We start from the raw sequence: 60,948 nt of genomic DNA, 5'->3' as shown, positions 1-60,948 counted from the left end.
GGGAGGGCGAGGCAGGTGCACAGCCGGAGGCAGGGAATGAGCGGAGCACGCCCAGCCCTTGGCTCGGCTCTCTTTTCCCTTCTCCTGTTTGGGAAAGCGATGAGAAACCCAAACATTACCATAAATGCTGAAAGCATCCTGACTCCGTCACTGGCGTGCGCTCCCTGGGGATGCAGCAGCGCTGCCTCGGAGCCACAGCGCCAGACAGCACGACAGAGCCCGGGCACGGACAGACAGACACCGGACCCCGCCCTGCTCAGGGAGCCACCTGCAGGAAGGTGGCCCCGGCTCCCTCGGGGCTGGTGCCTCGCTGCCCGGGCTGTGGTGCTTCCCCCCTCGGCCCCGCGCTGGCCGGAGCCTCCTGGGCTGCACATGGCTTTCCCGTGGGTCATCAGGCACTGCACTCGCCCTCTCCTTCCTTAAAAAGCCTTGGGCTTCAGGGCTGCATTTTCCTGAACTTGTCATCGCCTTCAGGGCAGCAGGGCTGGACCGTCCCCTGGGGCACGGCAGAGCCAAGGCTTTGACAGCCCCACGCCCTGGCTGGGGTCCAGCAGGGAGGGCAGGACCTGCTCCAGGGCTGTAACCTTGGTGTGAGCCATGGCCATGGCTTTATGTTCAAACCTCCTGCAGGAAACTGCTTGGCCGGGTGACCCTGGGCTGACTCTGTCCCAAACAGGCCCAGGGGATCCTGCTGGCAAGTGCAGAGCTTCCCTGTGCCAGGGCTCAGGCTGGCACAAACCCCACTCATGCATGGCCACTGCGGGTGGTGGGATCCCCCTGTGCTGTTTGGAACCAGCTTTGGGGGCTGATATCAAGCCCTGCCCATCCCTGCACTGTGCCTGCTCTGTCCTGGCTCCTGAACCCCATCCCATCACTCCATCCCTTGTGCAAACTCCTTCTCCAGGTCTCCTGGAGCTCCTTTAGGCACTGGAAGGGGCTCCAAGGTCTCCTGCTCCTTCTCTTCCCCAAGCTGGACACCCCCAGCTCTCCCAGCCTGTCTCCAGAGCAGAGCTGCTGCATCTCCTGAGCATCCCTGTGCCCTCCTCTGGGAGTGGTGGGACAAGGGGGAACGGCTTCCCACTAACAGGGGGCAGGGTTATGTGGGATATTGGGAAGAAATTCCTCCCTGCGAGGGTGGGAGGTCCTGGCAGAGTTTGCCCAGGGAAGCTGCGGCTGCCCCATCCCTAGGAGTGCCCAAGGCCAGGCTGGACTGAGCTTGGATCAGACTGGGGTATTGGAAAGTATCCGTGTGCTATGAGCTTTTCCTCTTTATGTACTGGCACAGCTTGCTCAGGGAAGCTGTGGTTGCCCCATCCCTGGGAGTGTCCAAGGCCAGGTTGGATTGGGCTTGGATCAATCCTGAATATTGGAAAGCGTCCCTGTGCCATGAGCTTTTCCTCTTTATGAAGTAGTCGGGCAGATTCACAAAGAGATCAGGAATTGCATGAACAGTGTTCATTCCGCAGTTAAAACACTGCAAAAACCGATGTGGCTCGCGGTGAACGCTCCGGGCTAACGGGCGCTGCTGGCCCTTTAAATCACCGTAGTGGGCGTGGCCTCTGCTGGAAGCCGCGCCCCCGCCGCGCCCCCGCCGCATCCTGCGAATCGACCAATGAGCAGCGAGTCCGGGCGGAGCCCCCGCCGCTGATTGGCCGCGGGGCGCACGGCGGCGGGTGCCAAGATGGCTGCGCCCATGGCGGAGGGGCCCCGCGGCTGAGCTGCCGTACGGCCCCGCGGGGACCATGGACGTGCTGTTCGCGCTGCTCCGCGGGCTGCGCCTGCTGCTCGACCTGCTGCTGCTGGTGCTCGACCTCAACTTCTTCCTGGTGTCCTCGCTGGTGTCCGCGCTGCTGTGGCTGCTGGCCGCGGCCTCCAGCCTGCCCGCGGCCGCGGCCGCCGCGGCGGTGGCGTGCTGGGATGCGCTGGTGCTGGTGCGCGGCTGCTACGGGGCCATGGAGGGCATGCGGGCGGCCGGGCACCTGGTGTCTCACCTGGCGTCTCACCTGGCGCTGCGGGGCCGGGAGCTGGCGCAGCGCGGGCTGGGCGCCGTGCTGGGCTGCGGGCAGGCGCTGGGCCGGCAGCTGTGCGAGGCGCTGGCCATCGGCTCCAGCCTGCTGATGTACCTGGCCAACAGCCTGGTGAACGTGTGTCTCATCGGCACGCAGAACCTCTTCACGCTGCTCGCCGCCCTCTGGGACTCGCTGGCCGGGCCCGTGGTTAGGCTGGCCGAGCTGCTGGCCGCCTTCCTGGCGCACGTGTCCAGCGGAGCCATCGCCGTGTCCATCCTGCTGTGGTCGCCCTGCCAGATGGCCTTCGAGCTGCTCTGCTCTGCCACCGAGCTCTTCATCAGCGTCTTCTTCGTCAACGTCTACGGCCTGGGCTTGCTGCTGCTCATCGTGCTGGTCAGCGCCTTCGCCTTCAACCCCGGGCTGCTGTGGACGCTGACGGGATACCTGCTGGGCTACCTGCACACGCTGCCCTCCCTGCGCCGCCTGCACAGGGACGTCTGGCGGCTCTACCAGGTGGCCGTGCTCACCCTGGGAGTGGCCGTCACCTCCCAGCCCTGGCGCAGGCTGGTGGACTGGATCCAGCAGGTGACCAACTGGAGCCAGGGAGGGAGGATGGTGAACCAGGGCAGCGACCAGCGACGCGCCGTGGGTGCCCCCAGAGCCCCGGCCGCCGACAGGGTGACCCTGGGCCAGCTGCTGGCCGGGCTGGAGGAGCAGCTGGATGCAGAGCAGGGGCCGCAGCCAAGGCCTGCTCTGAGCCGTGCTGGGGCAGGGCAGCGTCCCCAGACATCCAGGGAGGAGCCAAGCACGTCCTGGTGGAAATCCCCGAGGAAGCAGCGGCTGAACGCCGAAGGAGCCCCGGACGACGACCCCTGGGTGCTGCTGAAAGAACAAGAGGAGCGTAAGAAATGTGTCATCTGCCAGGACCAGACCAAGACGGTCCTGCTGCTGCCCTGCAGGCACCTGTGCCTGTGCCAGGAGTGCACAGAGGTGCTCCTGCAGCAGGACATCTACCAGCGCAACTGCCCCCTGTGCCGCCAGGTCATCCTGCAGACCCTCAACGTCTACCTGTGAGCCCAGGGGGGGCTTGGGCTGTTTTTCCCAGGAGGTCAAGGACACCCCTGTGTGCACTTCCCAGGGCTGCCTTGAGCAGCTTCCAAAGAACTGTGGATGGTGCTGGAAGGGCAGAACGCTGTGGGGTGTCTGCTGGTCACATTTGCTGCCTAACTAGGTTGTAGCTCTTGCTAGCAAGCACAATACTGATCTCTGCAGCGGGCTGGAAGAGTTACCTGTTTTTTTGTTGACAACTTTTGCTGTTTCAGGGCTGTTGCCTCGAGCCTGCAGCCTGAGATCCAAAGCAGAGCGCAGGAAAATGCTCTGGTCCCTCCTAGCCAAAGCTGATGGAAGGTTACAGGCTGTGCCCTCCTGGCAATCACAGGGGCTGGTGCAAGGCAAGGGAGATTTTTTTCCCAAGGTCTCACTAGAAAATTACCTGGCAGGCTGCATCCAGGCCTGGAGGAGCTCCATGGGAAAAGGGAGGAGTGCCCTGTTTGCAAGGCCCAGGGAGAGCCAGGAGCACACTCGAGTTTTTTAGTGTTTGCTGAGCCTGGCTCTCAGCTGGAGAACAGGGATTTTGGGGTACTTCATCACCCCAGGGCTTTGCTTTTTGAGGGATCTCTCTTGCCAGGACAGCGTGGAGCTGTGATGGACCCGGGCTCCCTGCAGAGCTCAGTGCTGCTGCTGCTGCTTCCACGCATCACCTATGCAAGACTAGCAAGCACACATCAGGTTACCTGCACGGGGAGGCTGCAGGGATCACTCCTCCTGCAGGGCTGCTGCTGCTGCTTGGGGAACTGAGGAGTGGCCCCCCAGGCAGCCCTGGCAGCAGCAGCAGCAGCCCAGACTTGAGCCAAGGCTGGAGAATCCTCTCCAAAACCCACACATTTTCAGGCTAAGAGTGCCATGGAGCAGGGAGGGTCACTCCAGAGCTTGCTGGCTCCTTCCCAGGCCGGGCTGGTTAGAGGGAGGAATTCTTTAGGAGAAGAGGGAGCACCCCAAAACTCTTGGGAGCTCACAGACATTCCAGCTCCAGGCACAGTTTCTGCACATCCATGCTGTGGATCTGCAGTTGTGTGCGTGGAGCAGTACCAGGACCATGGATATCTGGGATTAGGGCAGGGCTGTACCTTTGTTTTGTCTTGTTTGTCACCAATGTCGTTACTTCCATTCAGAAGTGTCCCCTGGAGCCCAAGGTGTCCATCCCATCCTGGCTGGGGCAGGCCTGAGATGGCTCATCCCAGCTTGGGCAACCAGCACCATTCCAAGAAATTGCTGGGCTGCAAGAGGGCCTTGCACTAAAAAGCTTTTCCTTTTCCAGCTGCTTGCCTGAGGTCAGCCACACGCCACAGCCAATTTTGGCTGGAGCCAGACCGGAGAGAGTCTTGACTCTGGACTGCAAGCCAAGAGCCTGAGGGCAGCTGGCATGCTTCTCCTTCTATTTTCCTTCTTGATTAGCAATTTAAGCCAAAACAGAGGCAGCAGAGAGGCCAGGCTGTGCTGGGAGATGCCTCTGAGCTGCAAAGCTGAGCTCTAGCAAGGAACTATCCTCTTGTTGAGTGGCTTTGCTCAGAAAGGCACTGCCAGGGCTGCTTGCTCCCACATTTCCTGGGAGCTGGAAGGATTCCTGGCCCAGCCAGGCTCCTGAGCACTAAAGGGTGTTAGAAGGGCTCTCAGCTGCTTCCACTCCACTCCAACGAGATGCAAAGCTCCCCATTGCTCAAGCTCTTGTCCCTGTGCCTCCCCACACACCTCCCTCGTTCAGCTGCCTCTCTCCAGCCACCAACACTTGGGAGCAGCCAAACCCTCACCAGAGGAGTGTGAACCCAGGCTTTGCCTTGTCCCAGGCACTTGCAGGGGAGTCAGGGAGCTGCAGCTGGAGTCACTCAGGGGTGGGATTGTGGCCCTGCTCCACAGGCAGCAGCATTCCCTTGGGACCAGCTCATGGATCAGGGGGTGCAAGGTTCCCTACATGAGTTACAGGCTGGGGGGAAAGGACACCTCCCCAGAAGTGCAGTTTGTTCCCTTAACCCCTTTTTTTTATATTATTATTATTATTATAGCAGTCACGCTTGTTTGTTTAGGGCCTGTTTGCTGTTTATAAGAGAAGGCTTTGCCTTAAGTTTAACTCTTTGCACTATGGACTAGATACTGAGCAGATTAAAATCTCCTTTACCAAAAGCTGGGCTCTGCCTCGTTCTTGGGAAGGGTTTTTTGGGGGAATGTGTGTTTGTGTCTCCTACATTCACCCCTGGGCTCCATGCAAAGCCCATCATTCCCCTCAAAGGGTCAACATCACCTGCAGGCTCGGGGGTGTTTGCCCCCAGAAAAGCAGTGCTGTGGGATACCCTGGAGCCGGGGAAAATCCAGCACCCAGGAGATGAATTCACGCCCAAACCCACTCTGGGTGGGCTTCTCAGAGCTGGCAGCCCCCAGCTCCTGCTCTGCCAGCCCAGGTGAGAGGAGATGGTTGTGGATACACCACACCAGGGGACAGGGAGGAGGGGCTGGGGCTCCCAGTGTGTTCCAGGCTGGCAGGAACGTGCTGGGGCCTGTTCCTTCCTGTTCCTGCACATTTGTGGGGCCTCAGACTGTCCCAGGGATGGAGGCAGCAGGGGGCTGGGTCTTGCCTTGCAGAAAGGCTGTGGCAGGCTCAGGGTTACCCTGAGCAGATGCATTTGCTGCACAAGGAGCTGCTCCCTGGCTCGGATCTGAGCTCCTGGCAGGTTGCTTTGTGCTTTTAAGCACTCTCTGCTTCCCCAGCATCCTCATAAATTGTTTGGAAAAATGGCTCAGGACCCTGATGGGCAGAGACTCCAGGAGTCCTGGCTTGCCCTGCCCTGGCAGGGCATTTCAATCAGGATGGCTCATTTCAATCAGTGGCTCATTTCAATCAGGATGGAAACCAAGAGAGGGGAGGCCAGAAAGAGGCAGATACCTGCTCAGGCACAGGGAGGAGGGCAGTGCTGGCAGATACCTGATAAGTGGGGAACTGAGGCACTTCTCGTGCTCCTAGGGTGTGACCCGAGGCTGGCTGGGCCCCTGGGGAGGCTGCAGAGGGGGCAGGAAGGTGGGATCAGCCGGGGAATGTCTGCCCTACCCTGCCCAGGCAGGCTCTCCCAGCCCGGCAGCCCCGGCAGGGGATGGGGAGGGTGCTCGGCCACCTCGGGCCACTGCAGCCCAGCTTTCCCAGCGAGGACAGGATGTGCAGGACACAGCCCTCCCCCGGGAGCCATCCTGCACACGCTTGGCTCAATCTCTGCTCGAACAGCCAGCAATTGCAGGAGGAAAATGCAACCGGCTCCGTGCTAATGGACCAGCTCCGTGAGCCCTGCCTGCCCTGGCACTTCGGGTCTGGGCCACTCCGGACAGAAGATTTGGAGTCCTCGGGCAATTCCCTGCTCCTGAACATGCTTGGGAGGTCCCACACAGCCCAGCAGGCTGCTCTCAGCTCATCAAAGCGCCCAGACCCTTCCCCAAGGAGGGAGGAGCGTGCTGCTGCCGGGTGAGCCCGGTTTAGGAGCGCTGGGGTGGTGGGTTCTGGCAGCCCGCTGAAAGCAGGAGCCCCCAGGCGCTGGGAAATCCCTTTGTCAGCCCAGCTGCGGCTCCCCGTCCCTAATGAGCGGCTCGGCACAGCCTGGGGACAGGAGGCACGGTCCCCTGCCAGCAGGGAGGGGACGCACAGCCGGGAGCGCAGATGGGCACAGCGGGAGCGGGGATGATACCCGGGCGGCAGGGAGGGAGCAGGTGAGGATCAGCGGCAGAACCACGGGGAGCCTTTGGGATGCTGTGGGAACCAGCCTGGGCTCTCATTATTGATCCAGCACAGGGAGCCCCAGCAGCTGCCCGGGCTCAGCAGCGACCCCGGTGCCTCGCAGGCGACACGGAGGGGCTGAGGCTGCTGGGGACACCAGCCCAGAGCAGCGTGCTCGGGTCTGGGGACAGCAGGGTTCCCAATGTCTCCATGGGGGGAGGCTCTCCTGCCTCTCTGAGCAGCCCATGGCGGGGTTTGATCAGCACCTCGCACCCCTGCTCGTAGGGATGGGCCTGAGTTTGGGGGAGCTGACCCTTCATCCTCCTGGACACCTCTCCAGGACATGGGACTAACCCAAGGACATCCCTGAAGGAGCCGTGTCTGCTCTCCTGAGCCTTTTTTTGGTCCTTTTCTTGCCCAGCCCACCCCCACGTGAGCAAGGATTGTCCCTCCCCTGCCATTCCCAGGTTAAGGGGCTCCTTACCAGCTCAGCAGTCCTGAAGATGCCTGAGAGTGTTCCCTGCACCTCGGCAGCGATTAGGCCTCTGAACCTGGGCCATAACCAAACTTTTGGGGGGAGCAGGAGCCATCCTGCTGCTGCCAGGAGCCACCAGGCCACCCTTCACCACTGGGGCGTTCCCATGTGCAGCTGTAGGGTCTCAGACACGATCCTATGGATCTCTTTAATCTCTGGTGCCTGCTGACCTCCTCAGGTGACCTTGGACTGCCAAGGACACGAGTGCTGCTCTGCAAAGAGGTGCTGACGTTTATTTTTGTTCCTAAAAACCCACAAAGCAACCACAAAAACCTCAAAAGAAACAAAACAATCCAACTGCTGCCTCTGTAAGCTGCACTCAGCACCTGAGGCCTCAGCCTGGCTCTTATATAGGCTCCTCTCTTAGCCTGGCTGAGGGCTGCTGGCCCCTCCCTAGCCTGGGCTCTGCTGGGACGGGGTCTCCAAGCTCTCCTAACTCGGGGAAGCTGGCAGAGCTCATCAAAAGCACCTGGAGCTTACTAGGAGCTTGTCAAAGTCTCCTGTGGCTTCCTTTTCCTTTTCCTCATCCTCATCCTCCCTAGGCAGCAGCAGACACCCTCACATTCTCACAGGGGGTCCCCCTGACCCCAGACTAAGTGTCCACACAGCCAAGAGCATCCCAAAGGCAGCAGAGCCCAGGAACTGCTGTGGCTGCCTGTGCTGAGCCTTCTCCCCCACACCGTGACAGGGACCAGGGAATGCTCCCAGCCCCCACCCACCTCGTCCAGAGAATTCCCTTTCCTCCTCCCAGAACAGCCATCGATCTGCTCTGCGGCGTTGTTTGCCCCCCGAGCAGCTCTGCTTGCAGAAAAAGCCATCTCCAGCCCAAACAGAGACTTCTGCTGCAACCCGGCCCCGGGGCTGCCCTGCAGCAGAGTCCCCCTGCCCCCCAAAAGGGACACCCAGCGCCTCCACAGGTCCCCACGGGCCGGGGGTGGCCCGGGCAGGCTGCAGTGATGTGCCCGTGGTCCTCAGTGCCAGGGTGGGGGTGCCTTTGGGGTGGCACGGGGCGGCACACGGTGTCCCCACAGCCGGTGCCAGCTGCTGCAGCCCCTGGTGAGCAGGGACACGGGGTTTGCCCATCCTGACGGGCACAGCTGCCCTCCTGGGGGTCCGTCCGGCACACACGGGGGACAATGGGGATCCGGGGCAGGGCAGGGCAGGGGTGGCTGTCCGGCTGTGTTCCCGGTTCCTGGGCTGGGAAGGGCCGGTCCCAGCTGGCGCCCTACAGCCGGGCAGGGCAGCGTCCCAAGCCCATTAAGGGGTTCGGCCGCTGGCCAAGAGCCCCCTCCCCGGCTGGTCCCCTCAGGGACCTATTTTGGGCAAGGAATGAGGAAGCTCTTCATTCCCCTGCTAAAAATAGCGACCTTTCCCAGCGGCGGGTCACCGCTTTCGCACTGGGGCGGGGGGCGGGCGCGGGGGGCTCCGCCAGCCCCGTCGGGGACCGAGGGCCACCCCCGGAGCCGTGGCTCTGCTCGCCCCGGGCAATCCGCTCCCCCCGGGGTGGCCCGGACAGCATGGGGACCCTCGATCGGCCGGGACTCGGTCCTCGGGGGGACCCCGGCGGTGCTCCCGAGCCTCGGGAGGTGCCGGGGGCGGTCACAGCGCTGCGCTCGCCACTCAAGGACGCCGATGCCACCATCTAGCGGCTCTCGCTGGCCCTGCGGGGACATCCCGACACGGTGGCCCCGGCCCGGAGCCCCCGGGCAGGGCTGCGGAGCCCCCTCGGCCCTCGGGGCGCAGCAGGCAGGCGGCACACGCGGAGCTGAGCAGCGCTTTATTGAGGGGAGGGATGGGGCAGCACCCCCGGGCCGGGCCCCCGGCCGCTCAGCCCGGCTTGCCCTGCCCTGGGGGTGCCCGAAATAACAGCGAGCTCTGCCCCAGCGCTGCTCCAGGGGTGTTCCGCCATCCCCGCCCTGGCACAGGGAGCGTTCCTGCGCCCCGAGCAGGGCAGGGGTCCCGCTCTCCGGGAAGGGCCGCACCCGCAGCCGAGGGTGAGCTCAGGCGAACACGGCGGAGTTTTGCCAGTAGGAGTAGACGAGGAAGCCGGTGAAGGTGCTGTCCGTCTTGACGCTGGCGTAGAAGCCGATGTAGTCCCCCACGCCCACCTGCACCCACACCTCGTCCTCGGGCTCCAGGCGGACCAGGGTGCCCCCCGAGAGCGAGGCGGGCTTGGGCCAGTTGCCGTAGTACTGGAAGAAGGAGGCGATGGAGTGGCCGTTCTTGATGATGTCGAACTGCAGGCTGGTGCGGTACACGGTGGCGTGCACGGCGAAGTAATAAAGGCCGGGCACCTCGCAGGTGAACTTGCCCGTGGCCGGGTCGTAGTGGCCCTGCTCGTTGATGAGCACCACGTCGAAGAGGATGGGCTGGTCGGCCAGGGGAGGGCTGCGGGACTCGGAGCGCTTGGCGCTGAAGGCGGAGCGAGGAGCAACGGCGCACTCGCCCTGAGCTCCCTTCTCACCGTGCAGCCCGTCCACGCCGGGGCTGCCCACCTCCCCGCGGGGACCCGGCACGCCTGGGGCAGGCAGAGGGGGACAGGGTCACCTCGGAGTCACCAGCACAGCTCCTCCACCCCTCCTGCCCAGTCCCAATTACAGCAATTCCCTGCCACAGCAGGGCACCGCATGGGGGAGCAGCACGAGCGGGGAGGGCTGGGGGCGTTGATTAACTCAGCATCAACAAATCGTTGGAGAAACCCTCACAGGTTGGGGGAAAGCCCAGCCCAGGAGCCAGGGCAGGGATGATGGTGGTCCCTCCTAAAGCAGGGCTGGGAGAGAGGGGTGGCATTGGGGATGGGGACAATGCAGCTTCCCCAGTGACAAGGAGCTGCTGGTTTTACAGAACACGGGGGCACCACAGGCAGGGCCAAGGGGTGGCGGTGGCATGGCAGGGGCGCTTCTGCAGGGTTCATTCTCCGTTTGGCAATTTGTGCCAGCATGCAGCACTTACTCCCTGGCATGGGGTGTTCCCCACGGGCAGGGAATGGCAAATCCCCCTCCCCAGATGGGATCTCTCCTTTCTTACCAGGAGGGCCCATGTCACCCTTCTCCCCTGGCATGCCCATGGCTCCATCCCGGCCGTCTCGTCCGTCTCTGCCTGGCAAACCCTGCCCCCCGTGCAGGCCCGGGGTCCCTGGGATGCCCGGCTGCCCTGAGCACAGCCCAGGGATCTTGTTGTCTTCGATCTGCAAGGACCTGCTGATGAGCCCGAGGAGGAAGAGGAGGAAGAGCTGCTTCATCTTGTCCTGGAGGGGCTGGAGGGGGGCAGAGAAGGATCACAGCTCTGGGGACCACAGCGAGGAGGGTTGGGACTGCTTGGCAGGGAATGTGGGGGGTCAGCAGGGGACATTCCCCCCCTTTTTCCCCATTACCTTTTGGGCTGCTCCCTTCAGCGAGGCCCCAGTGCTGCCTGCACCTGCCACAGCATCCCCATGGCCCATGTGCCACCACAGCATCCCCACGGCCTGTGTGCCACCACAGCCTCCCCATGGCCCAAGTCCCACCACAGCATCCCCATGGCCTGTGTCCCACCACAGCATCCCCACATGTGCCACCACAGCATCCCCATGGCCCATGTGCCACCACAGCATCCCCACGGCCTGTGTGCCACCACAGCATCCCCACGGCCCATGTGCCACCACAGCATCCCCACATGTGCCACCACAGCATCCCCACGGCCCATGTGCCACCACAGCATCCCCACATGTGCCACCACAGCATCCCCATGGCCTGTGTGCCACCACAGCACCCCATGGCCCATGTGCCACCACAGCCTCCTGCAGCCCGGGGCAGCTCAGGACGTGTGTGGGGTCTGGATTTAGGGCCAGGGCTGTGGCAGCGCCTTTGTGTGTGTGGCTGGGGGCTCTTTGGGGTGGGCACTGCCCCATCATGCCCAGCTATGGGGCAACGGGCAGGGGGATTTAGGGCTGGCATCTGGAGAGCTGTGAGCGTGCCTGGGGCAGGGTTGTTGTCTCGGGGGGGGGGTGTGTGGTGGGGCGGCAGCTCGGGGAACGCGGGGCCGTGTCTGGCCCTGCCCTTGGCACCATCCCGGCTGCCGGCGGCTCTGCTCCACCCCCGGCCGGCTGCAGCATCCCCGGGACCACCCTCCTACCGGGACCACCCCCCTGCCCGGGCTGCCCCCAGCCCTTCCCACAGCAGCACGACGAGGGCTGAGCCCCAGGGCCAGAGCTGGCCCCATCCCCGTGGCCTTGACCCAGAAAAGCTGCTCTCTTCCCCCTCCACGACGGCAACAAAGAGGAAAAGGAGGAGAAAAGGAGGAGAAAAGCGTCTCTCCTCCGCCCAGGCGCCGGAGGCAGGAAGGCAGGGAGTCCCAGCTGCCCCCGGCTGGGTGTCCCCACTCACTGTGATCCCGCGGCTCCAGTCCAGGACCTCACCTCGCTGCTCACCGCTGTGGAAGGGCTGAGGCTCTTCCTGGCCACTTGGCTCTGACGAAGGCCCTAAGAGAGGCAGCCTCTCCACCCCCCCCTCCTCCCCACGTCTCTCCTCCCAAACTCCAAAGGAAATCAAGGGCCTTGGGAGCCAAAAGCTACAAGACAAGGGGAAAAAGAAAAATAATCCCGTGATGTCGGAAGTGCTGTAAGCAGGGGGAAGGGAGAGCGCTGCAAACAGCCCGGCTGAGGGAGAGGAGGCACAGGCTGGGCACCACCTCAGCTGGACACGGCTGGGCAGCCGGGTGGAGGGGGGCAAAACAAGGAAAACAGGCAGCAGAGGGAAAGGAAACAAGATAAAAGCTGAAGGGGGGAAATCCAGCGAGGCAGAGAGAGATGGAGTGGCAGAAAGAAGAGGGAGCTCTCAGGGTGTGAGGGTGCCCTGACTGGCAGCAGAGCTGAGGCCAAGGCATGGCAGAACACACCGTGCCCGGCAGTGCCAGCCCTGGGAGCACGCAGGGGAAGCTGCAGGATCCATCTGGGCAGTCCCAGCACGTTGGGCTGAGCGTGCAGAGCAGGTGGAAGGGCAGGCAGAGCCGTCTGTGCCCGTGCCAGGAGGCAGGGCCGGCCCCAGGGACCGCCGAGCGCGCGGCGAAGCTTTCGAGGCACTCCCAGCCTGCCTTTAACTCGTTCCAGCGCCGAGTGCGTCCAAGGGACACGGTCACACGCTGGCCACAGGGGCGGGCCTGTGGCTGGGGACGTCCCTGTGCCCAGCAGCAGCTGGGACATGCAGGGAGAGAAGGAGCTGGGTGGGCTCAAACCCCCCGGGCTGGGTGGGAGTGCCAGGTCCGTGCTGGGCACAGGAGCAGAGCGGTACTGGCACAAGTGGGTCCTGAGCCCAGCGACCCCAGCCAGGCTGGGGCTTTCTCCACGTGCTCAGGGCAGTGGGAAGCACGATGGCATTGCTGGCTCTCTCCTCCCCGTGCCAGAGCCTGCAGTGGAGCTGGGGACGTTGCCAAGTGCTCCTTCCATGCCTGGACACCCACGGGCAGGCTGGCTGGTGGCAGGGAGCCACCTCTCTCCTCTCCCCCAAGGTGTGAAGGGATTGTTTTTTTGGCCAGCTGGACGCTGGTTTGTGGCCATGGGTGTTGCCAGGCTTGTGGCCACCAGGGTGGCCTTCAGCCAGCAGAGCCAGCACAGCCAGCAAGGCCACCACTCTTGATGGCACAGGATCCCCTCCCTGCACCATGGGGCCACCAAGTGGACCCCTCTGAGGCCCATCCATCTCCCTGGGACCCTGCAAGCCCCCAGCCCAGTGAGGGCACAGCCAGCTGCCCACTGTCCCCTGCAGTGTCCCCTGTGCCCCTCCATCCCTGCTCAGATCCCCCACCCCATCCCTGGCTTCCCTCCCTCCAGCCATTCCTCAGTTTCCCCAGGATCTGGCAGCACCCACACACAGACCCCAAATGAGTCACCTGCTGCTTTGGGTTTGTCAGCTGCTCACGCTGTTTTATTCTGCTGGCTTTGGGGCTGTGGGACACGGGCAGCCCTGGGCTCCTGTCCCTGCAGCCTGGCTCACCTCTGCCCAGCCTTGCTCCGTTTGGGGAGCATTAACCCTTTCCCTCCTGCCCCTCCAGCACAAGCCTTTCCCTGTGGGATATGATAGGGAGATGGAGCTGTGGGCAAGCCTGTGGCATCCAGGCACCAAGCCAAGCACTGGGCACAGGGGCTGAGCCCAGAGCAGCTGAGGGGCCACCCAACAGCTGGGTATTTACTCAGGAAGAGCACAGGAGGGACATTTGGGGTGGGGAGGGTGGCTTCAGCCCCTGCTGCTCTCCTCCGGCCGGCTCAGGGCTGGAAGCACTCCACGGGGTCGCTGGAGTCGGGCAGGATGTTGCAGTTGATGGGCCAGAGGATGCCGAGGAGGCCGAGGGACTGCTGGCAGCGCAGCTCCGCCGCCAGGCACACGGCGCGGCAGGGCTGCAGCACGCCCCCGTCTGGGGTGCACTTGGGCACGAAGAGGCTGCAGATGAGCAGGCGGAGGTGCTGATAACACGCCAGCTCCATCAGCGTCTGCGGGACAGCGGGGACAGCGGTGTGAGGCCGGCGCACCAGGTGAGGGCAGCTCTCACACCTGCGGAGCGCGGCAGTGTGGGGACAGCCCCCGGCCAGCTCACCTGGTAGTCCTGCAGCACCTCGGCGGCTCCCTCCTGGTCCGGGATGGCCAGCCAGATGTTGGGGAAGGAGGTGGCGTTGTAGCCCAGCCCCAGGCACATCTCCACCTCCACGGGCTCGCAGACAGACCCTGCCGCAGGGAGAGGGGTTGTGCCAGCGCAGGCTGCCCACCGGCTGTGCCAGCTGGGCTCAGGGCGGGCTGGGTGCTGAGCGGGGCACCCAGGGGTGCTGGCACTCACCGAAGGCCGGGTAGGACACCCCGGTGCAGTTCAGCTCGTCGGTGCCATCGGGGCAGTCGTGCCAGCCGTCACACACAGACTCCAGCGCCCGGCACTCGCCATTCCCACAGGAAAACTCTGCGGGGCTGCAGGTCTCTGCAAGGGGAGAGGGCAGGGCAGGGCTGGGAGCCACTCTGCTCCCATGCTGACCACCCCTGTCTTGCTCACTGGCCAGGGGATCTGGCAGATCCAGCGTAGGGAGATCCCAAATTCCCTGGGGTATTTGGGGGCAGCCCTGGGGTCATGGATCACACCTCTGTGCAGGTGAGCCCTTCCAGGTGCCAACCCCACTGCTGTGATGTTATAGGATAAACCAGGTGAGAAACAAGGTGAGAAGGGGCCCTGGGGGCCCTTTGCTCCAAGCAGGGCCAGCTGTGGAACAAGAGCTGTTTTTCCCAGGTTTTTATCCAGCCTGGCCTTGAAGCCCCCCAAAGATGGAGGTGGCACCACCCACCCTGAGCAGCCTCTGCCCCCACTTGGCTACCTACTCTCTGTGGCATTGCGGGCTTGGTAGGTGGCAAAGAACCCCTCATCTGCAACTCCCTCGTCTGCCACGAAGAGCACGGTCATGACGTGCCGCGAGGAGGTCAGGGCGGGTGGCAGCTGGTGGCCACAGAACCTGCGAGGTCACGGGACAAGAGATGGGCTCAGGGGGCTGACCAGCACCTCCCCAGCCCCTGCCTTCCGGTGGCTCCTCCCCACCAGCCAGCCCCGTGCCTCAGTTTCCCCGGGCGAGGCACGGCCCCAGTGTCACCAGGGTGGCACAGCAGGACTGGGGGTGTCGGGTACCTGCCCATGAGGCTGGCAGTGCCCGTGCCCGCGCTGTCGTGCACCTCCACGAAGTCGAAGCTGCAGTCCTCGTGCGACTCCAGGCTGAAGTTGTGGAAGTGCAGGTCGATGACGTGGCCCAGGGGCACCGAGATCTGCCAGAGGCACAGCTGCGGGGCGGGGGGGCAGCCGGCAACACCCGTGAAGCTGGGCAGGGGCACCCCCAGCTCTCCCTGGGGCCGGGGCTGCCTTCCTCCCTGCCCAGCCTCACCCTCACCGCGCTCCCACAGCGCCCCTTCTCTCACCTGCTGGTGTGGGTATGGCTGCGGGTGGTTCGGGGTGGACAAGTGCCCCTCCAAGGCCGTCAGCGGCCCCCCACATTCTGGAGGGACACACGCACACACACAAAGAGATTTCCCCCTGCCCGTCTCCCTTCCTTCCATCTCCCTCTCCCACCCATCCCTGGTGCCGCGGGGGCCGGGGGCTGTGGGTGGGGGTCTGGAGGCTGCGGGTGGGGGGCTGGGGCTGGGTGAGGGTCTGGGGGTGGCGGGTGGGGGTCTGGGAGCTGCAGGTGGGGGTCTGGGGGCTGCGGGTGGGGGTCTGGGAGCTGTGGGTGGGGGGGGTCTGGGAGCTGTGGTTGGGGGGGTCTGGGGGCTGCGGGTGGGGGTCTGTCCCTCTCACCTTTGTGTTTCAGGCTGCAGTTGGCCTCGTCGCTCCCGTCCGTGCAGTCGTGGAAGCCGTCGCACACGAAGCCCAGCTGGAGGCAGAGCCCCCGGTCGCACAGGTGCTCGTCCCAGGCGCAGCTCTCTGCACGCAGCACAGACACCCTCGCTGGACGGGGGGTTCCGCCGGGCACCCTCCCCTCCCTGTGCTGGCTCTCCCCATTCCCTGCCAGCAGGGAGGGACCCTGGCAGTGCCCTGGGCCGGGGCACTCACTCTCTGCAGGGAGCACGGCTCGGTAGCGGGCGCTGAAGCCCTGGGCGCCCACGCTGCTGTCAGACACGAAGGTGACCCGCAGGCGGTTCGAGTTGGAGTTGAAGGTCGGGGGGGGCACGTTGCCACAAAACCTGGGGGCACAGCAAGGGCTGGCACCGCTCTCTGCCCCCACACTGCCACGCTCCACAGGTGTGAGGAGCCCTACCTGGTCGGGCTCCCCCGGGCTGGGGCAGGGGCAGTGCCAGCGGTGCCCTGCTCTTCGTAGAGCTCCAGGCGGTCGAAGAGGCAGGAGGCCGTGCCCTCCACGCTGAACGTCTCCATCCTCAGCTGGATGGCGAGGCCGGCGCCCACCTCGATGTGCCAGATGCAGAGGGCGTTGGGGGGGTAGGGGCCGGGATAGTTGGGGGAGCTGAAGGAGCCCTCGGGGCCGCGCAGGGTCCCTCCGCAGGCTGAACGAGGCAACAGCGTGGGCATGAGCTGGAGCAGGGCAGCCCCACCCCAAAACGCTGCCCCGCTCGGCTCTTACCCGGTGCTGCTGTGCGGGCCGTGGGCAGCCGGCTCTCGGTTGGGGTGGCAGCGGTTTTGGGGGCCGGGGGGTCCCTTCGGATGGGTGCTGTGGCGGTGGTGGCAGTGCCACGGGCGGGCAGGGCCGTGGCTGGGGCACCAGGTGGGTGTGGGGACGTCAGCTCTGTGGCCAGGGAAGAGCGGGGATTGCTCAGCCCCAGCGGGGAGGGACGGCTGCGGTGCAGGGAAGGGGCTCAGGAAGCCCTCCCAGTGCTGTGCTCCCACCCTACCCACAGGTGTGCAGCTGCCCGGGCATCTCACACCGATGGGACACATCCCGGGGACACGGAGATCCCACCCTCTCCCCACAGCGGGCAGACCCGGGGCGTGCTCTGGGTGCCCCTCTCCCCCTCTGAGCCGGTTCTGTGTCCCCCACCCCAGCCAGAGCCACCTCCCGGCTCGGCACTCACGGTGGATGACGATGCCGAGCAGGAGGGCGATGAGGAAGAGCAGGATGGTGCTCATCAGAGCCACGCAGAGCCAGGTGAACTTGCAGTCGGCGCGGTACCTCCAGCCCACCTGTGCCCAGAGCTGCTGGCCTGGAGGCGAGAACAGCGGGCAGAGCGCTGCTAAACCATTCCCCACCTCCCTGCAGGGCTGGCTCAGCCCTCGCTGGGCGCGTCCCGCGGTGCCGATGTGTCCCCAAATAGCCCCAGCACCCTACTCCTGCAGCCCCATGGGCCGGGGCTGTGTACAAACCCCCAGGCTGGTACCGAGGGTGGCTCAGCCCTCGCTGGGCACGTCCCCGATGTGTCCCCAAGCAGCCCCAGAGCCCCGCTCCTGCAGCCCCATGGGCAGGGGCCGTGTACAAACCCCCAGGCTGGTACCGAGGCCGTCCCGGCGCCGTGCGGGGCCGGTCCCATCCTTGTCTGGCGGGTGCTCCGCGCTCGGTGCCGCCCGGGGCTCCTCGCCCTCAAAAACGGGGTTGCAGAATTCGGTCTGTGGGACAGCGAGAGCGGGTGGCACCCTGGAGACCCGCGGGGGGACACGAGCGGGGACACGAGGGGACCATCAGCGGCACCCACACCCCCAGCCCTACCTTGCTGCCGTCCAGAGCCTCGGGGCAAAGCGTGATTTCGGTGAAGTCTTTCATGGCAGCGGGCGGTTCCTGGAGCAGCCTGGCTAAAATCCTGCCCAGCGCCCTGTGCCCCCCAGCCCCACCGCCCGCTCCTCCCCAGCTGTCCCCATGGGCTCCGGGGCGGCGTGGGGGCCCCTGCTCCACGCTGTGGGGCGGGGAGGTGGCAGTGCCAGCTCTACAGGCGGCAGCCCAGCGCCGGAGCCCACCCGAGGAGGTGGCAGTGCCAGCTCTACAGGCGGCAGCCCAGCGCCGGAGCCCACCCGAGGGCCATGCCCGCCGTGCCGGGAGTGCGGGGAGCCCCGGGAGGCGGCGGCAGCCCCAGTCCCCTCCGCAGGCCCCTTCCCCCTCGCCCCGTTAATCCAGCTCAGCTGAGGATGCCGAGGTCAGGCTCTGGCACGGAGAAACAGCGTCTTAAAGGGGAACGAGTGCTCGCACCCGTCCTGCCGGGAGCCCATCCCCAGGGACCCCGCTGCTGGGGTCCCCGCACGGCGCCTGGGCTTTGCAGCTGCCCGCAGCTCCTCTCTGCTCAGGGCAGCGCTGAAAGGGCCGTGCTGGGGACCCCGGGCTGAGCGTGTCCCTCCTGCCCTCGCTGGGTGCCTGGGCCCTGCCACCTGCATTCCTGCTGCCCCTTAATGCCCGTCTCCGTCCCTAAGTAGGGGAGAAAGGAGCCATTGTTCAGGGCTTTTGAGGGACGAGTGTGGGCACCGGGGAGCTCCGTGGGGTTGAAGAGGCTCCTTCTGCCACCTGCAGCCACATCTCCCCTGCTGCAGGCGAGCCCAGAGCGGTTCTGCTCCATGGGTGCTCCTGGGGCTCCAGCAGTGGCGGCTGTCCACCCTCTGCCAGAGCACCCGGAGACAAAACACACGCACCCAACGCCCTGTTCAAGCTCAAGTTTATTCCTGCACGAGTCTCCCTTGTATGAGACACTTCCCACCCGTCTTGCTTACACAGTAAACAAGCCACCTGCCAAGCAGCATCGCTGCCCCAGCCCAGCTCCCGCCGCGGGCAGCCCCCCCGTTCCCATCCTGCCCTCCCTGAGCCCCGCTGGGATGCCCCAGGCTGGGCAGGATGCTGGTGCCAGCGCTCAGCCCGTGCCCGCAGGGCCGGCTGTGGGTTGGATGGAGCTGCCCCGAGGGCTGGGATGGTGCCCGTGTCTCCTCCCGCTGCACCTCAGGCAAGGCAGGACGGGGAGGAGAATAAATTAAAGGCTAAAAAGGCCACTGGCATTTGCTAGCTGGAGGACAGAGCAGCAGGGCGGGTCCCCGGGCACCCAGGAGGGCTCCTGATCACAGGGAGAAAAAAAAGCCCCGATTGCAGATGGTCCCGGAAAGCCACCGTCCTCCCCTCCCTCTCCGTGCGACCCCCGCGGCCCCCCCTCTCCCCTAAATGGTTTAAGGCACCGTCGTTTGAGGAGGCAGGTAAAAACCTACCCGGAGCAGCCCCGGCACAAGTCCCTGGAGAGGCAGGAAGCAGCGGGGGGCTCCAGGTTGAAGCAAAGTCCATTATAAATACATAGAAATTCCACAAAATGTTCTCCTCCCTCCTGTCCGTGGGTCTGGGCTCAGGCTGCTTTGAGGAGTGTGTGTGGGGCAGCTGCAGGGGTTGTGCTGCCTGAGATGGGGCGGAGGCCACCAGAGGGCTGGAGTCCTTTGCCAGGAGGTTTGGAAGTGCCGGGAGGAGATCGGGAGCAGTTCAGGAATCCTCTGGGACGGCCAAGCAGATACAGGAGTGGCAAGAGGTCAGGAGGGATGTGTGAGGCTCTCCTGGGTGCTGTCCCAGGGGAGAAGAGGTCCTGGTTGAGTCAATGGGACAGGTGGCCCCATTCCTGTAGAGTCCCTTGCTCAGGATTTTTATTACACACCAAAAAAAAAAAAAAAAAAAAAAAAAAAAAAAGAGAAAGAAAAAGAAAAAGAAAGAAAAAAAAAAAAAGAAGAAAAAAGAGAAAAAAAAAAAAGAGGGAAAAAAAAAAGGAAAAAGAAAAGAAACTAAAACCCCGAGGTAAAAACCAAATGCCAGCAATCAGAAGGTGCCTGAGCTGGAGCTGCCTGAGCCCCGTCCTGTCACGAGTCCCTCCTCAGTTCGGAGCTGGGATGTCCTTGCCCGGGCTCTGCTCCTGGCTGTCCCCAGCCTCCCTCTGCAGCCACCTCGGGGGTGTCTCCTCTTTGCCTCCCCCTTGCTCTGGGGGTGCCAAACGCCCGAACCCTGGTGGAGCCGGCTCTGAGGGGTGGCCCAGGGCTCCCCCAGGGAGGCAGGGCTGGCTACATGCGGGAGGACGGGCTGGCCAGCTCGTAGAAGAGCAGGTAGGCATCGCTGCTGCGCACGTGGCTCGAGGACATCGGGGTGACGCTGCAGAGAGGGCAAGGGGACAGCTGTGAGCAGCAGGGATGGGATGCCCTGGGCAGGGGGGTCCCTGCTCGCCTGTCCCACCCCAGGCTCACCGGGAGTCGTTGAAGGTGTGCCACTCGCTGGACACGGGGCTCTTGCAGTAGGCTGTGTAGTGTCCCCCCATGGTGGTGCCCGAGTGGTTGGAGACGGCGTAGAGGTTGTAAACGGCGTGGTCTGTGGGGAGCAGGGGGGCTGCTCAGCCCTGCTGCCCCACAAAGTGCCAGCACAGAGCCCCCCACCATGCCAGCAGCTCCAGCAGCCTGGATTCCGTGCCTCCCACCCCTCACCCCTCTGTCCCCACCATGCCAGCAGCTCCAGCAGCCTGGATTCTGTGCCTCCCACCCCTCACCCCTCTGTCCCCTCCATGCCAGCAGCTCCAGCAGCCTGGATTCTGTGCCTCCCACCCCTCACCCCTCTGCTCCTCACCATGCCAGCAGCTCCAGCAGCCTGGATTCTGTGCCTCCCACCCCTCACCCCTCTGTCCCCCACCAGCTGGGGACACGAGGAGCCCAGGAGGCCCCAGGAGCTCAGGGTTGGGGTTAGAGGCAAGCAGGGGCTGGGACTCACTGCAGCTCTGCGAGGCGAATTCCCTCAGGTCCAGGTCCTTCAGCGGGAAGTTGACGAAGGTGGTGAGTTTGCTGCTTCGTATCCTGGACTCGGAGAAGCGCTTCAGGTCTGGAGGGTGACGTCAAGGAGCCAAAGGGACAAAGGGGAGCCTGCAATAACCCATCTCTGCCCCCTACAACAGCCCCTGTCCCCACCCTCTGCCCGAAGGATACGAAGCACCAGGATCTTGGGGAACTTCTGGATGCTGAATTTTTTTGTGCACCTTGTCCTGGCTTTGCAGCGACAACACGTCTGTGGGAGAAAACAGCACGAGCAGGAGGGTGAGGGCACTGCCCACAGTCCTGGCAACACAAGCACAGAGGGGAAGGGCCCCAGCCTGCCCCAGGGAGCCCCCCTGCCCTGTACCGGTTTCTCGTCCCCATCCAGCACGTCCTCTTTGGTGAAGAGCCGGAGGCAATCCATGAGTGTCACCTCCCCGTAGCCTTTCTGTGGGAGTGCAGTGATGGTTAGGGACAGGCAGTGTGGGACAGGCAGTGGGAAACAGGGATCACTGGGGCTCCCCCTCACCTTGGGGATGGGCAGGGACAGGTCCCAGAAGGGGTCGAAGGCTGTGGAGCAGTAGCCGCACTCGCTGCAGGTCAGAGAGCTCTTCAGCTGCCCAACGAAGAGGTCTGGTGGGGTGGGACAGAGCAGGGTGAGAGCCCTGGTTCCCCCCTCGCCCCCAGCCCAGCCCTGTCCTCCCTTCCCCAGCCCTGCTCACCGCTGATGCGGCTGTCCTCCCTCTCCTGGTACCTCCTCCACATCTGCCGGCTCTTCTCGTCGTCACTGCAAGGATGGGGACACAGCGGGGCACTGAGCATGGCCTGGGGGACACCAGCCCCGCCACCCAGCCCAGAGGGACCTGTGAGGTCACTGTCCCCAGGCTGGCCTTGCGGGCAGTGAACTCTCCTGGGGCTTGTGCAGTGCCAGCACTTACGGGAGGTGATCCAGGGTGTCGGTGCTGGCCCGGGGCCGCACCAGCACGCGGTTCACCTCGCTGTGCAGCCCGTCCAGCAGGAACCGCAGGAATTCCTGTGCATCCTGCTGGCTGCAAGACACAGAGCATGGCCAGTGAGAGGCTGCAGGGGGCTCAGCTCCCCCCACCACCCTGCAGCCACCCCCCCTTACTTGTAGCCGACGAAGCGTGGGGCGTATCTCTGGATCTGTGTCTTGAACTCGGAGGGGCTCACGCTCTCGTTGGGGGACGAGGTCCAGAGCAGCTGAATCAGCTTTGCAAACTCTGCAGGCAGAGAGGCGGGTCAGCAGGGGAGGTGGCACGGCCATGACCCCATGGGGACAGCTCAGGGGTCTCACAGCCCCATCCTCCGCTGGCTGGGCAGCCCAAGGAGGAGCGTGGAGCTCTGGGTGGGGGTCCTGCAGGATGTGGGGTGTGGCAGGGATGTGCTGCAGGAATTGCTGCAGGAATTGCTGCAGGGAAGCCCCCGCAGCCACCAGGGCTGGGCAGTTACCTGACATGAGCGCCGTGCGCATGCGGCTGTTGTTGTTGAGGTCCCGCAGGTACTGGTTCTGCAGGCAGTAATCCCGCAGCTCCTTGGTGTTGCTCAGGCACTGCAGGATGGAGTTCATGAAGCACTGGGGGAGGCAGAAGAGAAAACCATGGCAACGGGAAGCAGAGGGAGGCAGGCCATGGCAGGGGGACACCTGGGCTGGGCACAGGACAGGGGAAGCGCCGTGGGAAGAGGGGTGCAGGGAGCTGCCAGGGTGAGGGTGGGGCTTTGGGGGTGAGGTGAAGGGACAGGGCTCCCCCTGCCCCGCAGATGTGCCCGGTGTGAGCTACAGGCCTGGGGACGCACTCACCGTGTTGCCGAGGTTCCGCAGGCCGGTCAGCCCCTGCACGGCCTTGGAGCTCTGCAGAGAGAGGGAACAGTGCTGGGAGGGTGGCGGGCTGGCCATGCCTGTGGGCAGGCCAGCGAGGCCATGGTGCCACAAACCTGCCTGTGGAGCAGACCCTCGGGTGCAAGGAGAGGCCCCATCCCGCTGTGACATCATGGGCAGAGCCAGCACTGGGCAGCTCTCTGGGCCAAGAGCCTGGTGACAAACCATGGCTGGCCTGCCCCATGCTGCTGGACCAGGACTATGCACAGGGCTCAAGGTTCTCCCTGCCTGGCAATGCCTTTGCCCCATGCCCTGGACTGCAGGTCAGGCTGGCACCCAGGGCCATGGCAGTGCCACGCTGCAGGAGGAGCACAGTGCCCCGTCACTGCGTGCCTGCCTCATGCCAGGTGTCCATCCCCTCCAGGACACCCTGCACAAGCGCAGCCCAGACTTTGGCACAGCTGTCTTGCAGGATAAAGTCCACCTGGGAAAGTGCAAGCCCAGCCCTGTGACAGCCAAGCTCAGGGAACAGGGCTGTGTGCCCAGTGGTGCCTTCCCAGCTCTGGCTGCGCTGCACCTGTGCCATGGGGTGACAATTCCAGGTGCTCCAGGTGCTCCCTGAGCCAGGAAAAGCAAAGATGGCCATGGGCAGCTGGATGCTGGGGCTGGGAACCATTATCACTCTTTGCTGGAGAGACCAAGAGCACAGAGGGGCTTAGGGGTGCCACCACCCCTCTGCCAGCATGCAGGACAGGATGCTGGTGGGGGACACTGCTGGGAGCCCAGGGGTCCTGCTCCCAGCCCTGCACAAGGGAGCAGCAGGATGAGCCTCCCCAGAGCAGGGTGGGGGTCTGACAGGGCCTGCAGGGGCAGACTGCTGATGGTGCTCCCCAGACCCTGCTGCTGCCCAGGATTTCAGGATCCTTAGGCAAACGCCCCAGCTGCCCACCTGAGGCTTGAAGAGGAGGAGAGGAGGCGGGAGGAGGGGAGGGGGCCCAGCAGCTCTGAAATAGCAGCAGCTGGTGTGTGTGTGGGAGGTGCTGAGCACCCAGCCCTGACAGCAGCCCAAAATAACCCAGATCCAGTTACATGTGCTCCTTAGCGACGGCGCAGGCATCACCCACCGCAGCAGGGACCGGCACCAGTGGGGACCTGGCCACCCTGTGTGGGCGCACGTGGCTCTGAGCAGGCTGCCCTCGGTGCCATCGGGTGCCCCCACAGTGCCCAGAGCACAGGGATGTCCCCAGATGTGGCTGCCCATGGCTGTCAGTGCCAGGGGGCTGGCCAAAAGTGCCAGGTGCCTTCTTGGGCTGGGGGCAGGCTCAGTTGGGCACAGGGTGCCAGCAGGATGTGACAGGTCAGTGCCACGCCACGGCTGGAGGAGCTGGCCTGGCTCTCATCCCTGAGCAGATGGCGGCAGGAGAGATGGGCCAGTGTCCCAACAGCCTACATCCATCCCTTGGAGGATCTGAGCCCCAAGGCCCCGCTCATGTCCCCACCACTACCCCAGGGAAGGTCACGGTGCCAGGGGTGAGCAGCAACCCCCGGGAGCTGCCCCAGTGTGCCCCAGCCCTCCCCACCAGGACGGGCTTGTCCAGTTGTCCTGGTTGGGCAGCTCCTGCCCTGTGCCAGGAGGGACCGGCCAGTCCTGCCCATGTGGGTGCAAACCTCCCCACAGATCCTGCATTCCCCCATAGCCAGGTCCTCCCAGAGCCTGGAACAACCCCAGGGGGGGGCTGGGGCTGAGGAGGGGGTGTCAGGTGCTCCCCTAGCCTGGCACAAGCCCTGTGTGCACCGAGGTGTTATTTCCCCCTCTGGATTTCCCTCCCCTGGGTGACTCAACTCCAGCTAATCCCCCTCTCCCGTACAGGGCTTTAACTAGGACACGACATGCTCAGAGGCGCTGAAGGAGAGCTGGCTCACGCGGCGCGGCTGGGGACTCCCCGAGGCTGCACCGCAGGACGGGGACAAGGGACAGGCGGTGGGGACGAGGGACAAGATCCTGACCGTCCTGCCCCATCCAGGTCCACATGCCAGGAGCCTGTTGGGGCAGCAGGAGAACCAGAGCAGCCAGACTTACATAAGTGCTCAGACCTTGCCCTCCTTGCCCCTTGCTCTGCCATCCCTGCAGGAGAGATCTGTCCCAGCACTGTGGCTCTGGGGACAGCCAAGTTCACTCCCATGGCACTGCCGAGGGGCTCAGCGTGGCCAGCAGACCCTTCCTTGTGGTGCGACACGGGGACCTGGCCAAGGTCACTGCAAGGGCAGGGCTGGGAGAGGAACCCAGGTGTCCTGACACGTGCAGTTCACCTGCTCCCTGCCACCCTGTGGGACACGGGGACACGCTGTCCCCACGGGCAGCTGGGAGGGCACCCACCCCCTGCCACCCCATCCTTGGGCACGGGGGATGGCACAGGGCACTCCACGCTCCCCAGGACGGGCAGGGGGTGCCCCCTTCTCTGCCCCCAGGCCGGGGGATGGGGGCTGCGGGCATCTCGTACCTTGGTCTTGTTGAGGACGAGCCCGACGAAGGTGGAGACCAGCAGGGACCCTGGCATGGAGGCGCGGGGCCGCAGGTCCTTGTGAAGGTCGGGGAGCGCGGGGGGCTCCTCGGGCAGCGTCACCGTGTAGGAATCCCTCATGGTGGCCCCGGCGGGCACCGCAGCACGGCGGGGAGCAGCCGGGGGCAGCGGGGAGCCAGGGGACACCGGCCGGGCTGCCCCAGCCCGGGGCCGGCTGCAGCCGGGGGCGCGGGGTCAGGCGCGGAGCCCCCCGTGCTGGGCGTGCGGGGCCGGAGCCGGTGCCGGCTGCGGGGCTGGCGGCACCTGAGCGGCTCTGACATCAAATGGGTGGAGAGGCGGCAGCCGGGCTCGGTGACGGCTCGGTGACGGCTCGGTGACGGCCAGCCCCCGCGCACCGCGTGGTACAGAGCGCCGGGAGCCAGGGGGGCCCGCGAGGGGCGGCTCTGCCCCGGGGACACGCTCCGGAACGGGGCGGCGACACCGCCCCGGCTCCGGGGGGCTGCGGGGGGCCGCGGTGCCCCCTCGGCATCTCTGTCAGCGGGGCTGCCCGCGCTCCCGTACCCCGACACCGGCACCGTGCGCGCACCGCGGGGGCAACGGGGAACTGGGGAGAGACGGGAGAGACGCCGGAGCAGCGCCTGTCCCCCCCAGTGCTCCCCCCTGCTCGCAGCTCGGCGTGCCCAGGGCTGGTGGCACCGGCTGTCCGGCCCCGGGCACGTTGTGCTCCGGGCAGGCACTGGGCAGCGAGCGGGGCTCCCCAGCTGGGGGTAACTCGCCAAAATTGCCGGGGTAAAAGTGGGACAGTCCCACAGCATGTGGGTGCGTGGGGTGCCTGTACCCAGAGAGGGTCTGCAGGCTGCCAGACAGGGCTGTGGGGCTCCCGGCCATGTGCCTTTCCTGCAGTGCCAATGCCAGGTTCCTGCAGTGACATTTTGGGGGAACCCCCCTCTTTGGGGGATGCATTAGAGCTGAGCTCAGAGGATATTTCAATGCCTTGCGCTGGGGAAAAAAGGCTCCTCGCAATTCCTACGTGGAGCAAAGACCCCACCTGGCGTCTCCCCTCGGTAAACTGAGGCACGGCACGGGCAGGGCTCCAGCTCTTCTCCTGCAGCAAGGGCAGATGCGGAGACTGGCAGGGAGCCCGGCTGTCCTGCGTCCTCGTCCTGCGTCTCCCGCTGCTTCACCCCTCTGACCGCGGCAGGACGAGTGCCGGAGCCCTGCGCCTGCTGTGCGTGCCCAGGTGTTTCTCTGCCTGCTCAGGGAAATTTCCATGGGCAACCAGGGCAGGGAATTCAGTTGGGCTGCTCTGACAGAGCCACAGCCTCCAACCTCACCGAGAGGGCTCTAAGCAGAGCCTCCTTTCCTCCTCTGGAGCCCCCAATACTCCCCCATCCAGAGGCAGGAGCTGCTGAATCCTGCTGGCTGCAGATGCAGCCTCTCTGTCAAGCGGAGCTCGGCACAGCCAGCGGAGGGGCTGACTGGGGACGGAGGGAGGGGAGGGAGGAAGGGAGGGAGACTATTTTTGGCACCAGCAAAAATATCTGAGGAGGCATCTTGCAGCGTTATTCATCTGCAGGGCTCTTTTGCATCACAACGGGAGGGCTGTCATAACCGGGGCCTGCGCGTGCTCACATGTGTGTACATGTACACACCCCGCGCTGTGTACGGCGTACACACACGGGGACACGGTGTGCATGGCAGGGCACACACCCTCCTGCCCTGCCTGGGTGCCCTGCCGTGCCCAGGGGCACAGCTCCCCAAAATCCCGGGCTCCTGCCACCCTGCCTGGCAGTGCAGGTGGTACCACGGGGGCAGGATGGGCACAGCCAGCCCCGAGTGCTGTGCAGGGAGCTGGGGCAGCTCTCCCCGTGGGGATGCACCGTGCTGGCTGAGCCGGTTCCATGGCAAGAGGGCGGCTCAGCCACATCCCGTGCTCAACCTCGTGCCCCGGTGACATCGAGCGCCCCGGGCCAAGGGCCAAATTCCCCTCCAGCCAGAGAGCAGCTCACAGGCTCTGAGGGCGAGGCTGGAGCGGGAGAGAGAAGGGGACACCCAGTGGGATGGCATCACCCAGAGCAGGTCCCTGCCCTCAGCTGGCCCCTCTGCAGCGGTGACCTTCTGCCGGGCGGGCAGAGGTTGCCACAGGCCCGGTTGGCACCGCGGCAGCATGCAGGGCCAGCCAGCACTGGCTGCGGGCCAGGGACGTCAGCTGCTCAGGATGGGACTGCGGAGAGCTGCCGGCGTTTTGTGGGTGGCCCTGGCCTTCTGACCCTATGTACACCCAGGGTGGTTAATGGGCCGGCACAGCTCCAGCCCTGCCCTCACCACACTGCCCTTCCCAGGAGCCAGCCCGGCCCTGCAGCTCCACAGGCACAGATCCTCGCTGGAACCGCACCTTCACACAGCTCCCTTTGCCCATGGGGTAAACTGAGGCACGAAGCGATGGTGAGGGTAGGGACACATGGAGACACCCTCCCTCCTGGCTGCAAACCCCTCTGGATGGCAGTTTCCATGGCGCACAGGCAGGAGGTGGCGGTGGAAAAAGGGATGGGAGGAGGCGTGGGGCCAGCCCCGCTGTGGCCTGGCTGCGTCAGGAGCGGCTGCTGCTGACACTGCCCTCGGGGCTGGGCAATGGGGCAGAACGGGTGGCAGCTCCGGGGCTGCAGCCTGCGCTTGTTTCCGGCACCTGGCACGGCTGCAGGCAGCCAACTCTGGTTTACGACCGGGACATTTGTGTCCTGGCTTGGGAAAGGGAAGGAATAAACCACAGCAGTGGAAAATAGCAGGTGTGCCCATCAAAGCACCGAGGAAACCTAAGCCAGTGTCACTGACCTGACCTGCCCTGGCATGAGTGTCTGTCCCAGCACCCTTTGCCACCTTTGCCACGCATCAGCCTAGGCTGTGTTCATGTGCAGACTGTGGGTTGGGACTTGCACAGTCCCTGCTGCCCCCCAGGCACCCCATGGGATCAGGCTGGCACCCCACACAGCAGTGTGTGGGCACATGGGGTGGGAACCCTGCAGTGGCAGTGTCGGCTTTAGCGAGAGCCAGTGGCTGCAGCAGCCGCTGGATCCCCCCTTGGAACCCCCCAGCAGGGCCTGGTGTGGGAGGGGGAGGCAGGAATTCCCTTCCACAGCGCTGATCCTCCACTGCCTCACTCCACAGCCTGCTCCCTCACCCCAGGACTGGGGGCCAGGCATGAGGCAGGGGGGCACAGGGGGTCCCACACCACGGCAGGGCACTGCTGAAGGTGGTTCTGTGGGGGAAGACACTGGGGAAGGGGCACAGGGAAGGATGTGGGGGCACTGGCTTCAAAGGGAAAAATTTCTGGGGGATTCTTTTCTGCCTCCTTTTGAGCAGGACAGGATTTCTCATGGTTTGGCGGATGGCAGTGGGACAGAGACACAGGGAAGCAAAGGGCAGGTCAGACCATGGGGGAATGGAGGGTGACTGGAAAGACAGCGGGAGACAATGCAGGCAGAGCCTGGCCAGATCTTGGAAGGAAACCTGAGTGGAAAATTACCAGGCTGCTCCCCTGCACGGGCTGTGTGTGCGGTGCCTGCTCCCGGCCTGGGCTGGGGCTCTGGGGACGCTGCAGCACTGATGGGGACACGGGGCACAGAGTTACCTTCCAGCACGTGTGGTGCTGCCCAGAGCAGCACTGCCATGGGGAACCCCCTGCTGCCACACAGGCTGGGGCTCAGGGGCCCCAAACTGGCAGCAGTGGCTGGTGCCAGGGAACTGGCATCGCTGGGCACCGAGTCACTGTGGCAGAGCCAGCACCAGCCAAACCAGCTGTCCCAGCAGGATGAGTGCCCAGCCTGCTCATGTCACCTTCCCTATCTGGGATGAGGCAGCAGGAAATCCTCGTCAGCCCCACATGGGAGCCATCACCTGCTGTCACATGCATGCAGAAAATGCAGCGGGCACAATCCTGGGCACAGGCTGGTCCTGCCTCCTTGGGGAGCGTGCCCTGCGGCACAGCCCCTCAGGGGACACCCGCCCGCCCGCCCGCCTGCACGCGGCTGCCTCAGCAGCTCCAGCCGGGACTGCTGCGCCAGCAAGGGCATCTCAGAGGGTCACACACAGAAACCGAGGCACGGAGCAGCACGCCCAGGTTCTCAGGCAGAGCGCGAGTGCCTCGGGCTCCTCAGCTCACCACAAGCACTGCCCACATCCCTCGCCATCGCAGCTGTGTCCCCCACCCCCAGGCAGCCCCGCGTACCGTGGGGTCCTGGGAGGACGCATCGCAGTGCTCATCGCTCCTCTCGCAGGGCTGGCTGGCACAGCGGCTGCCCGACGGTGGCAGCGTGGCCTGAGAGGGGCTGAGGTGGCCGCTGGAGAGGCTGCCGTGGTGGCTTTTCCTGCCGTAGCTCTCCAGGTAGCCACGGACATAGTCGGAGTGAGCGGCAGCCTGGTAGAGACCCTGCAGGTTGCCGTGCTCGGGCCGGGCGCGGGTGCTGAGCGCGCCGGCCGCGGGCAGGTAGGCGCTGTCTGAGGTGTGCAGCCCCGAGAACTCCCTGGCCAGGTCCGAGTGGCTGATGGATTTGTGGCGGCTGAGGGGCGCTGCGGAGGGCAGGTAGCCCGTGGGGCTGCCGGGGGTGCCGCTGAAGGTGTAGCAGGCGCCCCCGCTGAGCCCGGCGCCGGGCGGCCGCGGCTGCGTGCGGAGGTACGAGGGGCTCAGGCGGATGCCGGGGTCGGGGTACAGCCGGCCGCTGTCATAGCCCCCGGTGGGGGACAGCCCCCCAGCGTGGTGGTAGCGAGGGGAGGGCAGGTAGCTGGCTTTGAAGCCGATTTTGTCGCTGTCTGCGTAGGCGGTGGGCAGGGTGGATCCATAGGAGCTGTAGGAGCTGTAGCCGCTGGGCACTTTGCTGTAGGTGCTCTCGGCGTAGCGGGAGGAGTCCACGTATCGCTTCAGGGTGGAGGAGAGCTGGGACATGCTGCAGGCTCGGCAGGCTGTCCTGGAGGCATCGGCTGCAAGGGAAGAGCCCAGGCATCAGTTCCACAGGCCCTGGTCAGCAAAACAGGGCACCCAGCAGCTCCCACCCAGCAGCTCCTGCCTCCCCTGGAGATCCTGGGCGACAGAGGGCATCCAGGGGCTGTTGGTGGCACTGTGGCCATGGCTCCTGCCACCTGCCAGCTTTCCTGGAGAGCCTTGGGACAGCAGGACCCGGCTGGCACTGCCACCCCCATACCCCCAGGCACCTCAAACCACAGAAGGGAGCCCCAGGGCACAGCCAGATGCACCCAGCATCCCCATAGACACCAAGGAACGGCAGCAGTCACCTCTGCCCCAGCTCTGGCATCCCTGCTGCACCATCCCGTGGCTGTCCCACTCCTGGGACTGCAGAGATATCCCCAGTGCCTCCTCCAGGTGGGAGGCAGTGGCCTGGTTACAGGATGATGCCCAGGCCCAGCTCTGGCTGAGACAGGCAGCAGGGATGGGCTGATCCAGCCAGTCCAGCACCTTCCCCTGGTTACTCACAGGGAGTGCTGGGGCTTGGCAAGGGGCTGGCACTTCAGTGAGAGGGAAACTGAGGCAAGAGCAGCATCTGAGCATCTTTCCTGTCTCCCTGCCATGGCTGTGCCCTGTGTGCCCCCATCAGTAATTCAAACCGAGAGTCCTCCTGGTGAGGTGGCAGCCGTGCCCCTGCCAGCCGGGCAGAGCCAGCACTCGGTGCCCACAGAGAGCTGGTGGCTCCCGCACAGGGCAGGGGAGGAGCACACAGAGACAGGGACAGAGGCCTCCAGAGCACACACAGAGCCGAGCCGGAGCAGGGGCAGGGCAGTGTGGCAGTCCCCAAACAGGGGCTGTCAGGAGCTGGAGGAGAGTTTCCCCTCAGCGCCCCGGCTGGCAGGCTGAGGCTGGATCCCTACCTGTGCTGGGGCCGTGGGTGGCACTGGGGCAGGCAGGACCCAGCCGAGCTCCTCTGCCCTGGCGCTGCTGGTGCTCAGCTCCCGGGGTGACTGGTGTCCCTTCCCTGGCAGAACAGTGGCTCATGTGGCTCCGAGAGTCTCCAGTCACCCGGGAGATGACCCTGATTCAAAGGCTTTTCCCAGCCCAGCTGGGGCGGGCTCTGGCCCGGCTCCAAGCCGGGAGGTGCCGGAGTCTGTGCCTGGCCCGTCCCTTCAGCACCGAGGGTGCACCCGGGCTTGGGGACGGGCGTTGGACCGCGGCACAAGGAGCCCCCGCGGGTCACTGCCAGCCTGGCCCTGGGGGGACACAGCCTCCTGCTCGGAGCCCCGCAGGCTCAGCATGGAAACACCCCGGGAATGCTCCTAGCAGGGGGCGGTGAGAGACAGCAGCCGGCCCCCGTGGGCTCCTGGCGGGCAGCCTGGCTTGGCCGCCAAGCGGCAGCGTCCGGGCGCTGTTACCGCCCAGGGAGCAGCCATCCCACCCCGGAGAGGGAAATATTTACAAGCAGCAGCGAGGTGGAGCGCACAGACCTGTTTGGGGACGGAGGCTGAAGGGTGAATAATCTGCTCCCGGGCAAGGGTGCCGCGAAACACCCGGCTCGGCTCTTCCCAGCCTGGCTGCGGCCGCCCTCACCAGGAGCGGGGCTCTGCCAGTCGGGATTTGCCACGGACAGTGGGGAATTTCGCTCACAGGGAGTGGGACCCCAGCCAAGAGACTGGCACTCGAGTGCCAGCATGGGAATGACGGAGCCCCTGGGCTCTCAGGGAGCAGCACATGCCTGGCTGCCTGCCCTGCTGGGGCACGGAGCAGCCTGGCACAGCGACTGCCCCTGCTCTCCATCCTCCTCGCCAGCAGAGATGATCTTGGTTTGGGACAGTGCCAGGACAGCCCCACGCCATCATCCCCTGCCAGGTGCCCACGCTCTCTCCTGGCACCAGCAGCATCAGGAGAGCACCAGTTTGGGAGGAGGAGGGCAGCAGGAGCTCCTGGCAGCAGGACAGGTCTCCACAGGGCAGCACCTGCCCTGGGGATGCAGAGCAGCCGATGGAGAGATGCAGGGTCAGGAGCCAGCACCGGCCCCAGACATGGGAGCTATCCCATTCCTTGGGAAGAGAGGCCTTACCATGGAGGAATGTCACATCAGCCAGGCTTGCCTGTGCTTCCAAGTCCCCATGTCACATCCGAGCAGACCCCAGGGCGGCGGGAGAGCGGAGCGTGCCAGGAGCCAGAGGAGCTGAGGGGGTGTGAGAAAACCCCGGTTCCTCCCAGCGCTTCCTGGGCTGCCTGGCCCCTCCCTAGCCGTCATTGTGCTGAGCTTTCCTGCTGCCTGGTAAAGCCCTGGAGCCGGCACGGCTGAGTCAGGCCTCCTGCACCCTCATCATCCTCCCGGGGTGTCAGGAGAAGCTGAGGCACAGGAATGTCCGGTCTGCGCTCACGGGGCCGGGCAGGAGCGGTGCCACCACATGGGAGAGGGACACCAGGGGGCTGCTCTGGGCACTGGGGAGTCCTGCCCTGGCCTTCCCTGGGAATCTCTGCTCAAAGTGAGGAGGCAAAACCTTCACGCTGAAGGCAGAGAAGCAGAGCCCTGCTCTGTCCCCGGCTGCTGTCCTGCCCGTGCCCAGTGGCAGGTGTCCCCTCTGTCCTGCCCGTGCCTGGTGCCAGCTGTCCCCCTCGGTGGCCACGGAGCCCCAGAGCGGGCTCAGCTCAGCTTACACAGCGCTGGCTCCATCCAAGGAGTCACAGCACAGCTGCTTCTCGCTTACGCAGGCTCGGAGCTGTGTCCCCTGTCCCCTGAGACAAAATGTCCCAGCCTGGAGGTTACGTGGGAGCTCCCAGGACTCAGTGGAGGCAGAGAAGGGGACCCTGTGTGAGACACTTTGCACTCTTCAGGGTACAAATGCTTTGGGGTTGAGGGGCTCTGTGTCCAGCTGAGTGTGCCAGTGGGGTGGGACAGCCTCCTGCCCATTCCCCAGGGGAAACAGGGCACAGAATCCTCCTGGTGTCCATTTCCCTCTAGGAAGGGTGACCCCAAGCAGCCCTGGGGGGAATGTGCCACAAAATGTTTGCTCCCTGGAAGGGGCTGGAGTGACCCTTGTTGACAGATGGGGACTGCAGTGCCTCTGTCACAGCCCAGCTCCTGCGTTGCCCCCCACCACTGCCACCCCCCAAAGTGACAGGCCCTGCCCAAGGTGACTCACCCAGCTGGGGCCAGCCTGGCCAGGGCCCTTCCCCTGCCAGCCCTGGGCCTGAGAACCCCCCAGGTTCCCCCCACATGCCCAGGAGTCACCGTCCTGGCCCCGCTCTGTGCTGCTGACACATCCCCACCCTGCTGCAGAGCCTGCTGCTCCCGGGCCACCCCCGGGCAGCAAAACCCCAAACCCACCGGGGACCCTGACGTAAGAGCCAGGGCACGAGTTACTGCTTTGAGATCTGTGGGTGGCAAAAAAAGAGAAGGGACCCTCGGGCAGGTGCTCTGCCCACACCAGGGGATGAGGAGGGTGCCGGAGAGGGCTCAAAGCCAGGATTTTGTGTGTGAACTCAGAACCTTCTCCCTGGAGAGAAACCTCTCCCCCGTGGTGTTCTCCAGCTGAAGGAAGAAGGGGACAGTTGTGTCTGTCTCCGTGTCCCCCTCCCCCGGGCGGTGTCCCCACCTGCACTCACCTGCATGTGGCGCGGGCGGCCGATGGCTGCTCAGGGCACGGCGAGGGGCGAGCAGCCAGGCATTTGGTGATGCCCTCGGGGCTGGTCCTGCCTCCTCGGGGAGCTTCCCCCGGCACCGGAGATGGGCGATGTGGAGACGGGCAGCAGCCGAGCCCTTCGCAGGGGACAGGACACCCCCGGCTCAGCCCCTCCACCCTGGGAGGGAGCGCAGTGGCCGGAGCGGGCCGAGCCCGAGGGCTGTGGGGCCGCGTAAAAACACCAGCGCAGAAATTCAGGGCTCAGGTTACCAGCCAGATAAATATAGTGTCTTTATCTGACCTCACAGGGCGCTGAAATGCTCCTCTCGCATTCCAGCTTGGGGAGGCTTAAAGGGGACGCGAACCCGGGGGGGCTGGTGGCCCACGGCACGGGGGGGCCGCGAGGGGAGACTGCGGGGGCTGTGCCAATGGAGAAGGAGCACTGAGGGTAAGCGTGAGGAAGGGAGAGGTTTGGGGAGGGACGTCGAGGTTCAGGAGGGAAAGGATAGAGGGAGGGTTAAGGGAGGAAGCCGGCGGATGGGACGCGACCTGGTGCGTGGGGAGCAGGGAGGCACAAAAAAGGGGTGGTCGTGGCTGCCAGCAAGGTCTGGAGCAGAGCATCAGGGTGAGGGGAGGAGCTGGACTGCGTTTTGCTCCCCTTGGGGTGAACTGTAGGGAGAAGAGCCCCCTAAACCTTCAGCAGAGGTGGGCAGGGGCCAGCTGGCATGGCGTGGCCACCCCTCGTGGATCCATGGGGACACTGGGGCACCGCTCCGGGACGCCTGACCCGCCCAGCCTACGGCATCTGCGTGGCCGTGACTCAGCGAGCACCTGCCGGGGATAATGGGAGGGATGTAATTAGGGTGGCATCTTCCTCCCTCCCTCCCTCCAGTCTGGCTCCAGCCCTTAAACAGGGAGGGACGCGTCGGGGCGTTGCTCTGGGAGGTGGCGCAGGGTCACCAATGGTGTTAGGGGGTGGTGGCAGGCTCCTGCTCGTGACTCCTGGTGCCAGGGTTGCATCTTGACCCTGGGCAGGGCAGTGTGTGGCTGCTCCAGGGGACACGGGAGCCCTTGGCAGCCCCCCGGGCAGAGTGTGGGCATGGGGGCTCCAGTAGGACCCCGGTGTGGTGGGCACAGGAGCTTTGGGACACGTGCACACCCGGGCCCCCTCCCATGGCCACTTCCATCCCTGGCAATTCTCTCCCCAGAGGATGGATGGGCCAGCACCACACCTGGTCTCCTGCCTTGCCTCCCTGCCACCACCGTGGGCAGTAGGTGGCCTCTGGGACAGACTGAGGGTTTAGGGACAGGGATGGGGACAAAGGGTCTGGGGGCAGGGGGCCACACTCCAGGTGGGCAGGAGGGGGTTGCCCTGCCCAGGAAAGTCGAGTCTTCCCCTCTGCCTGCTTCTCTCCCACAGACACTGGGGTGCTGGAGGCACAGGAGGGTTGCCTGGGGGGCTGCACCCCTTGGCAGGCTCCTGGTACCCTGCCCCACACAGCCCCTGTCCCCACCGCCGCACACACGGGCGCCCGTGGCTCCAACACACAACCTAGGTAGGGTTTTATTGTGCAGACAGAGGAACACTCCTGGATGGTAAGGTGTTGTTCTTTTGTTGTTGTTGTTGTTGCTTTTCATAGGGTTCTTTTTTTCCGTTTTTTTTTCCTTTTCCCTTAACAGAATTTCTTTGATGACAAGCTGTGGAAACAACTACAAATGTTCACAAAAAAATGAGACTCGAGCCGCGTCCGCGCTCTGCCGCTGGGCTCTGCGCCTGCCCCGGCGCTCACCAGCACGCCCAGGGAGCTGGGCACAGCCAGGCCTCAGCTGGGCACGGCCTCAGCAGCACTAGACAGCAAGCAAGCAGGCAGGGATGGGCAGGGGACGGGCACGGGGGTCGGAAGCAGCTCTGGAGAGGAGCAAGGAGTGGGGAGCAGCTGCTGTGTATTGCTCTCAGCCGTGGTGGCACAGCCCGGGCTGCACGGGTGGCACAGCTGGGGTTCACCCCATGCACCTGGATGCTCCTGCCTGCCTCTTCCTTTCCCTGTGCCCTCCCCTGGGCGAGGCTCCTCGGGGTCCCGTGGGCATCTGGGCAGCCCTGGGCTGGCAGATCTGAGCTGTGCTGGCCATCCCTGTCCCTGCTCTCGCCAACCCCTGGCACCATCCTGGCCTTACCGAGGTTGTGGGCTGCCCTTCGGTCCTTTGCTGCTCTTAAGGGGAGACAGGGAAATGCTGAAAGGGAGGAGAGAGAAGGGAGGGGGCGCACAGGCTCCTCCCAGGAGCACGGTGGGATTGGAGGAAGACTGCTCTGTCTCTCCATGAGGAAGGACTGGGGTACCCACACGTTCCCTTAGGGAAGACAAGGTGCCAGTGCAGGGAAGTCCCTATGGAGACCCTGGGGTCACACTCCCAGAGGGGAACCCCCTCCCCACCAGCCATCCTGGGTGCAGCTCTGAGGGCCCTGGGGAGGGCAGTGGGGCTGTGGCTAGCTCAGAGAGGCTCTGCTTGCCTCCACTGGTGCTGGCAGCAATTCTCTCGTCACAGCTAAGGGCTGGTCCCCGGGGAGAGCGAGTGGTGTCTGGCTCGGGCAGCCCAAAGGTACCAGATGGTGTCTGGAGGAGGCCTCACTTCCAGCTCAGCTGTAAGAAACAGATTAGGAAAAACTTGTTGCCAAAGCACGTTTGCACTGAGCCCATTCCCAGGGCCCCAGCGGAGCCCTCAGGAGGAAGGGGGGGTTCATGGTGTCTCCTAGACCTGCTCCCCTCTCTCCTCCCAGCCTACCAGGCTCAGCAGCATCCCATGGCTCTCCTGCTCACTGAGACAGGAGTAATTTTGTGCCCTCTCTCAGCCGTGGCAGCTCAGGCTGAGAGGAGGAGGGTGAGGAATCAGTCACCGGGGTGGCAGGCGGGGTGGGTGGGGACACCAGGAGCCCTGTCACCTGCAGGGGCCACGGGCACAGCACCCACCACGGGCACAGCACCCACCACGGGCACAGCACCCACCACGGGCACCCTCTGCGTGCTCTCACATCACCCCTCTCTCTTACCTGCCAATCCAGCTGTCTTTCCCCGGTTGAGAACAGGCAAACCCCAAGAGTTAAAGGGATGGGACAAGCGAGGCTGAGGCCTCCAGTGCTCCCAGCACAAGCAAACCAGCCAGCCTACGGAGCGGGGAGGCGCGATGGGAGAAGCAACGCTGCCTAGCAGAGCCACCATGCTTCGGAGCGGGGCGCGAGTGCGTGGGATGGTGAGCCTCGGCACGGGACGGTGGTTAGCGTTAATATACGGCTAAATAGAGATAACACAGAGAGGTTTCACGGCTTCCAGACGCTTCAGCTTCTCTTTCCAGGGGCTGCGAGGAAGGCGGGGTGGCTGGGGTGCTCGGTGTGTGCGTGCGTGTGTGTGCGAGCGCTGTGAGTGTGTGTGCTTCGCCTTTCACAGGGACACGAAGTCCACGGCTTGCAGGAGAGGCAGGGAAAGGAGCAGCAGCAGGAGCCACGAGGTGTTCTGGATCAAGAGGCTGAAGCCGGCGCATTTCTCCAGTTTGTCTGTGAGGAGAAGGAATGGGAAGGGAGAGAAGAGAGGCAATGAAATCCCTCGGGAATGGGGCTCAGGCTGGGAGTTCCAATGGTACTGGAACAGAGCTTCTTGCCTTTGCTCTGTCACAGAAATGCAGCACGCCCCATCCTGGCCTGTTTCCCTCCCAACGTGTAGCAGCAAATATTTTTGGGACTCTGAGAAGCGTAACCCTGCCTGTGCCTGACTGAGGTGACAAGTGGATGGGCACCAGGTGAGACAAAGGTCTGCATCTGGAGGACTGATCCTGTGTGCTGCAGGTGTGAAGGATCCCCACTGTCCTCTCTATGGGAGGATACCCAGGCAATGTGCCCGAGGTGGGACCCAAGAGAGGCAGGAAAAGCGCTGTGAGATGGAGTAGAGTGAGTCCCACCTGAAGAGCATGTAAGGGTCAGGACACATTTATGGAGCTCAGGGAGTTGTGGTGCTCTCTGCTGGCCCTGCCAAGCCAATGAGCAGGTGGGAAGGGCTGAGGCCAGGTGCCACTGCCTGTCTCACCTTTGATAACAGTGATGTTCTTTATCTGATTGCCAGTGTAGTCATTGGTGGCCTTCAGCTCGCACATGTAGATGCCCTCATCGCTGGTGGTGAAGCTCTGCAGGTGGAGGCACACCAGGTTCTTGTGCATGGTGACGTTGGCTCGGCTCCGGTAGATGTTCTCGGAGACGCTGATGGTGCTGTGGATGACGTGCTTCCTGTTGTCCTTGGTGATGCTGAACTCGTAGGTCAGGGGGTTGTCGGTTTTGTTCTCATAGCGACAGTCCACGCGCAGGTTCTGGCCCAGCAGGCAGGCACTCAGGTCCTTGATCATCTGGCAGTGGGCGGCCTGGAGGACTGGGAGAGGCAGGAGAGGGTTGGGCAGGGAACAGTGAGCTCTGGGGAGGCCCATGCAGCCTCCAGGCCGCTCTGGGCCGAGCAGGGATCAGGGAGGGATGTACCTGTCAGGATGACGGCGATGCCCACGGTGGGGTTCATCTTGCTGCTGAGGTGCCCAGTGGGGGCTGTCTCTGAGAGGGGAACCTGGGCAGGGGGAGAGAGAGGCAGTTAGCCAGGCCACTGCCCCATGGGCGTGGGCACTCGATGGTGCAGGCTGCCCTTCTTGCACAGACGGTGCTCGAGCGTCTGCTCCTCCTCACCAGTGCCTGATTCACTGCACAGAGCTGGCACTGCACCCAGCTGGGGAATCAGGCACTGTGTGTCTGCCCAGCATCACCTCTGCACATCCCCAGGCAATGCCCCATCCACACGTTGTTTTCCCTGTCCAGATCCCCCCAGAAGACATTAAATGAGCGTGGCCAGACCTGCAGCAAGGCCTGCATGTCCAGCCTCCTCCCCCTCCTGCCCCATGGCCAGCCAAGGTTTGGACAGGTGAAACCAGGCTGTACCCCAGTGCCTGCACACCTTGACCAGGGGTCTGTGGCTCACGGTGAGGGGGCTGCCAGCTGAGGGACCCTCTTTGGGGGCCAGTGGCCGCCTGCCCTGCCAGTCCTCCAGCAGCTCCAGCGGGTGAGCTCAGCAAGGATGAGTCATTGCAATGCAGTGAGGGAAAGGGGCCAAGAGCAGTGAGGAAGAGGGACACAGCAGCTGGACAGCGAGCCAAGACCACTGAAGGATGGCATGAAGCCTCCAGGAGCTGAACTGAGCCTGCTTGGCCACGGGGTGGAAGGGGTTTGGGTGGCACCATCCACTGTCTGGGTCCCTGCCCAGTGCCTGTCTTTCTCCAGGCTGTGTGTGTGGGTAAGGGGCCCGTGATGAGCCATCCAAACAGCAGGGCTGCTGATTCCAGTTGGCCCAATGCAGCCACAAGGAATCAATTAAAGGTTTGCAGCCTGGCCAAGTGGCCACGTGGGGAATCCAGCCGCAGACATGCGGAATGGAGGGACAGCGCGGGGGAGCAGCGAGGCAGCCGGGCTGAAGGACACACCGAGCGTCCTGCAGTCAGCCCTCCAGGCTGGCCATGGAGGCCAGGTCCAAGAGGGGGAGCTGGTTAACCAGCCCTTCGTGACCCCAGGCTGGCAGAGGGGACAACAGACCCTCAGTTTGCTCCCTCTGAGCCTGGCAAAGCAGCCAGGGAAGGGCTAGGAATCGCCTGTACCACAGCCAGTTGCATTTCGCAATTTCTCTTTCACAATTTTTGTGTTTTTCATATAACGTTCTAAGAGGAAATACCAAGCCCATTTGCTCACCCTGAAGCTCTAAAGAATCTCTTTATCCAGAACCCTTATGCTTGGCCAGGAAGAAAAATTCTCTTCTCTCTGATCTTGACAGCCAAGAGGTTGCCAATGGGGTAAATGCTTGAACCTCTGCATTCCTAGAAACTGTCCCTCTGTCCCTTGCTTTGTCATTTCCCAGCACCAATCTGCTGCTCCCTTTTGAATGTCCTGGGACACTATCTAGGTCATAGCCTGTCTTTCCTCCAGAAAATCCATGCAAAGAAGCTCCCAGAGAGCAGGTTTTCCTCCCATCTATGTGCCCAACACTCAGATTTTCTAGGCTCAGGGTTGATAGCCCTTGGACCCCTCTTCTCCTGCCAGCAGTGCTAGGAGCAGAGCAAGCCAGGTAACTCCTGCAGGATCCCAGGGGTTTGCGTAGGGACAGGGCTCAGGGGGACAGCGGCATTCGAGGGGCTCCAGCTCTCAGAGGGCAAAGTCCCAACCCGCCCGGGGTCACACCATGGCGGTACCTACCCCCTTTACCCACCGGCGTCACAGGCTCAGGGTGACAAACGAGCTGCGGGGATGGGGACGGGGGCGTGCAGAGCCAGGCTGGGGGGCTGACAGGAGCCTGGCTGTGCCGGGGGGTGGCTGCACGCAAAGGGGATGCACGGGGACGCGGTGCGCAGGGAAAAGCGATCGGGAGACCCCCGAGAGGGGCAGGAGGGCTCGGGGTGGGCGAGCTGCCCCCCTGCAGCAGCGCGGAGCGGGAGCGCGGCTGCGGTGCGGGCGTGCGCGCGGGCGCGCCCACCGGGAATGCCGCAGTCCCGAGCCGAGGCTGGGGGGCACCGGCACCGGGGGGTGGCGAGAGGCTGAGCCCGTCCCCTCCTCCGGCGCGCTCCGTCCGGCCGAGCATCCCCCGGGCGAGGGGCGAGATGCCCCCGGTGCCACCGCCGCGCCCGGCGGCTGCGGACCCTCCCCCGCCCGCAGCCCCGCGCCGTGCCCCGAGCCCGGCGGCCGCTCCCGGCCCGGCAGCGTGCGGGGCGCTCGGTGCCTACCTGCGGGCGCTGTCCGGTGCTGCCCGCTGCCTGCGGGGCTGCCGGCGCTGTCCGGGGCTGCCCGGCGGGCTGTGGGCGCGGCGCTCCCGCAATCTGGGCAGGGCTGGGCGGGCGGACCCAGCGAATGGGGACCAGGAGGCGTCACTGAGGCTCGGCCCCCGGCCCTGCGGCGGGGGGCGGTGCGGGGGGGGCCCTGCCTCTGCGGGACTCGGACGCCCCCGCCCCGGACGAGGGGCGCGCACTGATGCGGAAGGTGCGGTTTGCCCCCCTTATGTTCCCCAGGAAGGGCGACACATCCCCATCGCCATGGGAACATCATTTTGCGGAAGAGCTGCCAACCGTCAACTTCCCCAGCAGCGTGGGAGGTGTTTTGCTGGGAAAGGAGGGTGGTTGGGAAGGGGAAAAGGAGCTTGGTGTGGGCTTTGCTGAGGAGGGGGCAGGTACCATCCTCTGCCACCAAATGAGTGCAGCTCAGGTGCTCCAAGAGGCCGCTCTGCACCAGGTCACCACAGGTCTCCTCCATGTGGGGAATCCTTGTGAATCAATGATTCACAATGCTGAATCAAAGAATCACACAATCCTTTAATTTGGGAAGGATCTTTAACACCATCGAGTCCAACTGCTGACCCAACACTGCCAATTCCACTGCTAAGCCATGGCCCCAAGTGTCACATCTACAGCCTCTGTCTGTGATGGCACTGGACACAGACCTTCAGTTTTCGGCCCAGGTCTGGTGACAATGAGGACACAGCAAGGTTTTGCTCCCCACAGGCTCCCATCAGCATGTTTGGGAAGGGGATAAGCAGAACTGCTTCTGCCCAGGCAAAATGGCTTTGGACCCAGAAAGCAGCGTGGGACAAGGCCTCTTCCCTGCTCTTTGGCAAGGTCATGACAGCAGAGGAAGGCAGCAGCAGGGAGCTGTTTTCCCTGTGAGTTTGGGTCCAGAGGTATCCCAGGAAGGCACAGAGACACAGGATGGTCTGTCCTGCTCTCACCTCCTCCCACAGCCCTGGCTGGGCCCTGCTAAAAGGGCTGACACTGGGAAAGTTGATATAAAAGTCATTTTCTCCTCCAGCAGAACCTGATCTCAGGTGACACTCGAGTGCTGAGGTTTTGCAAGCTGGCTGTGCAGGGGCTTTTGCTAATTCTACAGAAGCTTGGCTCTGGCTGCTTGCTCACTACATGGGCTGCAGGTGTGCTGGCCCAAACAGGGACAGCCCTCCAAGCTGGCCAGGGGGCCTGTGGCACCCTGGGAGTGTTCAGCAGGGTCCCAATGTGCTACCATGAGGAGGGTAGAGGGCTGACCCTTGTGGCAGTAGGGTGTTGAAGGCACTGGGGCAGCATGACACACCACACTGCTGGCTCAGGCTGGCAGGGCTGGCTATGGATGGGAGGAGAGGAATGGCAAAACAACAGGGAAAGATACTGAGACTGGGAGCAGATGGATGCAAGGCAAAGAGACAGACACGAGGCATGCTGCAGTGTTGTCAGGGGGGAAGAACTGCAAGCACAAGGTCTACATCCAAACACAGCTGTGATGTGGGGCAGCACATGCAACCACACACACACACACACACACGTCCTTTTCACATTTATCCTCACATCTCCACAAGCTGTGTCTCCTCCACATCCCCACCCTCCACCACAGCTACTGCACAGTGAACCAGGGAATTCAAGCTCCAAGGACTGGCTTCTAGAGGCATGCAGGGGCCCAAGTCCCACTGCGAGAGATTTGGGCTCCCTTTCAGCCTCTGGCTGTAGAGGCAGGCGTGAGTGTGCAGTATCTGGCAGTGCTGGCAACCACTGCCCTGCCTAGGTATTTGCAGGAGGCTCCTTGCAGAGGTTTTCCCTTTTGCTGCAGATTGCAGCCTGGCTGCTGTCCCTAAACCAGAGAAAAGCACCTAAATCACACCTAATGCAGAGGCCTCTGGATAGCAGCCAGAGGAAAGGGGTGGGGAGGAGAAAACCTAATGGAGAGGGGGGCAGGCAGTGTTTGCAGTGGCAGATGTCAGTCAGGGAGACAGACAGCAAGAGGGACGAGGAGGCAGCCAAACAGGCTCAGTGCAGCACAGCAGTGCAGACACCAGCAGGAGAGAGTGGATGCGGCAGGACAGACAGACCAGCAGGCAGAAGCAGGGCACAGACAGCTCCCCTGGGAGCTCAGAGCAGCCAAACTGCCCCTGGATCCTCTCTGGAGAGAAAGCCAGGGCATGTGGGGGTCCCTGGGAGGGAATTCACTGCTCCCAATAGCTCAGTAGCTGCAGGAGGCAGGCTGGGAGCAGAGGCTCTCAGGGGCACCATGACTCGGGTGTCTGGTGATGCTGCAGCAATTAAAACCCGGCCTTGCCCAAGGACATCCTGCTGCAGGAGACACCCTTCTAGGAGAAAGGTGGATGCACATCCTTCCCAAGAGGAACATCTCTGCCCTGCCCTCAGCCTATCCCAAACACAGGAATTGGAGAGTCTCTCCCTTTTCGTGCTGCTCATGAATCACAGCACAGCAGCACACCCCAGGTCCTGCTCAAAACAATGCCCACGCAGCAACCATTTGCTCCCACACTGCCAGTTGCAGGGGAGAGGTGATGTAAGGACATGGACAACAGGACCTGGGGGCAGCCGTGCTGTGGAGAGACCCCTGACACCCTCCCCAAGGCCGTTGGAGCTGGGGAGTTGCAACATGGAGGAGGTAAGGGAGGGCATCTGGGAATTGGTGGTGGAGCTGCAGAGATCACAGCCCAAGGAGGGACTGGTGCTCACCTGCCTCATGGCTCAGCCCCTGCCTGAGACAGGAGGGCTGCAAAGGGTTTGCTCCTCACTGCACGTAGCTAAACCCAGGCCCTTCCCACCCCATCTTTGAGGGACAAGGAAGGGAGGCTGCAGAAGAGCTGTGCCCTTGATTGGAGGGACAGAATGGCCCTCGGGAGCCCAGCGAGGCCCCACAGATGCTAAATGTAGCACGGCCCAGATATGAAGCCCCTGGGCTTTGTGGCAGTGCTGCACAGAGCAGGAGTGGAGGAGACTGTGCTCCCCTGCTTCCTGCAGGCAGCCCAGAGCCAGGCAAAACAGGGGCAGGCAGGACTCCTGCTGCAGCACTGCCTGGGGTCACATCAGCCTGGCAAAGGTGATGGCTGGCACAGAGCCCCGGCCCTGGTAGCCTGTACCTGCTTCGTGCCTGTGTCCTGCATAAAGAGAAGCCCCAGAGAGTGAAGATCTCTAACAGTGATCAGGGCCAGGGAGTGCCTGTGAGCAGTCAGCTCCAGCCCTGCACTGACACACTTGCCAGAGGAACATCCCTCCCCTTCCCTCCCTGTTTGCTGCACATTGTATCCTGGAGCTGCCTTGTAGCTCCCGGCTCTGTGCTTGCAACCAGTGCCCCAAGGTGGGAATGTTTTCAAGGGGCTTCTCTGGGAGGCTGCCAGCACTGAGCATTCCCTGCAGTGTAAGATCCTCGCCAGTAAATCCTGCATCACCTGCACTGCTGCCTTCCCAGCCTACTGAGATCCACCAGGCAAGACCCAGCAGAGCAGAGCCATTGTCCCTGCAGCCTGGTATCCATCTGGAGGAGGGGGTGACTACCTCTGTCTGCCTCCAGCCAAAGGCCACTGAAATCTCTTTGCAAGTCTTAGGAATCCTTGTGGGAGCCAGCCAGCACGCGAGGAGCCAGCTCAGCCTGGAAGAGGAGGTTGACTGAGGTAGAGAGCTCTTAGTTTGCTCCATCTGCTCTCCAGACTGAGTGGGAAGGGCGCTTGGCTGCCTGCTCCAGCCTCCTCCTCACCGCCTCCCATCACATCCTGTTAGCTCTCAGCAGGGGCTGGGTTTTTTTTGGGAGAGCTGCTTTCTGCACCGTGCCCTGCAAACCTGATCTCTGCTGAGCTGCCAGGGAGACACATCCCTGCGGGCAGGAGAGGCATTTCTGCCAGCTGAGCTGGGCAGGTCTGGCAGGTAACTCCTGGCTCAGTTTGCAGACCTGTTTCTTACCTGCAGGGTCAGTGGCCACAGGGCCTGTATTCAAAGCTCTCTGCAAGGTGCCACATCCCATGGGCTCTTTGGAGGGGAGTGAACACGGACAGGGCTAGGATTGGGAAAAGGTGTCACTTCAGATGGCGAAACTCCCCTCTGCCACCTGCTGAACACCCGTGACACCACCACCCTCACCTCCTTTAAAATGGGGAGTACCTGTGGGACTGACACAGGATGTGCAGGATTGGAAGCCCCAAGAGGGAACTGATTCCCAGATAAACCTTAAGCCCCTTTGTTTTAGGGAAAGTTATTTATGTTGGAAAGGAGAAGCTGGGGGCCTCCAGGAGGTGCTGGACAGAAAGAGAGGTGTAGAGCACAGCAGCATTTCTGCTGCCCATCCCCAGCCATGCTTTCCCCTCTGTCTCAGGAGAGATGACTAATGCAAGTTACAGAAAGTGGAAATAGCTTCCTTGAATATTCTCCTCCTATCTGCTGGGCCTTAAGGAATAGAAAGTATTTATTAACATTCCTTATTTATGAGGGAACCATTAGGCCAAGGTGGTTAACTCTCACCACACAGGTTCCTAGGGATAGCACCGCAGAGGAACCACAGGAAGCAGCTGCCTGCAGGGTCTCCCAGCGCTGGGAAGCCCCAAACACTGGAGAGAGGCAGGTGAAATCCAGTCCAGAGTTAAATATAGTCTACAACTTCCTCCTGAGGGGCAGCACCAATCTCTCTGCTCTTTGATGACCAGGGAGAGGAGGTGCAGAAATGGCTGGAACTGTGCTAGTGGACATTTAGGTTGGATATAGGAAAGGATGGTTCTGGGGCACTGCCCAGGCTCCCCAGGGAATGGTCAGGGCCACAAGGCTGCCAGAGCTCCAGGAGCATTTGGACACTGCTCTCAGGGATGTACAGGGAGCTGTGCTGTGGGAACTCAATGACCCTCCCAACTGAGGATATTCCATAATTCCATAAATAAAGGCAGTTTTGTCCCTTTCTAGCACTGCACAGGGCTCAGTCCTACCCTGAGGCTGCCGGGAGCCCTGGCTGGGACCCGGGCAGTGCTGGCAGGGCAGCGGCTGTGGCTGCACACACAGAGCTTCCCTTGAGCAGCCACCAGCTGCTCCTGCCCCGGCGTTTGTGTCACCAGCTCCAGCGCTCCCTCCTCTCCCCATTGTTCGCAGGGACAATGGCACATGTGCAGGGCTGAGGGAGAAAGGGCTTCCCCTGCTCTCAGAGCCCTCCTGCCCCAGCCGAGTGCCTGGAAGAGGAGGAGGCAGCTCTGCCTGCCCACACACCGGGCTCTGGCTCCTCCAGGCCAGCTTTGCTGTTTCCCTTCTCGGCATCACAGCCCAAACACCAGCAGCCCTCCAGCCTCATCAACCTCTTCTGCTGCACCTGGTCACTCAGGGAGTCCTCCCAGTCCATAATGACAAATTGTTTGGAGCAGGGGGGGATTTTCAAGTGCTTCCCAGGCAGCTCCACACCCCTTTGTTGTCGACTCCTGCTCAGGCTGGAGAACCCACAAGTGTCTGGGCTCTCACAGCAGAGCTGGGAGCCCCAGTCCCCCATCCCTTCTACTGTTGCCTTCAGGGACAGCAAGCGGCTCACTTCACATCCCTGGGGAGCAGTTTTGCCACAGAAAAAAACACCCTGAAGAAATTCCTTCCTTTTTTTTTTTTTTTTTTTTTTTTGAGTCCAGGCCAACCGCTCTGCTTTGAAATATTAGTGCAGGAGAGATTGTGGATATAGACAGCACTGTCATGAAGAGGCACTGAGCTATAGAAAGGAGAATCCTAATGTTAGAAAAAAGTTAGAAATGAAAGGGGGAAAAAAACCCCAGGATTGTAGCAGTGGGAATTTACCCAGGCACACAAAGAACTGTGCTGGTGAGTGCTCATCTCTCTGAGCTATTACTTATTATCCATTATCATTAATTATTTATTATCTTTTGTTTTTATCAATTACGTACCTTTTTATTAGTTATTATTATCTACAGAACCTAAAACTCAGCAAGTGGAGGCTCTGCCATGTGGACACTTTACGTTTGGCCAAGAAGCACAACAAACATGAGTAAAACCAGGTTTTGCTGAGTTTGCTCTCCTGTTGCTGAGGAATTCACAGCTGGGAACAGCAAGAATAAACAAGAAAAGGCAATACATGCTTAATAAATCTCCCTTAAATGTTGAGGTCTTCATTGCAAAGAGCAAACACCTCCTGTCTGTATTTTATGGAAGAAATGTCTCCCTGTGGCTGAGGGAGCTCGAGCATGTTCCAAAGCAGAAGCCACACAGCATCTGCTGTAACATTTATGCCTAAGGGGTTTGAGATCCTGCCAGTCAGCACTTGATTACAACTCACTCTCATATTCTCTTCAGATAATTCACAGAAATCTGCCCATAAGATGTCAGCTGTAGCAGGGTAAAGGCACCTACCTGGACACCAAAGCATGGTAACAAATAAGGGTGGATAAACACCCCATGACATCAAAATCTGAAAATCTGTGGCTGCAGGGGAAAACGTTAAAGAAATACAGGACAAGTGCAAAAGCATGAGAGAAGGAGGTGTATGAAAAATTGCAAACCAGAGGCTGAAAAAGCATTTTATTGAGGGAAAAGAAGGTGGAGGAAGAGAAAAAAAGAAAGTCACAGCTGCTGCTGTTGGGGAGAGGAAAAAAAAAAAAAAAAGAAGGATTAGGATTTTGTGAATGCTGAGATAAAGAGGTTTTCTCCGCAGTAAAACTGCTGTAAAAAACAAAAAACAGGTTGAGAGACGAGACCACCACAGCCTTTGTAAAGATGGGCTTTGCTCCAGCCGCTCGCAGCGGCTTCGGCCTGCGCGCCCCGCACGGGCCGCGGCGCTGAGGGCGCTGAGGGGAGCAGCGGGAGGCGCCCCCTGGCGGCGCGGGGAAAGCGGCGCAGCCCCGCCCCGCCGATCGAACTAACGAACTAATAACATCGATCTAAATAACTAACTAACCATCGATCTAACTAACTAACCATCGATCTAACTAACTTGATAACTAACTAACATCTAACTAACTAACCATCGATGTAACTAACTTACTAACCACCCATCTAACTAACTCACTAACTAACCACCGATCTAACTAACTTACTAACCACCGATCGAACTAACGAACTAATTAAACATCGATCTAAATAACTAACTATTAATCTAACTAACGAAACATCTATCTAACTAACTAAACATCTAACTAACTAACCATCGATCTAACTAACCAAACATCTAACTAACTAAACATCTAACTAACCAAACATCTAACTAACTAACCATCGATCTAACTAAACATCAAACTAACTAAGCATCGATTTAACTAACTATTGATCTAACTAACTAAACATCGATCTAACTATCTAACTAACTAATCATCGATCTAACAAACTAACTAAACATCAATCTAACTAACTAAACATCAATCTAACTAACAATGGATCTAACTAACTAACCATCAATGTAACTAACTAACTAAACATTGATCTAACTATCGATCTAACTAACTAAACATCAATCTAACCAACAAGTTATTGTTAGATGTAACCAGCATTAGACATGTAACATTATAAAACAAAGTAACTATAAGTTTCTTATTGTTATCTTCTAGTTATGAATGTTAAAATTTTAAAAGTATGTGTTGTGTGGATTTATTAAAATGCAGTGATTTAATTTATGAAAGTATTACAAACCTAAAAGAGAGAGTTAATTACTTACAAATAGATAACAAATAGAAATAATTAAATAATTTTTTCAAAAGTTAAAACATTATTAAATAATTTAAAGTTTTGTTGAAAACGAAATTGTTAATTTTGTTAGTAATTGTAAATATTAGTTTGTGGGGTTTTTTTGTTTGCTTGGATTTTTGTACTGAGCTTTGATAAAACCCTTTGGAACAAGTATGTTTCTCAGCTTTTTGTCCAAGGATTGACTTATTTACTATGCTTATTTACACATGAACATAAACTATATTTATGTAGTTCTTTACTGCTGGAAGAGTGGAAGGTGTTTGTGTGAGTCAGTTATGACATGATTTTTCATTTTATTCTTTCCATGGAATAGAATTTTTTATGCCATTGTTTGTTGTTTTGTTGTTTTTTTTTTTAATATCGTGAATCTGTTTCGAAGAGATTCAGATTTCAGTTAAAAAATGTTGGGTAAGATACTCCTAAAGCAATGTTTTTTAACTTGAAGGATGTCCTGATAATACTTACTTATTTCTGAGGTTACACATTGGTAAATTTTTAAAAAACCCTTAAAGCAAGTTTTTTGCAACCAAAGGAAAACGAGAAATTTCTGTTGGTGTAAATCAGAGGCAGGGATAAAAAGAAATAATAATAATAATAAGAAAGGCAGGGAATGAATTAGATGAAAGCCAGAGGAAAACATTGCCATTATAATCATGCTACACACACACACGGGGGAAGGCTCTTCTTGCAAAACACACACTCAAGAAAGCGGGGATTTACGAAGCACCACAAACAACATAACCTGCTGTTTACTGCAAGAAGAGTAAACAAACACTAGGAACCAACCCACAGCTTCTTTACATGCAATTCCTCTCTCTGCTGGCAGGCCAGGGCTGCATTTCTGAAAATACATTGGAAATAAATCACAAGAAGCTCCTTTCAGATGAAGCAAAGCGTTGTAAATATGAATTAATCACGTGTGAAGGGCCAACAAAGACGGCCCGGGTGTCCCCCTCACGCAAAGCAATGATTTGATGGAGCCAGCCTCTTCCCCTTAATAATACACGGATTGCTTTTGCTTGGGAGAGACACGAGGGCATCAGAATCCCAGAGTGGTTTGAGTTGGAAGGGACGTTGCCCTCGCGGGGGTGTCTCCATCCAGGGAACTGAGAGCGAAGGCAGAGGCAGGGTGTTTATCCTGCTGGGAACCACGAGAGTGCAGCATTGCCCTTCGCTAGGCTGCTGCTCGCGGGCGCAGGGACAATGCTGATTCCTTGCAGGTGAACTCAAATTACACAATGCACGAAGTGGAAAGAGGAGAGTCCTGTGCTTTCTTGACAGCATACAGGCCGTCGGTAGGGCGGGTTTTGGTTTATTTTTTTATGTCTCAATGGTTTTTTGCTTTTCAGAGCTTAGCCCGGTGTTCCCTGGTGGGGTGGATAGGAGGGGTCAAAGTGAGCCTCATGAGCTGCACAGCTCTGTTTTGTGCACATACTCTTAGGCCTGACTTACTGAAGTGGGGTTTTAGTGGAGATTTCAGTGGGGAGGAGCACTCCCAGCTGTATGGAAAGTAGATGGGAATAATAATAATAAAAAAAAAGTGAAAATCTGCTGATCTCCCAGCAGCTTAGTGGATGAAATGATGAAAACAACTTCTGAATTCTGGCATTAGTGTGCATGGAGCGTGCCATGGGCTGCTCCAAGCTTTATGGTTGTATCAAAGGGGTAAGGGAAACTCTAGAGGAGAATGCTGGCAGGGAAAGAGAATAGAATCACTAGAAAGCCAGACTGGTAGAGTCATTAAATAACATATAAGTCTTCCTTCTCTGTCCCAGGCTTCTCAGAATCAGCAACATTGCTGGCTGGCACATCTGTGTCTGGTGGTGAAGGAGTGAGTGGCTTAGACCTGGGAGCTCTCCTGGATTGTTTTTCCAAGCCTGATATGTCCATCTTGTGCAGGTGTGGACATTTGACCCTGTCTGGATGCCTGTAGACCTCAGTGTTGTGCTTCCTGCCTGGCTGCAGCTCAAACTATCTTGACCTACAAAACAATTTCCAGCCCCTTGCTAAACACAACAAAGAACTGTCCATTGATCACTTAAATGTTTTCCAGTCCCCCATCTAGCCAAACTCTCTCTCTTTGGCACCACTTACCACTCAGTAAACCTCAGCCAGCAGGAAAAAAAAAGTTTCTTGTTTACGAAATAAAAAGAGCGATTCTCTGCTTCGAAGGCCTGGGGACCTTGTTTACCCTCCAGCCTGGAGTGAGTTTTTATGGGCAGGTTTATAAACCCCTGCACAGCCAGCTCTGTAGTGCTGACAGACCTTTCAGTGTAGCTGCTTTAACACCTCTGCTCTGACAGGAGCAGCGCTGTGGATCTCAGGGATAGCAGCAGAACAGACAGGACAGACATTTTTGGCAATTGGCAGGATCCTGTGTACTGCAGAGACCTCTATCTTGCTAAGGGAGTGGAGCCCCTTTAGTGTCTCGACGGGGAGGGGACAGGAAACAAGGCAAACCCATTCCAGCCCTGCCAAAGCTGCTGTTTTGCCCTGAGTTTTTGAGACAGAAACATGGTACGGTGTGTAAGGGAAAAGTGTTGGGCTGAACCCTGTTCTAGAGCTGTCACCAGCAGTGTTCTGTCACCAGTGTCACAACACAGGACCTGCAAACCCCTCAATGCTCCCTGTGCCCACTCTGGCACGTGCTCTTCTGCAGCCTTTGGTTCTTCCTTATCATAAATCCTGTAGGATTTAACTTCTAGCTACTGATCCTTTTGACAGTAATGGACCATTAACTAACTAGACATAAAATTGAAAGTGTAAATCCCTCTGCCTTGGGGAATCAGAAAGCAGGTTTAGGATGCAGGCCATGAAACGCAGGAGCTCATTGTAATGGCAAATGAGGCCTGATGAACTCTGCCTGCCTGGCACCCTGATCTGTGCCAGCTGATGAACAGGGGACCAGGAGCTGAGGCTGGTGCTACAGAACATTTGCAAGTGCCAGGGGAAAGCCTTTAGACTTGTTGCTTGAGCTCCTTTATCCCATTGCCAGGGCCTTCCCTGTAAGACAGTGAGGGAGTCTGGGCTGCTGAGGAGTTATCTCCAGACACTGATGCTGCCCTGATTGGAAGTTTGGTGTGTTTTCCTTTGTTGGGATAAGGAGAGAAGGGAAGGCTGGATGTGAAGGTGCCTCTGCCCCTGGGGAACAGCCTCAGGGAGAAGGATGAGGTGATGGAGCAGCTCTGCAGGTTGGTGTGCACCAAGTCCAGCTCCCAGCCCTTCCTGGGGCCCCCAGTGACAGCACAGGGCTCTGCTCTGAGTCTGTGGGAATGAGTTTGCTTCTCTCTCTCTTTTCACCAGACCTTCAGATCAGTGCCCACTGATTAAAAAAGTTAATTACCTTCCTCTTGCAGAAATGACTCTGCTTTCAAAGTCTCCCAGGCCCTTAATTGAGCATCTTTCTTTGACAGAACTTTTGATTGAATTGCAGTGAGTCACCATCAGAGCCAGGATGGCCAGGTCAGAAAAGGATGTCTTCAGGGAGCCAGCATGTGCTGAATGGAGTGGTCCCAAACTCCTCGGGAATCAGTGACTGCATCAGAGACAAGAGAGGGAATTGGGTTCAAAAGCAGGGCTGGGTGGAGTCTGCACTTCTGTGACCTCCCAGGAAGTGAAGTGCCCCGTGGCCAGTGGTCCCTGCACACCAGAGCCAGCCCCACCACCTCTGTGTGCCTCAGCATTTTCCTCCTTACCCTGGATCCCATGGCCATGCTCCTCAGTGCCTGTGCCATTCATCATGCCAGCAGCACAAGAGCAACTGGAAAAAGTGTCTGGAATTTATCACCCATGGCAGGAGCTTTTGTCTGTAATAAAAAACATTTTCTCCCTCCTCTCTTCTAGAGCTTTTCTCCTTCCCTTCTCTCATTATTATTATTATTATTAAGAAGCTTAATGCCATATGTCTTGCTGTTTCATAAATAACCCCTGTAATCAAACAGCACTGGGTAAATGGGCAGTCCAGCTTGTGCAATTTGTTTGACAAAATGAATCCAGAAGAATATGAGTCTGTGGAGGAAAGACAAATAGAGCAGCTTGGATGAATGTGTTAACCAAGAGAAAAACGGCTTGGCAGAGCAGCTGATGCTATTTTTATCCATGCAAATGAAGTTTGGGGCTAATTTATTAAAAATACAGTACAGAACTTGCCAGAATGGTCAGTGTCTCCTGGGATGGAGAGCAGGAAAGGTTCTCTGCCTCCTGAGGGCACAGGGGGTGCAGCTAAGGAGGGAGTGAGATGCAGCCTGGTGTGTGCTTAAGCTACCAGGAGGAGGGCTGGGCCTGGAGCATCACCCAGGTGGCAGGAAGGGAGGAGAAACTGCCCTGGGCTGGTGGTCCTGGCATCCATCCATCCATCCATCCATCCATCCATCCATCCATCCATCCATCCATCCATCCATCCATCCATCCATCCATCCTCAGATCACAGGGAGATCCCAGAGCTACCTGAGGCTCAGGAGAGCCAGCTCTGGACTGGGTGTGACCGTGATAATCCCAGATAGCCAGGGTTAGATCTGTGCCTTCCTGAACAACCGGGCTGCTGCTCCCTGTACCCTTCCCAAGATGTACCTGAGTGTCCACGTGAGCTTCCTCGGGCAGGAAAAGCTGCAGGCAGCTCCTGCGAGGCTGTCTCTGCAGTCTCTTCCATGGGAAATCCATCCCAGAAGACAGTGAGAGCCGGTCTCAGCCTGGGAGGTGCTGCAGCCTAGAGGAGAAACAAATCCCTTCATTCTGCAGCAGGGCCCTGCCTCTTCCTCACCATCAGGCGGCAATACCGGCTCTGGTGCCTGGCCGGGCTGGGAAGTGCAGAAGGAAGGGAGCATTTTTCACTGAGGAGAAGTATCTCGGCTGCTGCTCCCTGCAACTCACCTTTGGTGGATCTGCCCCGTGGCCAAGGCAGCTGAAAAGCTGAATTTTTATTCAAAGCAATGGGTTTGTTTGTAGGGAAGCAGGGATTGTGTAGAGGGGGATGTTTCCCTCCTCCTCACCTCCTTCCTTCTCTCAGAATACCTGAGATATCTTTGCTCTGAGTTTGCAAGCACAACATTGTCCTGTGGGATGTTGTGCACATGGGGATGCAGGGGACAAAAGCAGAGGCTGGGCCTGAGCTGTGTGCTGGAGGCAGGCAAAGCTGCAGTGCAGGTGACTCACTGTTGGACTGCACATCCACAGCCAGGGATGCTGGCTCATTAGTTGAGGAAACACCTCTCTCCTTCCTGGCTGCTTCCCTCCCCCTCCTCCAAGTGGGAATGCAGCCCCCATCCTTTTTCCCCATTCCTGGTGTGTATGAGTATTCTTTTTTAAGTGGCAAGCTGAATATTTTAAACAAACACTGCTTAAAATCTATAATTTATGGGCAAGGCTTCAGAAGAGGAGATCAGTCATTCCTTGGTGCTGAGGGTGTCTCCATCTGCAGCAGCCCCCACTACTCTGTTCCCAGTTAACTGGTGCAGCATAAGGGATTAGGCTTGAGCATGGCAGCACTGAGCAACACCCAGAAAATTCCCAGCTCTGAATGAAGAAAAACCAGACTGCTCTTGCAGGCAGGAGCAGCTCCAGGCCCTCCACCAGTGGGACAGCTCCAGCCCTCCTGCTGGCCCACCTGCAAGCAGCTGGCTGGGCCCCACATTTGGCCCAGGGCTGGGCTACCTGGCACAGGTCTTGGAATGGGTGTTAGGAATCTGCAGCTCCCCTTCAGCTCCTACTTCACCCCTTACCTAAAACCCGAGGGAGCCAGGGCACAGGTGAGCAGTCTGAGCTGGCAGAGGCTGAACTCCCAGAGCTGGCAGGTCAGACATGATGAGAAGCTGAATCAGGATCTGAACTCGAGCTTACAGGCACTGCTGGGCAGTGGGAGACCCCAGGTCACCGGCAGAAGACCCTCCCTCTGCTGTCCTTCTCCTCTCTGTGCCCCTGCATGTTCCCCAAGCTGAGCTGCATGAGGGAGAATTCCAGGCTTGTTCGTTAATGGGAGCAGAGAGACTTTTGCTTCAATTAATTAATTTGCTGCTCTTCCCCATTTTCAGGACCATCTTTTATTCATGGCCAAGTAGCTCAGACACCGCTGCTTGCTGCCTGTTCAGGATGCTGGCATTAATATTTCATCCCAGAGCCTGCTTGTGCTGAACAGAGCTCATGTCCCACGTTCCTGCCTCTTCCCGATGTTCTCCTGCCCTGGCCCAGTTCATATTCCCCCCTTCCAGCCCCAGGCTGGGTCTCCCTGTCTCTTCACCAGTTGCATGGATTCTCCTCGGATCCTATTCCCTGGGAATTAAGCGTGGCACACTTGGAGCTGGGGCTTGGAGCTCACTGCCTTTGTCTCCTGTGGCTCTGGGCAATCAGCCCTGCTCAGAGGGTGTTGTGCTCGCTGTGGGAATAATGGGCTCTGGGAGCAACCTTTGATACCAAGCAGCAGGGAGAGGGGAGCGACTCTCACCCTGCTGTCCCCTCCCAGGAAAGCAGGATATCCATTTCAGTTGCCAGAGGAGCAGTGTGGTGCTGTGGCTGGAACCTGGGAGAAAAGAAGGCTGCTGAAGAGGAAAACCTGGGCTGTACCTTTCAGGGCAGCAGCAGAAATGAGGAAATGACACTCTCCTGCTTCTTCACCTCTCTCCTGGCTCCTGTGTACGCACTTTCCAGCATTCCTTAGTTCTGCAGAGCTCCAAGGCCAGGAGCAGCCTTTGCCTACAGCTCTGCAGCCCCAGCAAGGCACCGTGCCTGGAGGAGGGCAGGCCACAGTGCAGCTGTTTGGAGTGGCACTTCATTTACTGAATGGCAGCTCCATAATCCTCTTCAAATAAAAAGACTGTGGAGTCTCTGAACTGGGAGCTGATGGAAGGCTTTGCTCTCAGGCAGGTGGCACAAAGGGAGTATCTCCTTGCTGCATGTAGGAGTTCCTGGGCTTTGCTTGGGCTTTGTTATTTGATTATTTGTTCTCTCATTCGTCACTGAGGCCAGTGGATATGGTTCATTCTCCCTGATTAAGGCACTAGTTTTGGCAGGGAAGCATTTTCCAGGTCTCATGGGATGGGATGAGAGGCCTTGCAAGGCACAATCTGCGCCCTTCCCTCTTCATCCCAGAGCTGATTCCTGGTACATCTTCTGCCTCTTCAAGAACAAAACAGCACAGCAGCTGATGAAATGTCTGGCCCCAGCCCCCTGGCTCAGGCTACAGAGCCACCAAACCAAAGCATCACCAAACCAGACTGGACTGAGAAAAACAGGGAGTTGGGAGGAAAGGGTGGAATTGTTGGAGAACACAGGAACATGCCTGTGCATCCAGAGGTGTAGTGGGGACACATTCAATTGAAGGAATGTGACTGCAGGTTGCAGGATGTGGAGGCTGCAAGTGGCAGAATCTCCACAGCCTCATTAAACTCTCATGTCCAAATTAAATGTCAGATTTGCATATTGGTTCTGTGTTTACAGGCCCATTATGCAGCAGCCGGGAGGAAGCTGATCATGGGTGGGGGTGCTGAGGGAATCCAGATTGCAACCTCACTCCTGAGAGCCCTGCAAAGCCAAGCCCACCTGAAATTTTAGGGGGAACTCGGGATTAAACTTGGTTTTGCAAGAGTCAGGGCTCTGTGCCTCAGTTCCTGCAGGCAGAGCAGAGAACTGCATGTGGTGGGCAGCGTTGTGTTGTCCAGGTTCCCAAAGCACCTTCGGTGGGTTCTTCACTACCCCCTTTCTTTCAGAAGACAGAGGAAGGCCAACACGCTGCCTGGACTCTGGTTGTAGAGTTTCACCTCTGGGAAGCCCTTTGCAATTTTCCTCAGGCTAGATTCCAGTCAGATCATATTCTAATCCAGGCTTAATTACCTGTGAGGACAGACAAGCCTCTTTCTTGCCTCTTGGGAAGCCCAACCAGCAGGCTAGCATTGGGAACTGGGACAAAGCCAAACTACAGCCCAGGTTGGGGAGCCTCCAATGTGCACAGGAATGTCCATTGTGACCAGAGGCAGATAGGGACTGAACTAAGCAGCACTGAGAAGCAGTGATCCAGCACCTGAGAGAGGCACATCCCTGCATGTGGGTAGTGAGAGCTTTCCCTGGCTCTGTAGTGGAATGCTTATTATCCATGGATAACCCTGCAGTGTTTTGGCTGCAGATCCATGGGTGGCAGCAGCAGGAAGGTGCTTCCCAACAGCATACTGGAGAAGCTAAAAGTAGGAAAAGATTCCTGGTCACCTGGGTACACTGTTGGGTTCTGCTCCAATATCCCTGCTGGGACCTGCAGGAGCCACGCAGCCCATACGCTTCAGTCCCTGGAAAGAGATGGGAAGCAAGGAGGAGGAATGAGGTCTCTGTTGCTCTGGGAAGCCTGTGCCTGCTGCCCTGCACAGCTGTGAAGCATGTCACATCCCTGATGGGGCAGATGCTGAAAGATGCTGAACATCCTTAGAAGGTCAAACTCAAAAGGCAGAAAATCCTCCTGGCTAATTCTGAGACACAGCAGTGACGGGGCCTGCATGACAGGAGACACCCGGGAGGCAGAGCAGCTCTGAGTCAGCTGTCTCCAGAGAAAGATTTGTCAATGGCTGGGCTGGTTTTCACCAGCTCCACAGCTGGTGGCAGTTTCTGCACTTCATTCAACAAGCATCTTGTGTGGCTGACATGCTGCTCCCTGGAGGGGAGCCAGGGGCTGAGACCCTCCTTTCTCACTGGGGCTCAGTGCCTCTGGGCTTTATCCAAGCACTCTTTGCAGTGCAGCACCATTTCCACAGGAGAAAAAGGGGGCCAGCATCAGGGGAGAGCCTGCAGGCCCGGGCTGGGGAAGTAGAGGGTCTGAAGCATCTTCTCTGGCCACCTTCCCAAGTGCTGCCTGCCTGTGAGCCCTGGCTCTGGGTGCAGCCCACCACCTTAGGGCAGGCTCTGGGCAGGTAAGGACAGAATAATTCCAGGGGAGTTGCTCCAGATTCACATGATTGTAAAGAGAAAGGATGCAGGCATAATTAAACTTCTGAGTCCTAGGAGGGGCTGGAATAAAACTCTGAGATCTGCCACATGCTGCCTGTATGTGAATTGTATAATTCCTCCAGGTCCCAATTCTCCTATCCATAAAAGCTGGAGAACCTCCTGCTGTGGTTATGAGGGATGCAAACCTTGCAGGGCTGAGAGTGCTCCTGCCAACCACCAGAGCATCCAGGAGAGTCGTGGAGCTCCACGTGCTTCATCCCTGATCCAGGCCAGGCACAGCCGCCCCTGGAGCTAAGCCCATACTTCCCTTCCCTTCCCAGCTCTGAGACAGCACCCGAGTTGGAGGTGGAGGCAGCCTGGGTCTGAGAGGCACCCTGTGCCATTCGGAAATTCAGGAGTGGCCGCCCTCTCAGAGCCACAGGCCCCTGAACACCCAGCTCCAGCCCTTTCCCCTGGGAATCAAAACTCACCAGTCCAGGTTCCTGATGGCAGACTGCAGGAGCCACTTGGCACTGCCAAACCAGCCCGAGCTGGCACAGGTGGCTGATTGAGTCTGGGAGGCATCCTGCGTATTGTGGAATTCCAGGAGCGAGCCGGCCACTCCAGGCCCCCAAACACCATTGCCGGCCCTTTTCCCTGGGAACCAAAACTCACCATCCCAGGTTGCTGATGGCAGATTGCAGGAGCCACCTGGCACTGCCAAACCAGCCCGAGTGAGCACTGGTGCCAGCTTGGGTCTGGGAGGCATCCTGTGCAATGCCGGATTTCAGGAAGTGGCCTCCCAGCACCCTCATCTGCCAGTGGTGTTTGTTTCAAGGCCCTCTGTGCTCTGCAGGTCTCCCTTGGTGCCCTCTCTTCCCACAGCACAATGCCATGTTCTTCCTGCAGGGAGATGACAGCATCTCTCACGGTGTCATGGAAGGAGTGAGCCTGAGGCTCCTGCAGGCTGGAGAGCAGGCCATGGTGGACAGCTGAGGACTTGGGGCTCCAGACAGGAACTGTGCCCACTTTTAATGTGACTGGCCTTTTGTGTTTGCCTGTAGTCATGCCAGGAAGGAATCTTCTGTCTCTGTATTCATCTTCCTGTCAGAAAAATCCTTAGCCTCTGAATAGATTTACTCTCCAGTCTGAGAGCTGGTTAGCACCGGGCCTGTCTTGTAGGAGGAGGTGAATGACTCTGGAGGGTTTTATTGGCAGGACGGTGCTCTGGAGAGGAGAGGAGGCTGGCTCGCTTGTTACCAATGGGATCCTTCACCTGTGTAGGCAGCCTTGGTGATAAGGTGCTGAGCAGTGGTGGATAGTCCAGGATTCCAAAGTTGGCTGCAGGCCTGACTCTCCTTTCTGTACCCATGGGCAAATCCCTGGTACATGCTTTATTTCTGTAAGAGTTGCCTTCCTTTAACACACAGTGAAGTGTCACTCTCTCCATGGATGGCAATGCAGGAGTCTCCTCATCCCTTGTGTTTCAGGCCCAGAGCTATTTGGATACCTATAAATCAGCAGGCAGGTAGGTTGTGAAAAGGACACCACCTACAGAGTGCTTGCTCAGCCTGTGCTTTCTGTCACTGCAATGATGGTGCAGACAATTCCTCAGCTCCTGTGGCTGCATTCCCCTGGGGCTGTTGTTAATGCTGCTTTCCCAACTCTTCCACAGAGCTGTCTCTGCCTGCTGCACTCATATAATCAGGAGCTGTAAAACCACTGACAACTCCAGAGACCAGAATGGAGATTACATGCAACATTAAAATTAAAAATGGGCCAGAGTCACCAAGTTGTCTTCATTAGGCAGCTCTGTTTTATTTGTGGCTTTTACTGCCAAATAAATAATCTTTCAGGTGAGTTAGTTAAGCTGCCCTCAGGAGCAAGACGAGTGAGGAGAGGCAGCTCAGCACAGCCTCTGGGATTCCTGCCACAAATCAGCCATTCTGGAAATGGCAGAATTGGTGTCAAACCAGGATGACAACCTTAAAATCCCACCAACACTCAATGCAGAACGACACAGAACAGTCCTCTCCCCTGAGCCAGTGCAGAGCTGGCTTCAGTGCCAACAGTGAATTCAGCCATTGGAGGCTCTGCCTCCCTCACAGCCATTCTCTGTCATCTGCATTCATTTGGTTCCTCAGGTTTTTTCCTCTCCCTTTCTGCCAGTCTTCTAGCAGAAGAAGTCTTTCCTTTCCTGAGGAAAGCATTAGGGGGAGGCAGCACTATGGATACTTAAGGGCAATTTTAAAAGGCAGAGCATGCTTGCCCCAGAATATTCCAGGATTTTCTGTGGAGAAAGTGCACTGGTCATACACTCACCAGGTGCCAGTGCTTGTGGATTGTGTTCCACGTGGACTGCTGATATAAACTGCAATGCATTAACGGCTTGGTTTGACTCTGCATCAGAAGCAGATGAAGTCTTGTCTTTGCTTTGTTTCCTTTTTGCACTTCTCCACCCTTTCAAACCACAGGCTTGAAGGCCATGACAGTTACTCCCCCAGGGATCAAAAAGTCTCTTGCAAACCTTAGTGCAAAATCACAGCAGTGATGCTGCTGACACTGCAGACAGAGGAGAGGCAGGGGGAAGGTGCTAAAATCCTCTCTTGCTTCCTTCCTGGTCCGGGCTAGGGTCCTGTCTCCCCAGTTACTCCTTGAGTCCTGGCCAGAATCATGGCAAACACGGGAATCCAGCCCTCCACTCCTGCCACTGTGTCAGAAAAGCTCCTCAGTACTAACAAGGGAAGATGAGACACACTAGGTAAGGTCAGGTATGCCCTGATTATCTGCTTCCTCATCAGAAAACTGCCTTAATGAAACTGAAATTCTTTGCAGGAAATGCTTCCATAAATAAGTCAATTTTTACAAGAAACATGATAGCAAACATATCTGTAGGAAAGAATGAAAGATACTGGTGAATCATCCCATTTCAACACTTTAAAATAAAAAAAAAAAAGCAAACACTTTATGTTTTGTTCAGAAAAGAAAGTTAACTGATACTGAAAAAAAAAAATCACAAAGGCTGAACTTGTGTGGGTGCAGATAGTGAAGGAACTCTTGTCCTCCTGCTCAAGGAGTCCAGACTGAGCTCAGCTGAACGAATTTCATCCTTTTAATACAAAACACATCTTTTCCCAACCATTCTTTGCCTTTTAAATACCCTTTGCTGCAAAGCCAGAGCTGTGAGCAGGCACCTTGCACGGTGTGAAATCACACCTGCTATAGGGTGAAAAATAAACAGTGGGGGAAATGATTAGATTCTTTGTCATGTATCCCCAGCCGTTTGGGGACCCCTCCCTTGGTGTGGGACATGGTTCTGTTGGGACTCATCCCCATATTGGCCACCAATTGCTGGCACCAGCCAACAGCGGATGGAACCTGATTGTCACCACCAGTTTGTTACTGGAAGACTTTCATACCTTCTCTCTGTGAGTCCCCATGGGCAGCTCCTCACAGCACTGACTCCTTTTCTCTTTCTTCTGCACGGCCAGCTGGCTCCTTCCTGTCCCTAGCACAGCCACCCAATCCTTACAGCACAGCCAACAATCACCAAATCTCCTCTCAACCAGCTAACCCACTCTTTTATAGCACCCATCTTATTGGGCACAGGTGTGCCCTATTAAGGGCAGAGCTGTTCCTACTCTCTGCTAATTAGCACAGCTGCAACTCCTCAGGGCTGAGATTGCCTTCAGCTCCATCTCTCTTCTCCTACAATCCATCCTCTCACGTGGTTCTGCTCACGTGGCTGCCTTTGGGTAAGGGAGACTGTCAGGGGGCTGTCATGGACCACCAGGAAGAATTTCTTCATGGAAATGGTTGTCAGGCATTGCAAGGGTCTGCCCAGGGAGGTTTGGAGTCCCCATGCCCAGAGGTGTCCAAGGAACACCTGGATGTGGCACTCAGTGATCTGTCACAGGCTGGATGATCTTGGAGGCCTTTTCCAACCTTAATGATTCAGTGATTCTGTGATCAGATCTGGATGCTGAGTGGCACTGATGCAGATGTGCTTCCTGGCCCCAGCTTTGGCATTCACATTTCTCTGTGCTTCC

At 59.9% G+C, this 60,948-nt stretch overlaps 5 protein-coding genes across 7 annotated transcripts; 1 reads left to right on the top strand and 4 right to left on the bottom strand.

The window, feature by feature from the left end:
• The first annotated feature begins 1,701 nt into the window (after positions 1–1,701).
• On the top strand, positions 1,702–5,246 carry RNF26 (ring finger protein 26). Its single transcript, XM_036397625.1, has one exon. The coding sequence runs from the start codon at positions 1,743–1,745 to the stop codon at positions 3,081–3,083; it is 1,341 nt and encodes a 446-aa protein (XP_036253518.1). The 5' UTR covers positions 1,702–1,742; the 3' UTR covers positions 3,084–5,246.
• A 3,869-nt stretch (positions 5,247–9,115) lies between these two features.
• Positions 9,116–11,857, bottom strand: C1QTNF5 (C1q and TNF related 5). 2 transcript variants are annotated; one of them, XM_036397491.1, is made up of 3 exons: positions 11,719–11,857; positions 10,382–10,610; positions 9,116–9,872 (listed from the first exon to the last, which is right to left on the bottom strand). In XM_036397491.1, exons 2-3 carry the CDS (start codon positions 10,593–10,595, stop codon positions 9,355–9,357), a joined length of 732 nt encoding a protein of 243 aa, XP_036253384.1. In that variant the 5' UTR covers positions 10,596–10,610; positions 11,719–11,857; the 3' UTR covers positions 9,116–9,354. The 2 variants fall into 2 exon arrangements, with proteins under 2 accessions (XP_036253384.1, XP_036253383.1); XM_036397490.1 differs by having other exon boundaries at positions 11,751–11,838.
• A 1,380-nt stretch (positions 11,858–13,237) lies between these two features.
• Positions 13,238–17,571, bottom strand: MFRP (membrane frizzled-related protein). Its single transcript, XM_036397487.1, has 13 exons — positions 17,505–17,571; positions 17,293–17,404; positions 16,876–17,004; positions 16,428–16,589; positions 16,107–16,350; positions 15,902–16,032; positions 15,647–15,772; positions 15,271–15,347; positions 14,987–15,135; positions 14,686–14,816; positions 14,159–14,293; positions 13,922–14,049; positions 13,238–13,817 (listed from the first exon to the last, which is right to left on the bottom strand). Exons 1-13 carry the CDS (start codon positions 17,556–17,558, stop codon positions 13,593–13,595), a joined length of 1,803 nt encoding a protein of 600 aa, XP_036253380.1. The 5' UTR covers positions 17,559–17,571; the 3' UTR covers positions 13,238–13,592.
• A 2,129-nt stretch (positions 17,572–19,700) lies between these two features.
• Positions 19,701–33,705, bottom strand: USP2 (ubiquitin specific peptidase 2). 2 transcript variants are annotated; one of them, XM_036397357.1, is made up of 13 exons: positions 33,471–33,705; positions 29,118–29,866; positions 22,353–22,403; positions 22,004–22,127; positions 21,663–21,774; positions 21,472–21,582; positions 21,256–21,320; positions 21,063–21,166; positions 20,901–20,981; positions 20,708–20,786; positions 20,496–20,603; positions 19,982–20,102; positions 19,701–19,889 (listed from the first exon to the last, which is right to left on the bottom strand). In XM_036397357.1, the coding sequence occupies exons 2-13, from the start codon at positions 29,829–29,831 to the stop codon at positions 19,802–19,804; spliced, it is 1,758 nt and encodes a 585-aa protein (XP_036253250.1). In that variant the 5' UTR covers positions 29,832–29,866; positions 33,471–33,705; the 3' UTR covers positions 19,701–19,801. The 2 variants fall into 2 exon arrangements, with proteins under 2 accessions (XP_036253250.1, XP_036253252.1); XM_036397359.2 differs by lacking the exons at positions 29,118–29,866; positions 33,471–33,705 and adding an exon at positions 24,872–25,204.
• A 1,826-nt stretch (positions 33,706–35,531) lies between these two features.
• On the bottom strand, positions 35,532–40,474 carry THY1 (Thy-1 cell surface antigen). Its single transcript, XM_036397360.2, has 4 exons — positions 40,274–40,474; positions 38,001–38,082; positions 37,561–37,896; positions 35,532–37,034 (listed from the first exon to the last, which is right to left on the bottom strand). The coding sequence occupies exons 2-4, from the start codon at positions 38,035–38,037 to the stop codon at positions 36,922–36,924; spliced, it is 486 nt and encodes a 161-aa protein (XP_036253253.1). The 5' UTR covers positions 38,038–38,082; positions 40,274–40,474; the 3' UTR covers positions 35,532–36,921.
• Between the last annotated feature and the right edge of the window lie 20,474 nt (positions 40,475–60,948).

This window comes from Molothrus ater, chromosome 22, assembly GCF_012460135.2.
Source record: "Molothrus ater isolate BHLD 08-10-18 breed brown headed cowbird chromosome 22, BPBGC_Mater_1.1, whole genome shotgun sequence".
Lineage (NCBI taxonomy): Eukaryota > Metazoa > Chordata > Aves > Passeriformes > Icteridae > Molothrus > Molothrus ater.
This window is presented reverse-complemented; position numbering and strand designations above follow the sequence as displayed.

What these genes read in the sequence shown, in the direction of transcription:
- RNF26 (XM_036397625.1), top strand. Translation starts at nt 1,743, where the DNA reads ATGGACGTGCTGTTCGCGCTGCTCCGCGGGCTGCGCCTGCTGCTCGAC.
- C1QTNF5 (XM_036397491.1), bottom strand. Translation starts at nt 10,595, where the DNA reads ATGAAGCAGCTCTTCCTCCTCTTCCTCCTCGGGCTCATCAGCAGGTCC. An exon ending in GGGTGACATGGGCCCTCCTG is followed by an intron (nt 9,873 to 10,381) that starts GTAAGAAAGGAG and finishes TGCCTGCCCCAG; the next exon opens with GCGTGCCGGGTCCCCGCGGG.
- MFRP (XM_036397487.1), bottom strand. Translation starts at nt 17,558, where the DNA reads ATGAAAGACTTCACCGAAATCACGCTTTGCCCCGAGGCTCTGGACGGC. An exon ending in GCCCGGGGGAGCCCGACCAG is followed by an intron (nt 16,033 to 16,106) that starts GTAGGGCTCCTC and finishes CTGTGCCCCCAG; the next exon opens with GTTTTGTGGCAACGTGCCCC. An exon ending in AGGTGCTGCAGGACTACCAG is followed by an intron (nt 13,818 to 13,921) that starts GTGAGCTGGCCG and finishes GCTGTCCCGCAG; the next exon opens with ACGCTGATGGAGCTGGCGTG.
- USP2 (XM_036397357.1), bottom strand. Translation starts at nt 29,831, where the DNA reads ATGTCCCAGCTCTCCTCCACCCTGAAGCGATACGTGGACTCCTCCCGC. An exon ending in GCGCACGGCGCTCATGTCAG is followed by an intron (nt 21,775 to 22,003) that starts GTAACTGCCCAG and finishes CTCTGCCTGCAG; the next exon opens with AGTTTGCAAAGCTGATTCAG. An exon ending in CCCCAAGATCCTGGTGCTTC is followed by an intron (nt 20,604 to 20,707) that starts GTATCCTTCGGG and finishes GTCACCCTCCAG; the next exon opens with ACCTGAAGCGCTTCTCCGAG.
- THY1 (XM_036397360.2), bottom strand. Translation starts at nt 38,037, where the DNA reads ATGAACCCCACCGTGGGCATCGCCGTCATCCTGACAG. An exon ending in CATCGCCGTCATCCTGACAG is followed by an intron (nt 37,897 to 38,000) that starts GTACATCCCTCC and finishes TGCCTCTCCCAG; the next exon opens with TCCTCCAGGCCGCCCACTGC. An exon ending in GAACATCACTGTTATCAAAG is followed by an intron (nt 37,035 to 37,560) that starts GTGAGACAGGCA and finishes TTCTCCTCACAG; the next exon opens with ACAAACTGGAGAAATGCGCC.